Source organism: Tachypleus tridentatus, unplaced genomic scaffold (assembly GCF_004210375.1).
Source record: "Tachypleus tridentatus isolate NWPU-2018 unplaced genomic scaffold, ASM421037v1 Hic_cluster_1, whole genome shotgun sequence".
In the NCBI taxonomy this organism is placed as follows: domain Eukaryota; kingdom Metazoa; phylum Arthropoda; class Merostomata; order Xiphosura; family Limulidae; genus Tachypleus; species Tachypleus tridentatus.
The window spans coordinates 22,775,559-22,833,366 of record NW_027467777.1 but is presented as its reverse complement, the minus strand read 5'-3'; the positions used below and the strand labels follow the sequence as shown (position 1 = coordinate 22,833,366).

At 34.8% G+C, this 57,808-nt stretch overlaps 1 protein-coding gene and 1 pseudogene across 2 annotated transcripts; one reads left to right on the top strand and one right to left on the bottom strand.

The window, feature by feature from the left end:
- Positions 1-13,989: 13,989 nt before the first annotated feature.
- On the top strand, positions 13,990-27,730 carry LOC143241799 (putative defense protein 3). Its single transcript, XM_076485047.1, has 5 exons — positions 13,990-14,146; positions 15,100-15,297; positions 23,260-23,399; positions 25,205-25,296; positions 27,590-27,730. The coding sequence occupies exons 3-5, from the start codon at positions 23,358-23,360 to the stop codon at positions 27,654-27,656; spliced, it is 201 nt and encodes a 66-aa protein (XP_076341162.1). The 5' UTR covers positions 13,990-14,146; positions 15,100-15,297; positions 23,260-23,357; the 3' UTR covers positions 27,657-27,730.
- A 2,218-nt stretch (positions 27,731-29,948) lies between these two features.
- On the bottom strand, positions 29,949-51,294 carry LOC143241798 (uncharacterized; annotated as a pseudogene). The gene is made up of 4 exons (XR_013022282.1): positions 50,903-51,294; positions 45,994-46,096; positions 41,554-42,392; positions 29,949-30,808 (listed from the first exon to the last, which is right to left on the bottom strand). The product of XR_013022282.1 is annotated as an uncharacterized LOC143241798 (transcript).
- Positions 51,295-57,808: the final 6,514 nt, after the last annotated feature.

The window sequence follows — 57,808 nt, the reverse complement described above, 5'->3', positions numbered from 1 at the left end:
AAACATCTTCATTGCAGCATTCCAAACTCCTCCTGACATCAGAGGCCTTGGAGGGACATATCCATTGAAGTTACTCCTCATTCCACTTTGAATACTTCCAGAGGAGTCATAGTTGAAAGAGGTTTAAGGACTGTCCCTGAATCAGAGATCCTCGCAGGTGTCACAGCAGTACGCCGAATCTTCACTCGAAAAGATGGAATTCTGGAACAAACAAATGTTCTAATACTAACATTTACAATACCATGTTCTCCAACCACAATAAAAGCAGGATATCTGAATTGTAAGGTGCAACCTTATATTCCAAATCCTGTACGATGTTTCCATTGTCAACGATTTGGTCATTCAAAACAATCTTGCTGTGGTTCCTTGACCTGTGCCCGTTATGGTGGTAAAGACCACAATGCCACCGAATGCCAACTCGAACCACATTATATAAACTGTAACAGTACACATTCTTCTTATTTTACTTCTTGCACTAAATGGGTAGAAGAAAAAGAAGTACAACAACCTCAAGACAGTTAACAATCTTACTTACACAGAGGCTTGAAAATTATTATTACCTATTCTGACCAGAACATATGCTGCTGTAACCTGTTCTACTACTACAGTAGGAGTCCAAACAGACCTTACCCTATCCCCTACACAATCTTCACCAGCAAATCTTAATGAAACACTCCAAAATCAACACAGTTCACAAATCAGTGTCTCCTTCCATCTCTGTTCTGACCACACCTTCTAGTCATTGCCAAACTTCACCTTCTTCAAGTCAAGATGTTTCCATGGGGTCTTCCTCTCTTGATACCCCAAATATTAAACAAACCACTGGCTCGTGCTCTCAATCATTAGTACGTGTACCGATAAATTCAGACCTGACCATTTGAGCTATAGCAGAATCCATAGAGGGTGATAGACCCACATCGAATAAAGAATAAAATGTGGTCATAAGCAGAAGGATTCTTTATCGTCTTCTCCTCTGAAATAATTACACATGGCCACACTAATCCAATGGAACTGTCGAGGTTTCCAATCAAATGACATCAAAGATCTGATTGACTTTTATCATCCCATATGTCTTTCTTTGCAGGAAACATTTCTCCAGCCTACAAATACATTTACTATCCGACACCATTATACTAGAACGACAGGCTGTGTGTAGAACGGGGACATGGGGGAGTTGCATTGCTGGTTGATCAGCATGTGCCCACCCGGTCCCTGTCATTGACCATACCCTTGGATGCTGTAGCCATCCATGTCTCCTTGGATTGTACCATCACTATTTGCTCTCTGTACCTTACACCTGAAATGCATTGTAATCAATCACACCTTGATATCCTCATTGAGCAACTGCCAACCTCCTTTTTAATCTTGTGAGATTTCAATGGGCATAATCCCCTCTGGGGTGGTTCCTGTATTGATATGAGAGGATGTGCCATAAAGCATATGCTCCTGAACCACAACATGGCTCTATTCAATACTGGCTCTTACACATATTTTCATGCACCCAGTCAGTCATTTACATCTATAGATCTTTCTTCTGTTCCTCTTTGCTTCTCACTCACTTTTCCTGAGAGGTTGACATCAATCCACGAGGTAGTGATCATTTACCCATCATCTTAGGAGAGATTAGCTGTGATCAGTACCACCTGACCCATGTACTTTGGTGGTAGTTGGTCCAGGCCAAATGGCCTTCTTTCACTACTCTCTCGGAACTTGATCCTGCCATCTTATGTAAATCATCCATAAATGATTGTATAGCAGCAGTAATCAACAGTGTTATACAATCTGCTACTCGATGCATCCCTAAAACTTCGACATGTTCCCCATAGCATGCCCGCCCTTGGTGGAATCCTGCCTGTTCTGTAACACGAAAAACTCAGAAGCATGCTCGGGATAAATTTCAAAGATACCCCACACTCTCAAACCACATTGCATTTCATCAAGCTCGTGCACATACTTGGCAGTAAGACATCAAAGCCAGAAGGAATCTTGGATTACAAACACCTCCAGCATTTTTTCAACCACCAGCACAAAAGTTATATGGAATATGATCCAGAGGGTGAGTGGAAGATATACTTCTTCCCCCCTCTCTATCTTAATATCTATTGGCCACGAAGTTGCAGATGCACAGAGCATTGTCACTACTCTTGGGGACTTCTCTTGTGTATCTAGCTTTTCGAACTTATCCTCTTCCTTTTTAGCCATTAAAACATAGGCAGAGCATCTGCCTCTTTGCTTTTCAACTGACTATTCCTATGTCTACAATCGCCCTCTTACTCTGATGGAACTCAAACTTGCAATTCATCGGTCTGATAATACATCAGTTGGACCTGATAATATACATTGTGAGATGTTATGCCCTCTTTCCCAGAACTTTTACTATTCTCCTAGCTGTCTTTAAGTGGATATGGCAGGAAAACGTCTATCTAGATGCATGGCGACAAGCTATCATACTCCCTATTCTGAAGCCTGGGAAGGATACAATGATTTCTTCGAATTACCATCCCATTCCTTTGACAAGTTGTTTCAGGAAGATCTTAGAGAGGATAATCAATGCCCATCTCGTTTGATTTCTTGAATTAAACAATCTCCTTTCACCTACTCATTGTGGGTTCCGAAGACAATGTTCTATAATAGACCACTTAATTTCCCTTGAAACATCAATCAGAGAAGCCTTTTTCAGGTGACAACATCTTGTTACTGTTTTTTTTTTTTATTTAGAAGAAGCTTACGAAACAACATGGAGATATGGCATCTTACAAGACCTTCACTTGTATGGATTGCATGACAATTTACCCCTTTTCATCAAGCAATTCTTAATGAAGCACCAATTCCAAGTCTGTGGGTTCAACACTTTCTCATTTTTTCCCACAGGAACTTGGAGCCCCTCAGGGCTGAATTCTGAGTGTCACACTTCTCATAATAAAGATTAATGCCATCAGTGACCAGCTACCCCTACAGTTGCAAACAGTCTTTTTGAATGGCAGCTACAAACTGCAATCAATCAGATACTGAAGTGGACCACGGCAAATGGTTTTAAACTTTCATTCTCTAAAATCGTTTGTATACATTTCTGTCACAAACAGGGAATCCATCCAGATCCAGAACTCTGTCTTGATGATGATGTACTTCCTGTCATTTCTGAGGCAAAGTTCATAGGTCTTATATTTGATTGTAAATTAAATTTTATATTGCATATAAAGAAACTTTGTATCAAATATCTAAGAGTATTGAACATTCTCTGTGTCCTCTCTTCTACTTCTTGGGGAGCAGATCGATACTCCATGCTCAAAATTTATCATGCTCTTGTCTGATCCAAACTTGACTATGGGTCTCTGGTTTGTGGTTCTTCCAGAACCTCAGCACTGAAAATGTTGGATCTTGTTTATCACCAGGGGCTTCGGCTATGCATTAGAGCTTTTCGTACTTCTCCCATGCAAAGTCTGTATGTGGAATCTCATGAACCCCCTCTATATATTTGCCATTTGCAACTGTCTCTAATGTATACTTCCAAACTTCGATCCTTACCATAGCATCCTACCTGGAGTTGTGTTTTCCAACCACAATGGACCACACTTTTTCATAACAGAAAATCTGCCATTGTTCCTTTTAGTCTCCGTATCTAGGCACAATTAGAAGAATTGGTTTCTCCTTGAATAACTTTGCAGTTTCTTCAAATCAGGCTATTCCACCATGGCAAAGTAATCCCCAATTGTAACCTATATTTGAGTAATCTGAGGAAAGCAGATGCAGCCAATTGGAAATATTGCTGTTTCTTTGCTGAACATCTTTCATATGATCCATTCATTCCTATATATACAGATGGTTCTAAATCGGGTGACACAGTGGGCTGTGCCATGGTTTGTGACGTTTCGACTGTGGGACACAGACTCCCCTATACAGTTTCTGTTTTCACTGCCACATTGTATGCCATCTCTCTTGCCCTAGATCATATTGAACTAATGTAATATACAAATTGTACAATATATACAGACTCACTCAGCTGTCTACTGGCCCTGGAATCATTCCATGATAGTCATCACCCTCTTCTCATCAATATCGAAAATAAACTGGCCCATCTTGCTCTCCCATCTGTCTCCATCCAATTCCTTTGGATACCAGGTCATGTTGCTATTTGTGGGAATGAGCTGGCTGACAGAGCAGCAAAAGTTCTATTCTGGATCTATCATCCCAGTACCCATTCAATACACGAACTGTGGTTCAGTTATCAAATCCAGACTGTACACCAGATGACAGGCAACCTGGAATGAGCAACACAATAACAAGCTTTTTCAAATCAAACCTTCTCTTGGTCTTTGGCCCTTTTGCTTCTGTAAGGATCGAAGAGAGGAGGCTGTTTTGACAAGATATTGGACACAGTTTTTCAACCCACCACTTCCTTTTATCTGGTACTGGTGCACCAATGTGTGGTCTATGTGGCACTCAGATCACAATCATCCATATTTTATTATCATGCCGTCGTAACAACCTAGAATGACAACACCATTTTAAAGATATTTCTAAGACAGGTTTGCTCTTGACTTTGACCCATGTGATACTGCCCATCTCACTCATGTTTTTACATTTTTAAGAACCATTGGTCTTTTACACTTAATTTAAGATTTTTAATCAGACTATATAGTGTTTCAGCATGATTTCCTTTACACATTTTAATGTTTTAACACGATTTCTTTTACACGTTTCAAGTTCTCTTTTGACTTGAACCCAGGGCTGGAAAGGCCAACTGCAGGTGACTGACTTCAATTTTGATCTTGATGCTTCAGTCTTCCTGGAAAGTCTTAAGTTTACACATTTTAGTTTTTATTTTTCTTTTGAACTGAACCCAGGACTGGAATGGCCAACTTCAGGTGACTGTTAGCAAGGGGGTACTTCTTGCTTCAGTCTTTCTGGCAGTTCCTAATTTTACATATTTTACTTTTTACCTTAATTGCTCTATACCTATATTGTACCACATCTTGTCTGGCACAGATAGCCTTGTAGCTTTGTGCAAATAAACATTAAATGCCTACCCAATACATGGCTGGAACATATGAACATCTCACTGTTGTAAAGGCACTAATACATGGCTGGAACATATTAACATCTTACTGGCTTCGTGTACACACTAATACATGGCTGGAACATATGAACATCTTACTGGCTTCGTCTACACACTAATACATGGCTGGAACATATTAACATCTTACTGGCTTCGTGTACACACTAATACATGGCTGGAACATATGAACATCTTACTGTTGTATAGACACTAATACATGGCTGGAACATATGAACATCTCACTGTTGTATAGGCACTAATACATGGCTGGAACATATTAACATCTTACTGGCTTCGCTTACACTACTATACATGGCTGGAACATATGAACATCTTACTGTTGTATAGACACTAATACATGGCTGGAACATATTAACATCTTACTGGCTTCGTCTACACACTAATACATGGCTGGAACATATTAACATCTTACTGGCTTCGTGTACACACTAATACATGGCTGGAACATATGAACATCTTACTGTTGTATAGACACTAATACATGGCTGGAACATATTAACATCTTACTGGCTTCGTAATACACTAATACATGGCTGGAACATATGAACATCTTACTGTTGTATAGACACTAATACATGGCTGGAACATATGAACATCTTACTGGCTTCGTGTACACACTAATACATGGTTGGAACATATGAACATCTCACTGTTGTATAGGCACTAATACATGGCTGGAACATATTAACATCTTACTGGCTTCGTGTACACACTAATACATGGCTGAAACATGTGAACATCTTACTGTTGTATAGACACTAATACATGGCTGGAACATATTAACATCTTCTGGCTTCGTGTACACACTAATACATGGCTGGAACATATTAACATCTTACTGGCTTCGTGTACACACTAATACATGGCTGGAACATATGAACATCTTACTGTTGTATAGACACTAATACATGGCTGGAACATATGAACATCTCACTGTTGTATAGGCACTAATACATGGCTGGAACATATTAACATCTTACTGGCTTCATGTACACACTAATATATGGCTGAAACATGTGAACATCTTACTGTTGTATAGACACTAATACATGGCTGGAACATATTAACATCTTACTGGCTTTGTGTACACACTAATACATGGCTGGAACATATGAACATCTTACTGGCTTCGTGTACACACTAATACATGGCTGGAACATGTGAACATCTTACTGTTGTATAGACACTAATACATGGCTGGAACATATTAACATCTTACTGGCTTCGTCTACACACTAATACATGGCTGGAACATATTAACATCTTACTGGCTTCGTGTACACACTAATACATGGCTGGAACATATGAACATCTTACTGTTGTATAGACACTAATACATGGCTGGAACATATGAACATCTTACTGGCTTCGTGTACACACTAATACATGGCTGGAACATATGAACATCTTACTGTTGTATAGACACTAATACATGGCTGGAACATATGAACATCTTACTGGCTTCGTGTACACACTAATACATGGTTGGAACATATGAACATCTCACTGTTGTATAGGCACTAATACATGGCTGGAACATATTAACATCTTACTGGCTTCGTGTACACACTAATACATGGCTGAAACATGTGAACATCTTACTGTTGTATAGACACTAATACATGGCTGGAACATATTAACATCTTCTGGCTTCGTGTACACACTAATACATGGCTGGAACATATTAACATCTTACTGGCTTCGTGTACACACTAATACATGGCTGGAACATATGAACATCTTACTGTTGTATAGACACTAATACATGGCTGGAACATATGAACATCTCACTGTTGTATAGGCACTAATACATGGCTGGAACATATTAACATCTTACTGGCTTCATGTACACACTAATACATGGCTGAAACATGTGAACATCTTACTGTTGTATAGACACTAATACATGGCTGGAACATATTAACATCTTACTGGCTTTGTGTACACACTAATACATGGCTGGAACATATGAACATCTTACTGGCTTCGTGTACACACTAATACATGGCTGGAACATGTGAACATCTTACTATTGTATAGACACTAATACATGGCTGGAACATATGAACATCTTACTGTTGTATAGACACTAATACATGGCTGGAACATATTAACATCTTACTGGCTTCGTGTACACACTAATACATGGCTGGAACATATGAACATCTTACTGTTGTATAGACACTAATACATGGCTGGAACATGTGAACATCTTACTGTTGTATAGACACTAATACATGGCTGGAACATATTAACATCTTACTGGCTTCGTGTACACACTAATACATGGCTGGAACATATGAACATCTTACTGTTGTATAGACACTAATACATGGCTGGAACATGTGAACATCTTACTGTTGTATAGACACTCTTACATGGCTGGAACATGTGAACATCTTACTGTTTTATAGACACTAATACATGGCTGGAACATGTGAACATCTTACTGTTTTATAGACACTAATACATGGCTGGAACATATGAACATCTTACTGTTGTATAGACACTAATACATGATTGGAAGATATTATCATCTTACTGATTCTTGTGTGAAGGTAATGCATAACTGAAAGTTAACTGCTCATCAATCCAAGCTACATATCGATATAAGAACCAAAACTGTGTTGTGAGGAATATAATTGAAGGTTATGTTGTTCAAAGTGTTACGTTTAGTGTCAACATACTCTGCATCGTGAATTGGAGTTTCACTTTTGTCCTGGATTACACTGATGTAAATGTTGAGAATGAAACTTAAGTAGAGAACAGAATAATTATTAGAATATAATAAATGTGAAATTTATTCTACACATTCATGCAAGGAAATATTGAACTTTTTAACGAACATTACGTTTTAGCTCTATCACTTGATCAAATAAAAATCCACCACGACGTTGTAATCGTTATGCATGGTTAGTCCTAAAACTCATGAATTAATCTATATAAAATCATATGTATGGTAAAATAGAAAAGTATTAAAATAAAAATTAACCTTTAAAAGGATACGGAAGCATAAATGGGTGTGTATGTTAGTTTTCTGACAATTGAACTAGAAGTGTGTAACCGTTACTTAGTTATAGTTTGTTTATTAAACTAGAACCCGTTATCGTGTCTGCCGGGTAACTGATTTGTCGCGATACTTCCAAGTTCATAGAATTTGGAATCAAAACCCAAACATCAAACGCTTGCAGCCGGAAATTGTCGTGTCTGACAAGAGTAAATTATTTGGAGTTTTTTTATTCTTTGAAACTTTGTATGTTACAAAAAAAGACCTTGTGAGATTGGTGTTGCTATGCTGAGTCTTCCCCACAAAATACGTTCTTTGAAATGATAACGTACAAGGTGTGATATCACCTTACCGATTAAAGTTCAAGGAACGTGTAGAAAACAGGTGACCTGTTCTCTGGTAACTGGAACATTATAACACATTGTTTAAACTAAAACATCTGACAAGAATAGTTTTTAAAACGGGTACAGCCTGTTGATCACTTTATTTTTAATAACACAAGTTTTTACGGTTAAGAACGTTTTTAAACACTTGTACTTAATAATGGGCACACCTGTAATCTGAACGTAGTTTCTTTTCTGAAAACGTAATCACACTTACCTGAAAACCTATAAGATGTAATGAAATACACTTTACCAGTGAGTAAGCACAAAACGGAAATATGTTGACTCTTCAAACTAATATGTCTCATAAGAAACAAGTGATCTGTTCGTAAAGGACAAAATGATTGAAAGTTTCCAATTTGTGGGTACTGACAGAAACAATCCATAAGTACGTTTGTGATTAGTACGTATAAATTGTAATCATGTTCAGCCTATTTCTCTACCATGTGGGCCAGGTTGTTCGGGCGCTCGACTTCTAATCTGAGGGTAGCGGTCCGATTTCCGTTACACCAAACATGCTCGCATTTCCAGCCGTGGAGGCGTTATAATGTGACGGTCGATCCCGCTGCTCGTTGATAAAAGAGTAGCCCAAGATTTGGCGGTGGGTGGTGATGAATAGCTTATTCTTACATTGCTAAATTAGGGACGGCTAGCGCAGATAGCCCCGTGTAGCTTTGCGCGAAAATTAAAAACAAACAAACAGTTTAGATGGAAGCACAAACTGCTAATTTATAACGATTGTTTATGACTTTTCATTGCACAAACATGATATCTACCAAAACAACTTCAGTAAAGATAAATAAACAATATCTGTGTAGACGTTATAAATGTCTGAATTTAAAATAACCAAAACCTTATATAAGAAAACAAGACGTTATATAGGGGTCTACTTTTCTTCAAAACTGCAGTGGGACCGACTGAGCCTAGAAGTTGTATGTGTGTGCATGGTATCACACTTTGTGGCCTGGAATCCGAATGGTGTCCTTCCTGTTAATCAACATGGCAGATGATAGTGTTGATTACATGCTCGTGCAGTGAATTTAGAGGACGGGGGTTCTACAAACATTTCCTTCTCTTTGGTCAAGTACCCTGGATTACTTTCTAAGGAAATCCTTCCAGCTTCACTGTGTAATCCAAAATAAGACAAACTGTCAAGACGGATAGGATATTAACAATATATATTACTGTTGAATTATAATAATAAATGACAGGTTTACTTATTAAATTACTTAAGTGAAATTATTGTTAAAAGTGGAAAAACAAGTGAATTTGCAAAAATTAACTAAAGATGTAGGAATGAATATACAAAGTCATACACAGACCAAGCAGCCTCTGTGTTAATGTTACACACTTATAAGAATTAGTCGTTATAAGACTGTATAGAACATATATGCCTTGTTCACTACTTTACCAATACATCTGTACAACATACATTCCTGGTTGACTACTTTACTGACATATCTGTACAACATGCATTGCTGGTTGACTACTTTACTGACATATCTGTACAACATGCATTGCTGGTTGACTACTTTACTGACACATTTGTACAACATGCGTTGCTGGTTGACTACTTTACTGACACCTCTGTACAACATGCATTGCTGGTTGACTACTTTACTGACATATCTGTACAACATGCATTGCTGGTTGACTACTTTACTGACACATTTGTACAACATGCGTTGCTGGTTGACTACTTTACTGACACATCTGTACAACATGCGTTGCTGGTTGACTACTTTACTGACACATCTGTACAACATACATGCCTGGTTGACTACTTTACTAATACATCTGTACAGCATGCGTTGCTGGTTGACTACTTTACTGACGCATCTGTATAACATGCATTGCTGGTTGACTACTTTACTGACACATCTGTACAACATACATGCCTGGTTGACTACTTTACTGACACATCTGTACAACATACATGCCTGGTTGACTACTTTACTAATACATCTGTACAACATGCGTTGCTGGTTTACTACTTTACTGACACATTTGTACAACATACATGCCTGGTTGACTACTTTACTGACACATCTGTACAACATACATGCCTGGTTGACTACTTTACTAATACATCTGTAAAACATGCGTTGCTGGTTTACTACTTTACTGACACATTTGTACAACATACATGCCTGGTTGACTACTTTACTAATACATCTGTACAGCATGCGTTGCTGGTTGACTACTTTACTGACGCATCTGTATAACATGCATTGCTGGTTGACTACTTTACTGACACATCTGTACAACATACATGCCTGGTTGACTACTTTACTGACACATCTGTACAACATACATGCCTGGTTGACTACTTTACTAATACATCTGTACAACATGCGTTGCTGGTTTACTACTTTACTGACACATTTGTACAACATACATGCCTGGTTGACTACTTTACTGACACATCTGTACAACATACATGCCTGGTTGACTACTTTACTAATACATCTGTACAACATGCGTTGCTGGTTTACTACTTTACTGACACATTTGTACAACATACATGCCTGGTTGACTACTTTACTGACACATCTGTACAACATACATGCCTGGTTGACTACTTTACTAATACATCTGTACAACATGCGTTGCTGGTACTACTTTACTAATACATCTGTACAACATGCGTTGCTGGTTTACTACTTTACTGACACATTTGTACAACATACATGCCTGATTGACTACTTTACTAATATATTTCTGACAAATGTTATATCTGTGTAATATACATATGTGACAAAGATAGGACTGAGTATTATATGGTTGACCACTATAATGAAACTAATACACATCTAATAGTCTGACTACAAACTTGTAGTTTAGTAGTATATATTTGAAAAAATAATCCGTCTCTGACTTAAAATGTATCTCAAAACGGCTGGTATGGGTATTTACTCTTTCATTGGTAAGCAGAGAACAATGTTTCGACCTTCCTGGGTCATCGTTAGGTTAGCAAAAGAGATAGTTTGCAACTGACCGTTGCCGGGCACATCTTAGGGACGAGAGTATAAAGGAGTACGAAATTGTAAGGGGCGTTGCAGTTGGATGTTAGGTTATTAATTAGTATAGGTATAAAGATGTTTCTTTATTTTGGTTTTAGTTGCTGTATAAGTGGGGCTTATTTGATTTTATGTTTGTTTCCCTACTTAATATATGGGTGTTTTCTATGGTTATGTTGTGTTTATTTGATTTGCAGTGTTCAAAAACGTGTGAAGGTGACTTTTTATGTTCTGTGAATCTGTTTTCCATTTTTCTACTTGTTTCTCCAATATAGAAGTTGTGGCAGTTGTTACACTGTATTTTATAAATTATGTTGGTGTTGTGTTTGTCAGTGTAATTTTTTCATAGTATGGACTTTAGTTTTGTGCCTGGTTTTTAAGTAAATTTGGCGTTTACTGGAATATTTTTTTTTAAGTTTTTTCCAAATGTTGGTTATTTTTTCGCTGATGTTATATAAAGTTTAAAGCTGACTACTATGACAGTTTGCTACAGTGTCTGTTTTAAAATGTTTCACTGCTAATGTGACTGACTAGTTTATTAGTTGGCTACGGTATGTTGTTATGATGTGTTTCACTGCTAACCTGACTCTGAGTAGTTTATTAGTTGCCTATGGTATGTTGTTATGATGTGTTTCACTGCTAACCTGACTCTGACTAGTTTATTAGTTGACTACGGTATGTTGTTATGATGTGTTTCACTTCTAACCTGACTCTGACTAGTTTATTAGTTGACTATGGTATGTTGTTATGATGTGTTTCACTGCTAACCTGACTCTGAGTAGTTTATTAGTTGATTATAGTATGTTGTTATGATGTGTTTCACTGCTAACCTGACTCTGACCAGTTTATTAGTTGACTATGGTATGTTGTTATGATGTGTTTCACTGCTAACCTGACTCTGACTAGTTTATTAGTTGACTATGGTATGTTGTTATGATGTGTTTCACTGCTAACCTGACTCTGACTAGTTTATTAGTTAACTACGGTATGTTGTTATGATGTGTTTCACTGCTAACCTGACTCTGACTAGTTTATTAGTTGACTATGGTATGTTGGTATGATGTGTTTCACTGCTAACCTGACTCTGACTAGTTTATTAGTTGACTATGGTATGTTGTTATGATGTGTTTCACTGCTAACCTGACTCTGACTCTTTTATTAGTTGACTATGGTATGTTGTTATGATGTGTTTCACTGCTAACCTGACTCTGAGTAGTTTATTAGTTGACTATGGTATGTTGTTATGATGTGTTTCACTGCTAACCTGACTCTGAGTAGTTTATTAGTTGACTATGGTATGTTGTTATGATGTGTTTCACTGCTAACCTGACTCTGACTAGTTTATTAGTTGAATATGGTATGTTGTTATGATGTGTTTCACTGCTAACCTGACTCTGAATAGTATGCTAGTTGTTATTGTATATTGTTAATATGTGTTTTATTACCAATACAAAATGATTAGTGTAGTTTGTTTACTAAATTATAACAGATTATCGTGTATCTGATGACTGAGGGAAGTTTATTTCACTAAAAAATAAAACAAATTAATATATAATAAACTGGGACTGATTATCCTGAGTGATTAATATCTAATAAACTAGAACTGATTATTCTTAGTGATTAATATCTAATAATGTAGAACTGATTATTCTAAGTGATTTATTGAACGTTAGTCCATGAAAACTCGAATCTGTACAAAACATTAAACACCTGCAGTCAGAAAGTCGATATTATTTGCATTCATATGAACTGTTGTTTATACACGACTTTTTCATTTAAATCTGACAAGATTGTTAAATTCAGTCTTATTAGAAGCGATAACACTTCACTGTTTAGGAATCATATGTTGTGCAGCAATTCTTGATGACGAGAAACCCATTTGAAATAAAAATGTATCTCAGAACGTCTGGTATGGGTATTAACACTTATTGATAAGGAGAGAACAACATTTTGACCTTCCTAACTGATGTAGTTTGTGAAAATGAAAAATATGATGTTAGATTGCATGTGAGTTTAGACGTAACTAGCGATTTTTAAAGTGAAAGTATCATAGCTTATATTGTAATAACAAAGATATAGGAGAATAATTTACCTTGACAAGGGATATTCTAAAAGAACTGGACCCGCTTATGTAGACTTTACCGAAAAGGAGACAGTTGTTAAAGACCTGGATACAACTGTGATAACCAGTAGTGTAACAAAGTTTTGTTAATTTGTACAAATAGTTTGAAATATATTATTTTTAAACAAATGGAATAAGTGCTGTCCGTTTATTGTTGAAATTTATCGTTAAAAATTCAAACACACCCACTCTAAAGAACCCGCCTCCCAGCATTCCTGACACATATTAACAGAAATACGGCCTTTATGGACTGGTGTTTATATATTACTGTTTTTTTCTACATAGTGTACTCCTTCAAATGATAAAAAAGCAGATATGTTACCATATAACTTTGTTGACTAAAGTTCAAGGAAAGTAAACGAAACAGATGACCTATTTTCAACCAATAAATGATTTTAATTTATCAGTTTGTGAATATTCAGGTGCAAAATGATAGTACCATATATAACTGTCGTAAAGAACAAAGAGTGACTTATTTGGAGGAAACCTAGACCTAAGTTGTGGTGCCAGGTACAATCGAGAAACAAAAACCCTAAAGTAGGTGTTTAACGGTCTTTCTCATGTGTAGATTTTAGTATTTTTAAACAGTAAAGTTTCATTCATACGTTCTCGTATTTATAAATATATTTTTGTATGTAACGACACGTATTCGTGATATTAAACTTTAAATATATCGTACGTGAACGTTTTAAAAACTGGAGTGTTTGTGTGATTCCGGATGAATATTGAAAACTAAAGATTGTTTTCCGGACCAGTTTGTGTGATTCAGAATGGATGTTTGGTGAAATATTGAAAACACTGGAGTGTTTGTGTGATTCCGGATGAATATTGATTTCATTGTATGGCTTTATTCTTAATAAATAATTCATAACGTAGTTAAATATGTTTGTTGAATAAAGCTAATTAATGAGAAAAATATATTCTTAATGGCATTTTGTAATTTTAAAAACTGTCCCCCGGTGGGACAGCAGTGAGTCTAAATACATACAATGCTAAAATTTGGGGTTCGATTATCCTCGGTGGACACCGCAGATAGCCCATTGCGGCTTTGTTATAGAAAACAAATTACTTTGAAAATTCTTTAATTTCTAGAATTACAGCAAACTGAACTGTGTTTCACAGTTGTTATTAGTTTAATAATAAAATAACGAGATATTATTCGTGTTAAAATGTGTGTGAACTGATAGACATTGTACTGACGCTTGTATTATTTGTGTTAAATATGTGTGTGAACTTGCAGACATTGTACTGATGCTTGTATTCTTTGTGTTAAATATGTGTGTGAACTTGCAGACATTGTACTGATGCTTGTATTCTTTGTGTTAAATATGTGTGTAAACTTGCAGATATTGTACTGATGCTTGTATTCTTTGTGTTAAATATGTGTGTGAACTTGCAGACATTGTACTGATGCTTGTATTCTTCGTGTTAAAATATGTGTGAACTTATAGATATTGGAATTTATAATTCGACGTTTCATTTTGCATTAGAAAGAAATGAGGAGTTTTACATCGTATCTTGTACTGGGTGTCTTAATTGGGTTGGGAACACCCCCTACCCATGGATACAGCAGAGGAGCCCCAAGCATTTCTTGTAACGACATGACTCCCCAGCATGGTGTTCCTGTCCAAAGTTCGACCCTCCGTTTTCCTTGACAGCAGTAAAAAATGCGGACAACACTGTAACTGGTAAGAAAGAAAGATTGTATTTATAGTTTCATTTCAAGCATATTGTACTATGAACATTTGATGACGGCTTGAATATGTAATGGAGCAAATGCTTTGATAAGTGTAAAACTTTAAGCTACAAACATATTATCAACTGTTGGTCAAAATCCAGTTTGTGAATATCAAACCGCACCTTCTATAAATGGTAAAAGAAACCCTAAAAAAATGTTTGCTTTGTCAACACAACTTTACAGAAACTTACCTGCAGGTAGATCTTTTATTCTTCTGTGTTATGTATTTATTTGTTCATGAAGAGACGATTTGACTTTCATCTATACTCAATTTTAGTGTTTCCATTCGAAAAGTCGGGTCTATAAGAATAACATAACGAGAGACAAGACTGTCGTATCAAAAGGATAAAACACTTTCTACCAGTTCGGGTCTATAAGAATAACATAACGAGAGACAAGACTGTCGTATCAAAAGGATAAAACACTTTCTACCAGTTCGGGTCTATAAGAATAACATAACGAGAGACAAGACTGTCGTATCAAAAGGATAAAACACTTTCTACCAGTTCGGGTCTATAAGAATAACATAACGAGAGACAAGACTGTCGTATCAAAAGGATAAAACACTTTCTACCAGTTCGGGTCTATAAGAATAACATAACGAGAGACAAGACTGTCGTATCAAAAGGATAAAACACTTTCTACCAGTTCGGGTCTATAAGAATAACATAACGAGAGACAAGACTGTCGTATCAAAAGGATAAAACACTTTCTACCAGTTCGGGTCTATAAGAATAACATAACGAGAGACAAGACTGTCGTATCAAAAGGATAAAACACTTTCTACCAGTTCGGGTCTATAAGAATAACATAACGAGAGACAAGACTGTCGTATCAAAAGGATAAAACACTTTCTACCAGTAAATCTGTGTGTTGCTTGTTAATATGACGACATCCGTCAGCTCGACCTAAATACCATTCCCTTTAGTAAAAACCTATCACTTTCTGATCCATCTTCCCTTATAAATACAGTTTTATATCTTTCTGATCAATCTTCCCTCAAATTAATAGCCAGTCTTATAATTCTTTGATCAATCTCTTCTCATTATAATAACCGGTCTTATAACTCTCTGTTCCAGCTTCTCTCAGTATAATAACCGGCCTTATAACTCTCTGATCAATCTCTTCTCATTACAATAACAAGTCTTATCATTCACTGATCCATATTCTCTTAGTATAATAACCGGTTTTATAACTCTCTGATTAATCTCTTCTCATTACAATAACCAGTCTTATCATTCACTGATCTATATTCTCTTAGTATAATAACCGGTTTTATAACTCTCTGATTAATCTCTTCTCATTACAATAACCAGTCTTATCATTCACTGATCTATATTCTCTTAGTATAATAACCGGTTTTATAACTCTCTGATCATTACAATAACCAGTCTTATCATTCACTGATCTATATTCTCTTAGTATAATAACCGGTTTTATAACTCTCTGATCAATCTCTTCTCATTACAATAACAAGTCTTATCATTCACTGATCTATATTCTCTTAGTATAATAACCGGTTTTATAACTCTCTGATCAGTCTCTTCTCATTACAATAACCAGTCTTATCATTCACTGATCCATATTCTCTTAGTATAATAACCGGTTTTATAACTCTCTGATCAATCTCTTCTCATTACAATAACCAGTCTTATCATTCACTGATCCATATTCTCTTAGTATAATAACCGGTTTTATAACTCTCTGATCAATCTCTTTTCATTACAATAACTAGTCTTATCATTCTCTGATCCATCTTCTCACAGTATAGTAGCCAGTCGTTGGTTGACCTATTGCCTTTCTTCAATAAACTGCTCACTGGAACATCTAAATTTATTATCAGTATTGTAATCATTATTCCTGTTCAGGCACCTATTCCACCTGCAGTATTGTAATCATTATTCCTGTTCAGGAATTTATTCCACCTGCAGTATTGTAATCATTATTCCTGTTCAGGAACCTATTCCACCTGCAGTATTGTAATCATTATTCCTGTTCAGGAACCTATTCCACCTGCAGTATTGTAATCATTATTCCTGTTCAGGAACCTATTCCACCTGCAGTATTGTAATCATTATTCCTGTTCAGGAACCTATTCCACCTGCAGTATTGTAATCATTATTCCTGTTCAGGAACCTATTCCACCTGCAGTATTGTAATCATTATTCCTGTTCAGGAACCTATTCCACCTGCAGTATTGTAATCATTATTCCTGTTCAGGAACCTATTCCACCTGTCCTAGAGATTATGATGTAAAGAAAAGTTTCGTGACAATATGTGACATTCTATATATACAGTCATATGAAAAATATGTGACATTCTATATATACAGTCATGTGAAAAATATGTGACATTCTATATATACAGTCATGTGAAAAATATGTGACATTCTATATATACAGTCATGTGAAAAATATGTGACATTCTATATATACAGTCATGTGAAAAATATGTGACATTCTATATATACAGTCATGTGAAATATATACAGTATGTGACATTCTATATATACAGTCATGTGAAAAATATGTGACATTCTATATATGCAGTCATGTGAAAAATATGTGACATTCTATATATACAGTCATGTGAAAAATATGTGACTTTCTATATATACAGTCATGTGAAAAATATGTGACATTCTATATATACAGTCATGTGAAAAATATGTGACATTCTATATATACAGTCATGTGAAAAATATGTGACATTCTATATATACAGTCATGTGAAAAATATGTGACATTCTATATATGCAGTCATGTGAAAAATATGTGACATTCTATATATACAGTCATGTGAAAAATATGTGACTTTCTATATATACAGTCATGTGAAAAATATGTGACTTTCTATATATACAGTCATGTGAAAAATATGTGACTTTCTATATATACAGTCATGTGAAAAATATGTGACTTTCTATATATACAGTCATGTGAAAAATATGTGACATTCTATATATAGTCATGTGTAAAGTGAGGACACCCTACCCCCTAATAGCTAGTGTTACCCCCTTTGGCTGAAATAATTGCAGTGAAACGCTTCTTGTAGCCATCTATCAGTCTTTGACATCGGTCTGAAGAAACCTTTCTCCACTACTCAATGCAGAATTCTTTTAGCTGTGAGATGTTTGAGGGGTTTCTTGCATGTACATCCCGTTTCAAGTCACCCCACAGCATCTCAATAGGATTAAGATCTGGTCTTTGACTCGGCCATTCCAGGACTCTATATTTCTTAGTTTTCAGCCAGTCCTTGGTGGATTTACTGGTATGTTTTTGGTCATTGTTGTGTTGCAGGGTCCAGTTCTGCTTCAGCTTTAATTTTCTTACAGGTGGTCTCACATGATCCTCAAGCACCCTCTGATACACAGTAGAATTCATGGTGGATTCTATGATTGTGAGCTGTCCAGGTCCTGCTGCAGCAAAGCAGTCCCAGACCATGACACTTCCACTTCCATAGTTCACAGTTGGTATGAGGTTCTTTTCCTGGAATGCTGTACTTGGTTTACGCCAAACATGTCCTCTGTTCTAGTGTCCAGATAATTCAATTTTGGACTCATCTTTCCAAAGAACATTATTCCAGAAGTCCTAATCTTTGTCTACATTCTATCTGGCAAACTTCAGTCTGGCCTTGATGTTTCTCTTAGAGAGCAAACGTTTCCTCCTTGCACACCTCCCATGCAAGTTAAACTTGTGCAGTCTCTTTCTGATTGTAGAGGGATGCACGTTCACATCAACAGTAGCCAGAGCCTGCTGTAGGTCCCGTAATAACATGCTAGGGTGTTTGGAGACCTCTTTTAGCATCTTGCGGTCTGCTCTCGGGGTGAACTTGCTTTGACGACCAAACCTGAGCATGTTGTCAGTTGTTTTGAAAGCCCTCCACTTGTTGACTATTTTCCGGACAGTGGAATGGCTTATTTCAAAATCTTTTGGGATCTTTTTAAATCCCTTACCAGAGTTATAAGGTGCTACAATTTTCTTTCTGAAGGCCTCAGACAGCTCGTTTACTCTCACCATGGTGCTCACTCTCACTTCAACAGTCAGGAGCACACCATACTAAATGTCTGAGGTTTAAATAGGGCAAGCCTAATTCAAAATGCTGAGTGACGATCATCTAATCATGTGAGCCATTTTAAGTGGGAATAAATGTGGGGGTGTTCTAACTTTTCCTCAATTAGAATATGCATTTTTGTAGAATTACATTTACAGAAGATCTTGAAAAGTCTTTTCTTCAGTTTTAATTGTTTAGTTATATTCCTGTAATCTCTCAGTATTGGTAAAATTGAGATTAAATATCTATATATCCAAAATGTTACAAAAATACAAAAATTGCGTTTTCTTCTGTCCTTTGGATTATCGATTTCTATAAAACAAACGTGTTTCCTTCTGTTCTTTTGACTGTCGGTTTCTATAAAACAAACGTGTTTCCTTCTGTTCTTTTGACTGTCGGTTTCTATAAAACAAACGTGTTTCCTTCTGTTCTTTTGACTGTCGGTTTCTATAAAACAAACGCGTTTCCTTCTGTCCTTTTGACTGTCGGTTTCTATAAAACAAACGTGTTTCCTTCTGTCCTTTTGATTGTCGGTTTCGATAAAACAAACGTGTTTCCTTCTGTCCTTTTGACTGTCGGTTTCTATAAAACAAACGTGTTTCCTTCTGTCCTTTTGACTGTCGGTTTCTATAAAACAAACGTGTTTCCTTCTGTCCTTTTGACTGTCGGTTTCTATAAAACAAACGTGTTTCCTTCTGTCCTTTTGACTGTCAGTTTCTATAAAACAAACGTGTTTCCTTCTGTGTTTAAGATATTCAGTTTTTCCAATACCTTTTGACCTACTGATACATTATGATAGTAGCTACATTTTTACGCTATTCTTTATTGTCGTCACGACAATGCAAAGTTTCTGTTATCTCATTCACTTGATGGTAATGTACAATTATTTATTAATACAGTTAAAGTTGATTGCTAGCTGGTGTGTGAGTTATACACTTCTTCCTAATTTTGTCAGCCGGAGTTTGCCCTTGAGTTACGTGTTATAAATGATTTTTATTTTACGAAACTTTATAATGTATTACCTCAAACTACACATAACCAAACTATTAAGTTATACGTTACTAGCATTTCTAACTCGAAGAATTAATAGTGATTATGGCGCTTATTTCCAGTGACGTATTTAGGTAGGGGCTAGAGGGAGGCTCAGCCCCAGGGCCCATGGTCTTAATGGGGGCTCATTGGTAACTTTATTCTATGTAAAATTACATGGGATATAGTGCCCACACAACCTTAAATCCACCACTGCTTATTTTAATAATTATAGAAATTATAAAATCACCTAAGAAATATCTGATGTTATCCAAGACTTCGTATGAGCTATTTATATATTTTTCATATACGATGAAATAAACTTTAGGCTAGACGTTATTTGAATGAAAAATAGAGAGTTGAAATAGACGTCTGGAAACACTTCCTATGATACACTTCATTTAGGTCATTGTTGCTAGTAACTGAAATGTCCAAGAACGACATCCTTGTGATTATAGACTTTACGCTACTATGCCCACTGTTAAACTAACTTGGAAGCTCTGAGACAGTGAAGATATCACCAACTGATCTTTCCTGTAAAGATGTCTGTATTGTTATATTCCAACCATTATCGTACGTGAGAAATAGCTTGGATAAAGATGGCGTCAATCTTGAACCCGTAGCTAAGCTGTCAAGCCAGTGATAATACAGTTTCCATTTAGAAGAAAATTCTGTTCTTTGTTAATCAAGTTAAGTATGTTCAAATACACAGATTCTGTAATAGCATCGTTGTAAAACAGATGAATATTCCACTGTAATGTTTCCTCTTAAGGTACTTGTATATTTATATAACGGCTCTTTATCAAAGCAACGAAGTGAATGTTCTTCAAACGCCAACTATTGTATTTCACGAGAAAGCTCAAAACTGTTTTCTTAAATAACCTCAATATAATGACTGAAAATTCCAAATTTAATAACCGTTGGTCCCAAAGGAAATTTTTTTCCATACATTTTAGGCAAACAATAAACAATACCTGAACGATTTACTGATTTCTAGCAGTGTGTCACTTCGGAACAATCTGTATTGTAATTATTAACAGACGTCAAGTCTGTACTACTGACATTTACTAAATCAAATCTTGCAACAGGTAGTAACAGAATTTTTTACGTCGCCAAATAAAGTTAATGCCTTAGTTTTTCAAACATTTATTCGCGAGCGGGATGCAGGGAGATAATCTATACCCATGAATACCTCAGTTTAGAAAGTGGAATACCTCTCCTTGAAACCAAATCTATACCCATGAATACTTCAGTTTGGAAAGTGGAATACCTCTCCTTGAAACCAAATCTATACCCATGAATACCTCAGTTTGGAAAGTGGAATACCTCTCCTTGAAACCAAATCTATACCCATGAATACCTCAGTTTGGAAAGTGGAATACCTCTCTTTGAAACCAAATCTATACCCATGAATACCTCAGTTTGGAAAGTGGAATACCTCTCCTTGAAACCAAATCTATACCCATGAATACCTCAGTTTAAAAAAGTGGAATACCTCTCCTTGAAACCAAATCTATACCCATGAATACCTCAGTTTAGAAAGTGGAATACCTCTCCTTGAAACCAAATCTATACCCATGAATAGCTCAGTTTGGAAAGCGGAATACTTCTCCTTGAAACCAAATCTATACCCATGAATACCTCAGTTTAGAAAGTGGAATACCTCTCCTTGAAACCAAATACTTGCCATAGTTGTTGTTTTGTCTGACCTCCCTTACGCTACCTCAAGGTTGACAAATAGCTCGATGTGGTTTGGTTTTAAAAATGGATCGATAAGGTGCATTACTGATGTGAGTTCGAATAATATTTGTTTGTTTTAACACAAAGAAACACTGAAGAATCGTTGTTAGTGTAAACAAACCCCTCTCCTACAGGAAAAAAGTAATTGAATATTGACCTGAGTTATTTCAAATGGGTTGACATGAGAAGGTTTACAAAAATATATTCAAGTTCTACGAAATGATTTCTCAACTGAAGTCCATTAAAGAAATTAAAATATGACGTCATACATTGTTGTTTATTTTGATATTATGCACAAAGATACACAAAAGGGCTGTGGGTGCTCTCCCCACAATGTGCATCGAAAAATCTCAGTTTCCAGAAGTATAAGACCCCCAGGTATACTACTGTGCCACTGGGGGCTAGGCTCAGTTTCCAGCAGTATAAGACCCCCAGGTATACTACTGTGCCATTGGGGGGCCAGGCTCAGTTTCCAGCAGTATAAGACCCCCAGGTATACTACTGTGCCACTAGGGGGCCAGGCTCAGTTTCCAGAAGTATAAGACCCCCAGGTATACTACTGTGCCACTAGGGGGCTAGGCTTTAAAATTACTGAATATGACTATCAGGTTATTCTCTAAATTATTTATAATCTAACCATCATTTCAAACTGTTTTACTTAACAAACTGTTCTTAATCTTTATCTGTAAAATACATTAATTATTCTTTGATTTGTTAAATTGTTTTATAATGTACGAAATCCATATTTGATTTTCTATAACTTAAATCTCTCAACTGACTGCCATGCTAACGTATTCATTAACTCATATTTTTGGTATAATTTAAAAATTGGATAATCAATTTCAATTCTTTGATACTATGTAGAATGGTAAAACTGAGGGACAGAATATTTAAAACTAAGAAAACAAGAAAGATAGATATATAGTTCATTTTAACAAAACTTGAGATGTAATTTTTAACCACAATTATTTCTGATTTACCATATCAATGTTTTTTTAAGACTAAACAAATTACGTAAATTTCCAGTTCAAGTACTGGATACTACCAGTAACACTTCTGTGTTTTACTTCAAATGACATTTCTTACTTAGTAACCCTTGATGGAGGAGGTGTCCCTTTCAAAGGACTACTGATCCAGGCGAGGCTAAGTTCAGACACCAGTGTAATCCTCAATGGAAAATTCTCAACTATGACTGGAGTAAATACAATGAATTGTGGAGGGGGGAAAGAGGTATGGACTAGCAGATATTTTAAAACGATTTTAAATGGTAGTGATTCAAATATTTTATTAATATGAAATAGGCTCGAACTTGTTGGGATTATAGCTACAATTACCTCGAAAGATGTTCTCAATAATAGTGTTTCTAATATTGAAACAGGTTCTCAAAGGTTAAATTTCATATTCTCTTTTTAAGATATTGTCTAGAAACAACAACATTACTAGATTAAAAGTAAATAGCCTGTTTTTAAGATATTGTCTAGAAACAACAACATTACTAGATGAAAAGTAAATAGTATGTTTTTAAGCTTTTGTTTAGAAACAACAACATTACTAGATTAAAAGTAAATAGCCTGTTTTTAAGATATTGTCTAGAAACAACAACATTACTAGATGAAAAGTAAATAGTATGTTTTTAAGCTTTTGTTTAGAAACAACAACATTACTAGATTAAAAGTAAATAGCCTGTTTTTAAGATATTGTCTAGAAACAACAACTTTACTAGATTAAAAGTAAATAGTCTGTTTTTAAGATATTGTCTAGAAACAACAACATTACTAGATTAAAAGTAAATAGCCTGTTTTTAAGATATTGTCTAGAAACAACAACATTACTAGATGAAAAGTAAATAGTATGTTTTTAAGCTTTTGTTTAGAAACAACAACATTACTATATTAAAAGTAAATAGTCTGTTTTTAAGCTTTTGTTTAAAAACAACAACATTACTAGATTAAAAGTAAAAAGTCTGTTTTAAGCTTTTGTTTAGAAACAACAACATTACTAGATTAAAAGTAAATAGTCTGTTTTTAAGCTTTTGTTTAAAAACAACAACATTACTAGATTAAAAGTAAAAAGTCTGTTTTAAGCTTTTGTTTAGAAACAACAACGTTACTAGATTAAAAGTAAATAGCCTGTTTTTAAGATATTGTCTAGAAACAACAACATTACTAGATGAAAAGTAAATAGTATGTTTTTAAGCTTTTGTTTAGAAACAACAACATTACTATATTAAAAGTAAATAGTCTGTTTTTAAGCTTTTGTTTAAAAACAACAACATTACTAGATTAAAAGTAAAAAGTCTGTTTTAAGCTTTTGTTTAGAAACAACAACATTATTAGATGAAAAGTAAATAGTCTGTTTTTAAGCTTTTGTTTAAAAACAACAACATTATTATATTAAAAGTAAATAGTCTGTTTTTAAGCTTTTGTTTAGAAACAACAACATTACTATATTAAAAGTAAATAGTCTGTTTCTAAGCTTTTGTTTAGAAACAACAACATAACTAGATGAAAAGTAAAAAGTCTGTTTTTAAGCTTTTGTTTAGAAACAACAACATTACTAGACTAAAAGTAAATATTCTGTTTTCAACTTTTGTTTAAAAACAACAACATAAGTAGATTAAAAGTAAATAGTTTGTTTTTAAGATATTGTCTAGAAACAACAACATTACTAGATTAAAAGTAAATAGTCTGTTTTTAAGCTTTTGGTTAAAAACAACAACATTACTAGATGAAAAGTAAAAAGTCTGTTTTAAGCTGATAGTTTTCAAACTATCATTTTGAAACATCAAAATTACCAGATTTAAAGTCAGTACTCAGTTTTAATCTATTGTTTAGAAACGTGAAAATTACTAGATTTAAAGTCAATACTTGGTTTCTATTGTTTATAAACATCAAAACTACTATTGATTTTCTGTTTACAAGGGTGTTTTTGTATTTGATATTGCTAATCTTGACTTTGATAAAATCTTCATATTCTGTACATACAGTATTTAAAATACAGCAAAGAAATTATAATAAGATTGGTTATAATTTCAGAATTCGCTAACTCATTCTAGTAAAACTAGAAAAAACACAGTAACCTCAGTTTGGACACCAGCCTCTGGTTTTAGCGGTGAAGTTGTATTTCAGTGAGTTAAACCATTTTAAACTTACATTGATTAAGGAAAATATGTTTTAGGTTATTAAAAACACTAACTTTTATCTTTTCTTACATACTATTATTATTATCATGCTACATTGTGTGTCACAGACAGTTCATGTAAAGTTAACTATTGATATTTCTCTACTGACTACAATATTGTTCATATTAACTTGTCTCTTGTCTACAGACTATGCTACTGTTCATATTAAGTTGTCACTTGTCTACAGACTATGCTACTGTTCATATTAAGTTGTTACTTGTCTACAGACTATGCTACTGTTCATATTGAGTTGTCACTTCTCTACTGACTACACTACTGTTCATATTGAGTTGTTACTTGTCTACAGACTACACTACTGTTCATATTGAGTTGTTACTTGTCTACAGACTAAGCTACTGTTCATATTGAGTTGTCACTTCTCTACTGACTACACTACTGTTCATATTGAGTTGTTACTTGTCTACAGACTACACTACTGTTCATATTGAGTTGTTACTTCTCTACTGACTACATTACTGTTCATATTGAGTTGTCACTTCTCTACTGACTACACTACTGTTGATATTGAGTTGTCACTTCTCTACTGACTACACTACTGTTGATATTGAGTTGTTACTTGTCTACAGACTACACTACTGTTCATATTGAGTTGTCACTTCTCTACAGACTGTGCTACTGTTCAAATTAAGTTGTTACTTCTCTACTGACTACACTACTGTTCAAATTAAGTTGTTACTTCTCTACTGACTACACTACTGTTCATATTGAGTTGTCACTTCTCTACTGACTGTGCTACTGTTCAAATTAAGTTGTTACTTCTCTACTGACTACACTACTGTTCATATTGAGTTGTTACTTGTCTACAGACTACACTACTGTTCATATTGAGTTGTCACTTCTCTACAGACTACACTACTGTTCATATTGAGTTGTTACTTGTCTACTGACTACACTACTGTTCATATTGAGTTGTTACTTGTATACTGACTACACTACTGTTCATATTGAGTTGTTACTTCTCTACAGACTACACTACTGTTCATATTGAGTTGTTACTTCTCTACTGACTACACTACTGTTCATATTGAGTTGTTACTTGTATACTGACCACATTACTGTTCATATTGAGTTGTTACTTCTCTACTGACTACATTACTGTTCATATTGAGTTGTCACTTCTCTACTGACTACACTACTGTTGATATTGAGTTGTCACTTCTCTACTGACTACACTACTGTTGATATTGAGTTGTTACTTGTCTACAGACTACACTACTGTTCATATTGAGTTGTCACTTCTCTACAGACTGTGCTACTGTTCAAATTAAGTTGTTACTTCTCTACTGACTAGACTGCTGTTCATATTAAGTTGTTACTTCTCTACTGACTACACTACTGTTCAAATTAAGTTGTTACTTCTCTACTGACTACACTACTGTTCATACTGAGTTGTCACTTCTCTACTGACTGTGCTACTGTTCAAATTAAGTTGTTACTTCTCTACTGACTACACTACTGTTCATATTGAGTTGTCACTTCTCTACTGACTGTGCTACTGTTCAAATTAAGTTGTTACTTCTCTACTGACTACACTACTGTTCATATTAAGTTGTTACTTCTCTACTGACTACACTGCTGTTCATATTAAGTTGTTACTTCTCTACTGACTACACCACTGTTCAAATTAAGTTGTTACTTCTCTACTGAGTAGACTGCTGTTCATATTAAGTTGTCACTTCTCTACTGACTACACTACTGTTCATATTGAGTTGTCACTTCTCTACTGACTGTGCTATTGTTCAAATTAAGTTGTTACTTCTCTACTGACTAGACTGCTGTTCATATTAAGTTGTTACTTCTCTACAGACTGTGCTACTGTTCAAATTAAGTTGTTACTTCTCTACTGTCTAGACTGCTGTTCATATTAAGTTGTCACTTCTCTACTGACTACACCACTGTTCATATTAAGTTGTCACTTCTCTACAGACTGTGCTACTGTTCAAATTAAGTTTTTACTTCTCTACTGACTAGACTGCTGTTCATATTAAGTTGTCACTTCTCTACTGACTACACCACTGTTCAAATTAAGTTGTTACTTCTCTACTGACTAGACTGCTGTTCATATTAAGTTGTCACTTCTCTACTGACTACACTACTGTTCATATTAAGTAAGTTATTCTATTACCCATCATAAAACTAATTTATTGAGTTGTTTATGAACGTTTTCTTTGTTTCTTCAATATTATATGTAATAAACGTGCCAAACTATTTGTTTCAGGGCGAGTGTTGTCGAGTCCTACAGGATGATGTGGAAGAATATTGAATCTGAAATTGTTTCAATATAAATATGAATATTTGTAAGAAACATACGAGTAACATGCTCAAAATGCATTAATAAACAGATAATGAGTGCGAACAACACGTATTCTGTTATGTCACCGTTTTACAGGTGAACAGTGTTGTATGTGTGGGTCACAACTTTAGAATTCTTACTTTTCAGGTTCAGTTTTTAGCGATTAAACATTACCAGCTTTTAGTTCTTACTAATTCAATTCAGTCCTTTTAAAATGTTATAAGAAACACTTTTAAGTATAATATAATGGAAAATTCTCTCATAATTCAGATATTTAACTTTGTATGTCTCACAAACTATTTAAATATAGAAGTTTGAAATTCTTCTATGTTTAAAAATGTAACATGGTTTTAAAAATAAGCATCATATTTCTATCAATCAATCATACAAATAAACAATACACGTTATTTATCACAGGTAGTTAAACGACATGTCTGTAACATGTGGATCTGAACTCGTGTCTCTAGAAACATCTCTTATGTTATCACGGTTTCCACTCTGTAACTTCCCATTGTCTTCTATAATTTACTGAAGTTTTAATTGTGTGCTGGATTGAAAACTTATAAACATAATTGCTATATTTATAGAGAAGATTGATGGTTGGGATACTGATGAACATTGTTGTGTTATCTATCTACAGTAGAGTTTGATGGTTGGGATACTGATGAACATTGTTGTGTTATCTATCCACAGTAGAGATTAATGGTTGGGATACTGATGAGCATTGTTGTGTTATCTATCTACAGTAAAGTTTGATGGTTGGGATACTGATGAACATTGTTGTGTTATCTATCTACAGTAGAGTTTGATGGTTGGGATACTGATGAACATTGTTGTGTTATCTATCCACAGTAGAGATTAATGGTTGGGATACTGATGAACATTGTTGTGTTATCTATCTACAGTAAAGTTTGATGGTTGGGATACTGATGAACATTGTTGTGTTATCTATCTACAGTAGAGTTTGATGGTTGGGATACTGATGAACATTGTTCTCTTATCTATCCACAGTAGAGTTTGATGGTTTGGATACCGATGAACATTGTCGTGTTATCTGTCTACATTAATGTTTTATGGTTGGGATACTAATGAACATTGTTGTGTTATCTGTCTACATTAATGTTTTATGGTTGGGGTACTGATGAACATTGTTGAGTTATCTATCTACATTAAAGTTTGATGGTTGGGATACTAATGAACATTGTTGTGTTATCTGTCTACATTGATATTTTATGGTTGGGGTACTGATGAACATTGCTGAGGTATCTGTCTACATTAATGTTTTATGGTTGGGATACTAATGAACATTGTTGTGTTATCTTTCTACATTAAAGTTTGATGGTTGGAATACTGATGAACATTGTTTGTTATCTATCTATACTGATGAATATAGTCTGTTGTGTGTTATGGTGGATTTCTACATTAACTCTATGATAATAATCTAAAGTTGCTTCCGGGCCTGGCATGGCCTAGTGCGTTAAAGCGTGCGCTTCGCAATCCGAGGGTAGCGGGTTCGCGCCCGAGTCGCGCCAAACATGCTCGCCCTCCCAGCCGTGGGGGCGTTATAATGTGACGGTCAATCCCACTATTCGTTGGTAAAAGAGTAGCCCAAGAGTTGGCGGTGGGTGGTGATGACTAGCTGCCTTCCCTCTAGTCTTACACTGCTAAATTAGGGACGGCTAGCACAGATAGCCCTCGAGAAGCTTTGTGCGAAATTCCAAAACAAACTAAAGTTGCTTCCATTAAGAAAATAGAAAGTTACTGTTCACAAATTGTTAGTAATATATGTGTTTAATACTGGATTAAAGACCTATTGATAGCTTGAACTGTATCAGTGAGTTTAGTATGTATTTGTTATTCTGAGAGACATGTATTATATATGGATAATTTAAATGTTGTAAGCCATTTGGACAGACGTAAGGTACAGGAACTAAAACGTTATAAATTGTTAATTATATGAATTTTCACTAGTATTACTCGCTTTATCAGGTCACGATCTGTGTGTGTGGCTCTCATGTTCGTGTTTATTGTTAAGACGGAGATATGTGTTCGTGTTTATTGTTAAAACGGAGATATGTTTTTTTTTTAATTATAGTTCCCATTTTGACAGTTAACTATATTATAACACTAATAGAAATTCCATCACCGATTGAGTACGTTTCATTGTTGGCAACTGTTTAAGATTATTTTGTGGATGATCTGACAGTGAGTTTCATAAAAGTAGTGACATTAATTCTGATGTAATGTTTTATGATTTAAGTTTCATATAACTTACACTGAGATATCCTCAACTAATCATATTTTATACATCCAAATTAGTTGATAAAATGTTACATTATTTACAAATATTTTACGTGAAATATGACATCAGTGCAGTACGGTACACGTGTTTATTTACATGTACTTAATAGAAGCCCGGATTGGTGTGTTCTATTATACAACGCTTACAACACCTCTTCACCATTCTGTAACCTTCCGCAGTGATGGCGCAGTCCTGGATGTTCAGCTGCTGTAAACCTCGACAGTAGTAAGCGATAGCCCGGACTCCTTTATCGGTCACCATATCGCAGGACTTGAGGCTCAGTTTCTTTAGGTTCGGGCAGTGCTCCGACAAAAGCTTCAGTCCGTAGTCTGTGACGTCACACTTGCCGATGTCTAGTGCCCGGAGCCTTGGACAGCTCCTGGACAACACTTCCATGCTGTCATCAGACACGGCCTCACAGCCTCGGACGTTTAGGTAGCGCAACTTGTAGCAGTGGCGTGCTATTTGCTTGACACCAGCGTCCGAGACTTGGTGACATTTAGCCACACTGAGGTACCGCAGGTTAGGTCCCAGTTTAGCAAGTTCATAAAGACCGAAATCAGTGACCTGTAAACAGTCGCTGACACTAAGTTCCCGGAGCATCACACAGTAACTAGCAACGTACTTGACCGCCACGTCTGTCAGCTGGACACAACGTCGAAGGAAGAGATGGGTTAGCTGAGAACAGTTCCGGACGACCCCTTTCAGCGCGGAGTCCTCCAGTGAGTGGCAGTCTGTCATATCTAGGAACTGGAGGCACAGTTGGCGATTATCTTCAGGGACAGTATCACTTGATTCTGTAACAGACTGGCTGGGATCAACACACGTCACTCGGTAACAGCCTAAAGTACAAAAGACCAGAACATGATGGTAGAGTCATCTAGTGAGCTTTTGAATGAACGAACAAAAACTAAACAGAAAATCAGAGAATTAAAAAAAACAAAAGAAACACACCTAGGGATGCTTCTCTGTTTTTATTCAGTAATGATAATAAATCATTTGTTTATCTGTCAATTCAGGTACTGTAATAATATACTTCTTAACTGTTTATCTATTTATATACTTCATAAGGAATAAACCACCAAAGTTCTTTCTATTTGTGTACAGAGGAAAGAACGTAATAATAACATATTATTAACAAATATAAAGACGAAGAAATGTACTGTGTTGGAAATTATGTACACACTCTAAGTTGTTATGAGCAAGAGAAAACAACACTTTAATTAGGCTCGTAAATATCGTTTATATTGTTAGTGATAGCTCGTAATTAAGAATCACGTTGTAACAGATTATGAAGTGAATGTTTTATTTTACAATAAAAATATTTGTATAATAACAACAGCAAAAGGACCACCATTTAAAAAATACTAGAGAACATGGATAATTTAAACTATTTCTTGTAGTTTATAATAGAGATAACATATGAACTACGAGTTTCCTAACAAACCCCAGGGAGTAATGAAAGCTTCTGTGTCGGTTATACAAATTGAAAGTTGAATACAGCTTAGTTTTCTTTGTGTTTCTGCTAATTTACTTATCTGTCCGACAGATGTCACCCAAATCGTAGTGTTCCTGAAATAATTATATGGGCACAATGTTAGGGAACGGGTAGAAAGAGGTCAGGAAACCCTTCCTACTGAGAGACGTGTTTAATACATGTCCATTAACACTGGGCATATTTTGATGGAGTTAAGTTCTAAGCTTTTCAATGTTTTGTTTTTATAATTTGTCAAGTTTTGTAAGAGACCATGAGATAAGAGTGTTATATTCTAAACTGAGATATCACTGTTATCCTATACTAGGGCAATATTTGATATCACTGTTACCCTACACTAGGGCAATATTTGATATCACTGTTATCCCATACTAGAGCAATATTTGATATCACTGTTATCCTATACTAGGGCAATATTTGATATCACTGTTATCCTATACTAGGGCAATATTTGATATCACTGTTATCCTATACTAGAGCAATATTTTGTTATACTTAACGGATATACTTGATACTATAATTTGTCAAGTTTTGTAAGAGACCCTGAGATAAGAGTGTGATATTCTAAACATATTTGATATCACTTATCCTACACTAGGGCAATATTTGATATCACTGTTATCCTATACTAGGGCAATATTTTGTAATACTTAACGGATATGCTTTCCGCTAGCTCAACGGCAAATCGGAGGGCTTAAACGCTAAAAACTAGATTTCGATACCCGCGGTAGACTGATAGATATTCTATTGTGTAGCTTTCTGATCAATAACAAATAAATATTTAACTAATATCAAGCTACGATCAGAACAAACAACAGATTAAAGAAAAGCTAACAAAACGTAGCTGTCTGTTTAACTGGATGATAATGCTTATTTAAGTAGTTAGGCTTATATTTATATATATTAATGGGAATCTCCCACTGTCTTTAACATGAATTATTGACTAGGACATGAACCCAGTTAACAGTTACCATAAACGCTACAGAATTGACTGTCTGACTTATAACGTAAGAAAATATACTTTTCTTCAAGTAATAAACTTTAAATAAGTAGGTATTTGACATATGCCTAACAAAAGCTTTTTAGTAAACATGTTTAACACTAAACATTTAGAGATATATATTTATCGTAAGGATAAGAAAGGGAAACATTGTCGAATATTAGCACAAAACAACACAGCTTTAGTAACGGTAATAACTAAAGAATTAACTGTATTATATAACGCTATGTAACACAAAAAAAAAAACACACTATATAACACAAATTTTGTTCCTGGATAGTATGTGTTATTTCTTAATTGCTTGTGTTGTAAAAGTACAGAAAATGGCCATTATTCCTTTCAAACTTTGTTTTTGTGACCTGGATAATGAAATTTATAAACTAACCTGTTTTCTATGTAAAAACGGGCAAATTTGTACATTTTCATTTACATAAGGTCTGAATAAAACAAATTATGAATCGAGATTTACATGTATTTATACTAAAGTTATACAAAAATGTTTAGAAGTGAGTAGTTTTTAGAAATTTGCGACTATAATATAAATCGCTTTCACGTATCAGCTCCCAAGTATTGTCTTCCATCATGTTTTTGTTATACACTTCCAGGTCACAAAAACAAATTTTAAAGAGAAAAATAGGTCTTTTTCATTTACTTCAGACATAAGCAATTGGGAAATAACACTTTCTGTCTAGGAACAAGAAAAAGTAAAAAAATTGTTACATAGTGTAACAGAAAACGTTAATGACAAAATTAGGAAAGTAGTCCCACAAAACACAAGAATAGACCGAACGTAACTTGAAGAAACATGCTTTTACAGCTGCATTGTGCTCTCTACTGTTTCCATTGAGGGAAATTGAACTCCGGATTTAGATGTGTAAATCCAAAACTTATCTCTGTCCCATGGGGAACATAAATCTAAGATAACATAGAATATATTATAACAATATTCAGTTTTGTCTGTCCTGACATTGAACACGCACTTTACTATCCAGGTGTGCATGTGCGCACCGAACAAAAGGAGAATGTATTTGTTTGTTTCTTCTTGAATTTCATAAAGAGCTACACGAGGGCTATCTGCGCTAACCGTCCCTAATTTAGCAGTGTAAGGCTAGAGAGAGAGCAGTTAGTCATTACCACCCACTGCCAACGCTTGGGCTACTCTTTTACCAACTAATTGTGGGATTAATCGTGACATTATTATGTCCCTTTGGCTGAAAGGGTGAGCAAGTTTGGTGCGACGTGGATTTGATTCTCAGGCTACTGCTAAATTACGAACAGCTATCGCAGTATCGTGTAGCTCTATGTGAAATTCAAAAAACAAACAAACTCTCTGTATTGAGTTTCATTTTGGATGTATGTTGTCCAACGTAGCTTTCTATACTGAGTTTTATATTAAATAAATATTGTGCCATCTATACCTCACCAGTGGTATTTATTCCAGGTATTTGTTGTTTCAGTTTTTACCACTGGGTTTTATTCCATATAAATATACTTCGCTGAGTTTTTACTATTGGGGTTTGTTTTAGATGAATATTGTTCCAACACTTGTTTGATTATAGATAAGTATTATTCCTAATATATTTCCACTGGGTTTCTTTCTCCAAAAAATGGTTTCATCTATTTGTTACAGCTGGATTTTATTCCAGATATGTATTCTTCCATTTAGTTAGCACAGCTGGGTTTTATTCCAGATATGTATTTTTCTATCTGTTTGCCACAATTGGATTGCATTCTAGGTGGATGTTGTTCCATGTAGTTGTCACAGCTGGGTTTTATTCCAAATATATGTTGTTCCATCTAGTTGTCACAGCTGGGTTTTATTCCAGGCATGTGTTGTTCCATTTAGTTAGCACAGCTGGGTCTTATTCCAGATATGTGTTGTTCCATTTAGTTAGCACAGCTGGGTTTTATTCCAGATACGTATTGTTACAGATATCTAGTTAGTGGGTTTTATTCCAGATACGTATTGTTACAGATATCTAGTTAATGGGTTTTATTCCATATACAACAGATATCTAGTTGTCACCATTAAATCTTATATTAGACAAATGTTCTTTATTCACACTTTAGTTTTAATAATAGGTCTCTTTAATCGGGTTCCTGCGTCAGTGATATCTTTTGATAATTTTGATCTATTCTTGACACTACAACTTTGATTTCATTTCTTAAAAGAAGGTGGAAGAACAAACATACGTTTACTGTCTGGTTTATCCAGGGTCACAGAACCCTCTCACGTTCCTGAGATACATTTACTCGCCAAGAACTCACGCGCTCACCTGGATGCGAGGGAAATTGAAGACTACCCCTAGCGAGAGAATATGTTTCCATAAAGTAGATCTATCATTCTCGTGTTAGTCATTATAGAACACGTCTAGATGGGTAAAAAAAGAAACTTCCTCACCTAGGAATAAGAGAAACAAGATTCCTACAAGTAGTTAGTTGTTCGTCCATTTAAAATAATGTATCAGTGGATGAAACAATCATATTAAGTGTTCTACCACTTATAACACCACTTGGTAAAGACGACAATATCATGAACAAATAGTTGTTAATAAATGAGTGATTATTGTATATATGTATATATTAAGATATGATAGATGGTGAATATCTGATTACTATACATATTAACGTATAATTGATGGTAATTACTGTCGCTCATCCTTCTCAAATAAACAGCAGTTTATCCAACAGTTGTTGTGGAATCTTTTTCGTGTTGAAACAAGCCAACTTGAAACAGATCTGATGCGTCGTTTAAGGCAGTAGAACATAGAAACCAAATTATATCAATGTTACTGAAGAAAAATACTCATGTTACAGTATTCAGTTGGGATATTCGATACAGAATTTTACAGAAACAGTTATATATAGTCAACCACACCCGCCACGTTTTAGCACATATCAAATGAAACAATCCCCAAAAGGTTACACTGAACATTGACGACGTAAATCCGAGAGACGATTAAAACATTCTGGTCGTGGAAGACCTATCACTTCGTTAAAACACGACTGTCAAACAATTGTATTTAAACCAAAAAAATATAAACTATATTTAATACGTAATGTTATAACCCGTCTGTAAGCTGTGAATGGAAGACAACTATACTGTCAAACAATGGTATTTAAACCACCAGAATATAAACTATATTTAATACGTAATGTTATAACCCGTCTGTAAGCTGTGAATGGAAGACAACTATACTGTCAAACAATGGTATTTAACTCACCAGAATATAAACTATATTTAATATCTATTGTTATAACCCGTCTGTAAGCTGTGAATGAATGACAACTATACTGTCAAACAATGGTATTTAAACCACCAGAATATAAACTATATTTAATATCTATTGTTATAACCCGTTAATAAGCTGTGAAAGAAAGACAACTATAATGTCAAACAATGGTATTTAAACCACCAGAATATAAACTATATTTAATATCTATTGTTATAACCCGTCTGTAAGCTGTGAATGAAAGACAACTATAATGTCAAACAATGATATTTGCAACACCAAAATATAAATTATTATGTATATGGGCATACAACAGACAGTAGTATTATATTTATATAGAAAACTAGTTACATACACAAACAACAGACAGTACTACTATATTTATACAGAAAAGTAGTCACATACACAAACAACAGACAGTACTACTATATTTATATAGAAAACTAGTTACATACACAAACAACAGACAGTACTACTATATTTATACAGAAAAGTAGTTACATACACAAACAACAGACAGTACTATTATATTTATATAAATAAGTAGTTATAGGGGCACATAACGGACAGTACTATTATATTTATATAAATAAGTAGTTATAGGGGGCACATAACGGACAGTATTATTATATTTATATAAATAAGTAGTTATAGGGGCACATAACGGACAATACTATTATATTTATATAGATAAGTAGTTATAGGGGCACATAACGGACAGTACTATTATATTTATATAAATAAGTAGTTATAGGGGCACATAACGGACAGTACTATTATATTTATATAAATAAGTAGTTATAGGGGCACATAACAGACAGTACTATTATATTTATATAAATAAGTAGTTATAGGGGCACATAACGGACAGTACTATTATATTTATATAAATAAGTAGTTATAGGGGCACATAACGGGCAGTACTATTATATTTATATAGATAAGTAGTTACATGGGCATAAATAATACTACTGTTATATTTATATAGATAAGCAGTTACATGGACATACAACAGGCAGTACTGTTTATTTATATAGATAAGTTTTTATATGGGTATGCAAGAGAGAGTACTATGATATTTACATAGATAAGTTGGTACAAGGACATACAGTAGACATAAACAATAGTACTATTATATTTATATAGATAAGTACATATATGGACATACAAGAGACATTACTATTATACTTATAGAGATAAGTAGTTACATGGACATAACCAACAGTATTATTATATTTATATAGATAAGTAGTTACATGAACACAAAACAGATATTACTGTTGTACTTATATAGATAAGTATTTGTATGGTTATGTAAGAGAGAGTACTATTATATTTATATAAATAAATAGTTAATTGGACACATAACAGAAAGTACTATTATATTTATATAGATAAGTAGTTACATGGACACACAACTGACAGTACTTTTATATTTATATAGATATTTAGTTACGTGGAAATACAGCAGACGGTAATATTATATTTATATAGATAAGTAGTTGCGTTTATCTAAACATGATAAAATGGTTAACATGCATCAGATTATCCCATAAGTAATGTTCGAAAATTTAATACAGAAAGTGCATCATCATTCCTGTCTTTGTAGAAGGTTTTAATGACTAAAATATGTAGTAGGACGTGTATAAAAATGTCCAGACAAATAAAACAAACTAACCCAACTACACTTTTTTATATCATTAATCAAATACACCCTTATGAAGATGAATGTCCATGGAGCACATTAGGCATATAATGCTTTATCAGCTTAAAAAGGTAATATGAAACTACATGAAACATTCAAGGTGCTTATGGTGCAGAGTCTCTCAATGAGAGATATTGAAGGTGGTTTCAGAGGCTCAGATCAGGTGACTACAGCTTAAGTGATGCGTCACGATCAAGTCATCCTGTTGAGTTTAATAATAACTTGATGCTGGGTGTACTTGATGAAGATTGTGTTGTAACAGTTAAAGAACTAACACAAAAGCTTAATTCAACCCATTCAACAGTTTACCGTCATCTACAATAACTTGGAAAGGTGCAAAACTTGGAAAATGGGTCCCACCTGATTTGAAAGAAGCTACGTTTAGACCAAGAGTGGACATTTGCATTTCTCTATAATTTCGTGAATGTAACTCTCCTTTTTTGAGCAGGTTAGTGACTGGAGATAAAAAATGGATATGTTATAAAAATGTTTAGCACAGCAGACAATGGCTCAGTGTAAGTAAACTGATTAAAACACAAAATGGAAAATATTGCTAAACATTTGGTGGGATATTGTTAGTTAGTTAGTTTGTTTGTCTTCTGAATTTCGCACGCAGCTACTCGGGGGCTATCTGCGCTAGCCGTCCCTAATTTAGCAGTGTAAGACCAGAGGGAAGGCAGCTGGTCATCACCTCCCACCGCCAACTCTTGGGCTACTCTTTAGCAACGAATAGTAGGATTGACCGTCACATTATAATACCCCACGGCTGAAAGGGCGAGCATGTTTGGTGTGACCGGGATTCTAACCAGCGACCCTCGGATTACGAGTCGAACGCCTTACCCTACCTGGCCATGCCATGTTGATGTGACCCACTTTGAGTTGCTGCCACTCAATGTAACAGTTACATCAGATATCTGTTGTCAACAGTTCGAGTGTTTGAATGTTGTACTAAAAGAAAAAAAGGCCTGCAGTTGTAATGGTGTTGTGTTACACCAGGATAAAGCACGGCCCCATACAGCATGTTGTGTTACACCAGGATAATGCACGGCCCCATACAGCATGTTGTGTTACACCAGGATAATGCACGGCCCCATACAGCAGGGATCACATCTGTATAGACTGACCAGCTGGAGTGGGAAAAACTTCCACATCCTCCTTATTCTCCAGATCTTGCTTCATCTGATTATCATCTGGTTCAAAGTTTGCAGAACGATCTTGATGCAAAAGAGCTTGGAACACATGAAGATGTCAAAACTACCCTCTCTACATTCTTTTCCTCCAAACCCCAAGAATTTTATAAAAGTGACATTCAGAAGTTTGTGAATCATTGGCATGAAGTAATTAATAATAATGGAACACACATTACTGATTAAATAACATTAAAAGTGTTTGAAATCCTTTCTCTTTTTCTGAACTTACATTACTTAAGGGATGAAATAACCTGATACGTTAACAGAAACTTATTTGAAAAAAATTATTGTATTTAATAATCTTCAAGCAGATGCATAATGATAGACTATATATATGATATAGATAACAAATTGTTCATATAGTATAGAACAATATGCGTCTGGACAGACTAAATAATGGCCCAGCATGGCCGAGTGGTTAAGGCGTTTGACTCGTAATCTGAGGGCCGCGAGTTCAAATCCCGGTCGCACCGAACATGCTCGCCCTTTCAGCCGTGGGGGTATTATAATGTTACAGTTAATCCCACTATTCGTTAGTAAAAGAGTAGCCCAATAGTTGGCGGTGGGTGGTGATGTCTAGCTGCCTTCCCTCTGGTCTTACGCTACTAAATTAGGGGCGATTAGTGCAGATAGCCCTTGAGTAACTTTGCGCGAAATTCAAAAACAAACAAACAGACTAGATAAGGACGTGTACAGAAGCACAAACAGTGATTCCATTGAAGTCACCACACTTCTCAAGATAATGGCGACACGGACGTTCACGTGCTTGTATCGCCTAAAATTCCTCAATGTACCAGGACTTTGGCTACTAACAATGTCTGTTAAGAAGTAACTCAGCTCACAGGTAAGATACCCGCCCTCTATTTAATCCGGGTTCAACCAACTCCCTCAGCAACCGAACATGGCGTATAAATAGTTTCTTTCTTCCGTGTTTATACCTTACGGACTAAATCTGTTTCAATTTATAAAAAAAGAAAAGAAGGACAACATTATGATTTACAGAATGTAAAATAAACCCCGGAGAAATATTAATTTGGACAGCATGAACTGATCCAGAAGATGTTTATCGAATGAAACACGTTTTACAGGTCTTACGTCAACAGTTTCTTATAATATCTACTCTGGTGGCACCCAAAACACGAGCTGATCTGGACAACACGTGTTAAATGACCATTGTAATCATAAAAAAAAACTTCTTGGAGGCCGGGCATGGCCAGGTGGTTAAGGCACTCGACTCGTAATCTGAGGGTCGCGGGTTCGAATCCCCGTCGCACCAAAAATGCTCGCTCTTTCAGACGTGGGGCGTTGTAATATGACGCAATCCCACTATTAGTTGGTAAAAGAGTAGCCCAAGAATAGGCGGTGGGTGATGACGACTAGCTGCCTTCCCTCTAGTCTTACACTGCTAAATTAGGGACGGCTAGCGCAGATAGCCCTCGAGTAGTTTTGTGCGAAATTCAGAAAACAAACAGTGTCACAATTTTCATTTATTTAAAAAATTAATAATATTACTGAAACAGTAGCAAATGGACAATGGGCCCGGCATGGCCAAGCGTGTTGAGGCATGCGACTCCGTAAGCTGAGGGTCGCGGGTTCGCATCCCCGTCGCGCCAAACATTCTCGCCCTTTCAGCCGTGGGGGCGTTATAATGTTCGGTCAATCCCACTATTCGTTGGTAAAAGAGTTGGCGGTGGGTGGTGATGACTAGCTGGCTTCCCTCTAGTCTTACATATCTAAGTTAGGGACGGCTAGCGCAGATAGCCCTCGAGTAGATTTGCGCGAAATTAAAAAAAACAACAACACCAAACTTCTTAGAACATAAGCACACTATATCGTATAAAGGAATTTACAAACAAAGAAACAAAAACAGGTTTGACTGCAGAGGACACGTTAAGTAGCGAAACCAATATCCTTATAGAATTGGTATAATTCTGTTCGTGCGTATTTCAACTTTCTTAGCATGACATTATCTAAACGACACATATTATATGGAACAGCAAGTTGACCCTCTATGCTATTTTCTAACATCAATTTTCGGAACCTGAGAGTCTTGTAACGGCGTAAGTTTTAGGTGTCCGTTAGAAGAAATAACAACAGTTTTATGACTTAAGTTTTAGAAATTCGAGAGAGTGCATTGCAATAGTTTTATGACATTCATTATAACTTCAACAAGTATTCACTGGAAACAGTTTTATATTTGATTGCTAGTGTTTATATAAATTAAAGGGTATACACGTTACACAATGTTTATGTGAAATTGTACGTTTTATTATCAAAACTATCGTCTCTTATTGTAGATCAGTAAAACTGTGGCAGAACATTTTTAGCATGGAAAAATTTTAATTTATATAATTTAATTTTAAAATAATTAACCATCGTCAGGTATTTAATTAGATTGTTATTTTTACCCGCATTATGTTTAACATGTTTTTGTTTGATAAACGGTTTTGTTGTCGGACAAATGGTTGTGTTCTGATGAATAAGGGAAGATCTCGTGTTTATCTTACGGTGCTACAAAACAAATTTAAAGATATTAAACTTTCCTTCTGTTGTTAAAAAATTGAAATATCTGAATGATTAGAAATGAAAGCTTAGGCTAAATCAGGGACATGTTTTGACTCTTTGGAGTGTTTACCTAAACTGCGTTACACCTGTGTCATAAACGCTATGACTCACAACGCTGGAATTCTAACGTGTAGTAGACACGTGGATAGCTGAACTGGACGCACTGATACTTAAAGTCAACATCATTAGAAAAACTAGTATCTTTTTGGAAGATAATTGGTTGAAGTGAAAGAGCAGACTGTTAAACAAAAGCCAACAAATTACCATACAAAAGTTATTACCCAAACTTTGTTATTGAACAAATTGTCACTTGATGTCGCTAGTATCTGAAAGCACCACAAACCCTTGCAACAAATGAGTGAAAATCATTTATTAGTTAGGTGACAACGAAATTCTTACCTGTCAAATCTAACCTTTCCAGGTTCAGACATCTGGAAACCAAATCATTGACCCTGTATTGGTCACATTACTACATCCTCGAATCTCAATACTTCTGAGTTCTGGACAATGTTTTGCAATAGTCCACATGCCCTTATCTGTAAGACGTGCACAACCATTCAGACACATCCGTTCCACTGTCAGACAAACATTAGGAGAGTCCCGACACAGGAGCCGGAAAAGTGTCTTCAGTCCGGAGTCTACGTTAATTTTGTCACTAGTCAGCGTTATTGAGGTCCACAGTTCAGGTTCCCATGCTAAAAAATACCATCGGCGACAAACACGAGCACACACACATAAATGATTACTAGATAAATAAGAAAATATTTTCAGTATCAGCTCATCTGTCAGTCTGTCTAAATGTGAACACCTTGATAGTTTTTTTCCTTTGTATGTAGCTAGAAGTTTCTCGGTGTCTGATAAAATACTCTGATTTCTTAGTGCAGACGTGGGACAGCTCTCAGGGTAGCTCCAAAGGCTGGGAGAGACAGGATCTTGCCCATTAAACGACTTGTGGGTGGAAGAAGGTGTCAGAGTAGGAGTTAGTGGCGCATTCTGGCGAGAGAGTAAAGTATGATAACCCAGGTCATGACCTGGCGATGTTCTTCCGCTCGAATAAGACCCCAAGTCACTCTTAACTCCTACTCTAGCTTCGGCTAATGGTGCAGTTGGTGGCATAAGAGAAAAGTCATTCAAAAGTTCTCCTGCGAGTCGGCGGCCATCGGAAGGTAAATAGAAATCCATAATAGTCTATACTTTAAATTACCAAAGGCAATCAAATAAAGTCATTAAGTGGAAACCTAAGAAGGAAAAAAACAACAACAAAAGTCAAATATATGTGAAGATTTTCTCTATACGCATTGAATGTTGTGTAAAATAGAATATTTCTTATAAGATGTAAACCTAGAATGAAATGATACAAACGGTGAGGCCTGCTGTTTTCTGTTTTTATTTTTTTCTGATGGTTCCATTATGATCGAAAATGACAAGTATATTCATGTGAAAAAGTTAGGACACACTGTAAAAGTCTGTGTATTTTTGTAACATTTTTAGATATTTCGATATCTAATCTCACTTTTAACAATACTGAGAGATTATAGGAATATAACTAAACAATTAAAACTGTAGAAAAGACTTTTCAAGATCTCCTGTAAATGTAATTCTATAAAAATGATATTCTAACTGAGGAAAAAGTTAGGACACCCTACCCCCTAATAGCTAGTGTTACCCCCTTTGGCTGAAATAACTGCAGTGAGACGCTTGTTGTAGCCATCTACCAGTCTCTGACATCGGTCTGAAGAAAGTTTGACACACTTCTCAATGCAGAATTCCATCAGCTGTGAGATGTTTGAGGGGTTTCTTGCATGTACAGCCCATTTCAAGTCATCCAACAGCATCTCAATAGGATTAAGATCTCAGTGATGTCGAGAAACCCACTTGTTGAGAAATTTATATGTTTATTCAAAAAACCAGGCACAAAACTGAGGTCTATACTATGTAAAAACTACACTGACAAACACCACACCAACATTATTTATAAAATACAATGTGATAACTGCCACGACTTCTATATTGGAGAAACAAGTAGAAAAATGGAAACCAGATTCAAAGAACATAAAAAAGTCACCTTCACACGTTTTCGAACACTGCAAATCAAATAAACACAACATAACCATAGAAAACACTCAAATACTAAATAAAGAAAGAAACATAAACAAACGCAAAATTAAAGAAGCCTTACTTATACAACTTAAACCCAAAATAAACCAATATAAAGGAACGCCTTTATACCTATATTAATATAATAAAATAAATAAAATTATGTATTCAAACATCTAATACCGCCCTCTACATTTCGACACATAGTTACACAACCCCTTTCAAACATGTGGTCAGCTTCCGGTCAGTTACCTCTTTCTTTGTGAACCTGACGATGACCGAAGAAGGTCGAAACGTTGTTCGCTCTTCTATGTAAAATATTTTCTCAACCCAAACGAGCCGTTTTTGCATATAAAGGATTAAGATCTGGTCTTTGACTCGGCCATTCCAGGACTCTCCATTTTTCAGTTTTCAGCCAGTCCTTGGTGAATTTACTGGTATGTTTTGGGTCATTGTCGTGTTGCATGGTCCAGTTTTGCTTCAGCTTTAATTTTTTTACAGATGGTCTCACATGATCCTCAAGCACTCTCTGATACACAGTAGAATTCGTGGTAGATTCTATGATTGTGAGCTGTCCAGGTCCTGCTGCAGCAAAGCAGCCCCAAACCATGGCACTTCCACCTCCATAGTTCACAGTTGGTATGAGGTTCTTTTCCTGGAATGCTGTATTCTCTCTGGCAAACTTCAGTCTGGCCTTAGAGAACAAAGGTTTCCTCCTTGCACACCTCCTATGCAAGTTAAACTTGTGCAGTCTCTTTCTGATTGTAGAGGCATGCACTTTCACATCAACAGTAGCCAGAGCCTGCTGTAGGTCCCGTGATGACATGTTAGGGTGTTTGGAGACCTCTTTTAGCATCTTGCAGTCTGCTCTCGAAATGAATTTGCTTGGACGACCAGACCTGAGCATGTTTGCAGTTCATTTGAAACCTCTCCACTTGTTGACTATTTTCCGGACAGTGGAATGGCTGATTTCAGAATCTTTTGGAATCATTTTATAATCCCTTACCAGACTCATAAGTTGCTACAATTTTCATTTTGAAGGCCTCAGACAGCTCTTTTGCTCTCACCATGGTGCTCACTCTCACTTCAACAGTCAGGAGCACACCAAACTAAATGTCTGAGGTTTAAATAGGGCAAGCCTCATTCAAAATGCTGAGTAACGATCTTGTAATCGTGTGCACCTGGTGTGGTACACCTGTGTGTGAGTTGAGCCATTTTAAGTTGAAATAAATGTGGGGTGTCTTAACTTTTCCTCAGTTAGAATTTTTATTTCTACAATTTACTTTTCATTTGATTGTTTGTATTTAAATTTATGTCACCCTTCATTCTTACCTAATATTTAAATCTTTATGACAATCGTGTGATGAATATCAGAACAATGTGAAATACTTGTATGTACATATATATAAGCTGAGAAATAAGTGAATATTAAATAAGTTCGAAACTTGTAAATATTATTCAGCTTATCAGCTTTGTGGTCATGTAATCAGGAGGTGAGACAAGAGAATGGATTTCTTTTTAATCCAGAAAATACCTTAAGGCTACGTTTGAGGGCGGATCGAGGTCAGCTAGCAAAGCCGTCTTCTTCCCTATAAACGAAAGTGTAAGAAGAGACGGATTCTAGTCAACTAAACCAAGAATTCTCCCGCACTTAGTGACGTTGTCACAGATCAAAATAATCTTCCTCTTTAGTCACAAACAAGAGGTCAGTTTCCCTTCAAAGAATAACCACGTGAACGTATAAATTTGTATATCACGTAACTTCGAATTCTGCAAACTATTTTCGGTGTAGTATTAACCAAAATCAAAATCATGAAAAGATGTGTACGTCAGCTAAAAAGTAATTTTAATATTTTTAATTATTATATCTAACACATGAAAATGAAATATATTCTAAACAAAAAATATAAATAGATGCGTTTCGATTCTTTATTGTTGACCCGTAACATGTGATTTATATTTCCTCAGTAATGATAAAACGATGTGTCCCAGTTTTATACTGTTCACAAATGACGTGTGATTTATATTCCCTCAGTAATGATAAAACGATGTGTCCCAGTTTTATACTGTTAACTAATGATGTCTAATTTATATTCCCTTAGTAATGATAAAACGATGTGTCCCAGTTTTATACTGTTCACTAATGACGTGTGATTTATATTACCTCAGTAATGATAAAACAATGTGTCCCAGTTCTATACTGTTAACTAATGATGTGTGATTTATATTACCTCAGTAATGATAAAACGATGTCCCAGTTTTATACTGTTAACTGATGACGTGTGATATATATTTCCTCAGTAATGATAAAACAATGTGTCCCAGTTCTATACTGTTAACTCATGATGTGTGATTTATATTTCCTCAGTAATGATAAAACAATGTGTCCCAGTTCTATACTGTTAACTCATGATGTGTGATTTATATTTCCTCAGTAATGATAAAACAATGTGTTCCTGTTCTATACTGTTAACTCATTGTGTGTGGTTTATATTACCTCAGTAATGATAAAATTATGTGTCCCAGTTCTACTTATTGACTCATGATGTGCGAGTTCGATCATTTTGAGGTTATTAAAATCGGTGCTGTTCATAATACCAAATTTCGATCATGACTAAACATTACGAAAAATAAACATTTTAAACTGAATTTACTCATTTTTAATTAAATACGAAAGTCTTCCTTTCTCTAGAGATATTTGCAACATCTAATTTCTATTTCATAATTGAAAAAGTTGCTTACATCACAACGAATTGAAAAGTGACTCTTCCGTCTTCAGTAAGCTTGGGGACACTTTCCAAACGTACGAGGACCTATCATTGCAGTAAGCACAGCACAAAGAGCCCTAAGAAACAAAATGATATCAGGTAGTTCCAATCCGGTTAAACAGTTCCTTCCAATTAAATCACAAAAGCAGAAACTCTGGAACAATGTCCTTAATCCGAATATGAAACATTCAGAACTTGTTTTTAATATATGTACCACAAGTAATTAACATGTAATAGTTGTTTCTGATTCATGTTTCACCAATAATTAACAGGTAATATTTGTTTTTAATGCATATTACACCAATAATAAACAGATAATATTTGTTTCTGATCTCCGTTTCACAAATAATTAACAGGTAATATTTGTTCCTGATCCATGTTTCACCAATAATTAACAAGTAATATTTGTTTTTGATCCATGTTTCACCAATAATTAACAGGTAATAGTTGTTTCTGATCCAAGTTTCACCAATAATTAACAGGTAATAGTTGTTCCTGATCCATGTTTCACCAATAATTAACAGGTAATAGTTGTTCCTGATCCATGTTTCACCAATTATTAACAGGTAATAGTTGTTCCTGATCCATGTTTCACCAATTATTAACAGGTAATAGTTGTTTCTGATTCATGTTTCACCAATAATTAACAGGTAATATTTGTTCCTGATCCATGTTTCACCAATAATTAACAGGTAATATTTGTTTCTGATCCATGTTTCACAATAATTAACAGGTAATAGTTGTTTCTGATTCATGTTTCACAATAATTAAAGTGTAATAGTTGTTTTTGATACATTTACCACTAGTAGTTGACATGAAATTATGGTGATTCCAAAAACATTTCTTATGACGAGCATTTTAGAACTGCTTCAAATTCATTCTTCTACCTTAAACCTAAAAGCTGTTAATTTACAATATTCTAATGTTTTGGTGTTACCGTGTTTCTAATACCTATTAAACTTGTTTTCCAACCAACGAATCAGTTCCTAAGGTAATATTAATGTTTAAATAGTCGATGATCTTGAATGTAAGAAGGTAACCAAGTATCTTCTGCTAAATATTTTGTATAGACCTAATTTTAAATAACAGTTCTACTAAATTCAGAATAATTTACGAAGTGTATCATAACCCGAAAAATAACAGGAACAAAACATGTTACAAGTGTTACCACTAGTGACATTACTATTTAGGTGTTAACATTACGCTGTGAGTGACAATACTGTTAAATTATGTTATAAACTGATCCTTGTATATTAACACCATACTATAGGTGTTACTCCAACTAAGCCTATCAACACTGATCCTTGTATATTAACACCATACTGTAGGTGTTACTCCTACTAATCCTATCAACACTGATCATTGTGTATTAACATGATACTATAGGTGTTACTCCTACTAAGCCTATCAAATATGTTTATACTAGGATAACACTGACCCTCTTCTATTAACATCATACCATGTGTTTATGTTAGTTTAACACTGATCATTGTATATTAACACCATACTATAGGTGTTACTCCAACTAAGCCTATCAACACTGATCATTGTGTATTAACATCATACTATAGGTGTTACTCCTACTATGCCTATCAAATATGTTTATACTAGGTTAACACTGACCCTCTTCTATTAACATCATACCATATGTGTTTATGTTAGTTTAACACTGATTATTGTATATTAACACCATACTATAGGTGTTACTCCAACTAAGCCTATCAACACTGATCATTGTGTATTAACATCATACTATAGGTGTTTCTCCTACTAAGCCTATCAAATATGTTTATACTAGGTTAACACTGACCCTCTTCTATTAACATCATACCATATGTGTTTATGTTAGTTTAACACTGATTATTGTATATTAACACCATACTATAGGTGTTACTCCAACTAAGCCTATCAACACTGATCATTGTGTATTAACATCATACTATAGGTGTTTCTCCTACTAAGCCTATCAAATATGTTTATACTAGGTTAACACTGACCCTCTTCTATTAACATCATACCATATGTGTTTATGTTAGTTTAACACTGATCATTGTATATTAACACCATACTATAGGTGTTACTCCTACTAAGCCTATCAAATATGTTTATACTAGGTTAACACTGACCCTCTTCTATTAACATCATACCATATGTGTTTATGTTAGTTTAACACTGATCATTGTATATTAACACCATACTATAGGTGTTACTCCAACTAAGCCTATCAACACTGATCATTGTGTATTAACATCATACTATAGGTGTTACTCCTACTAAGCCTATCAAATATGTTTATACTAGGTTAACACTGACCCTCTTCTATTAACATCATACTATATGTGTTTATGTTAGTTTAACACTGATCATTGTATATTAACACCATACTATAGGTGTTACTCCAACTAAGCCTATCAACACTGATCATTGTGTATTAACATCATACTATAGGTGTTTCTCCTACTAAGCCTATCAAATATGTTTATACTAGGTTAACACTGACCCTCTTCTATTAACATCATACCATATGTGTTTATGTTAGTTTAACACTGATCATTGTGTATTAACATTATACTATAGGTGTCAGTCCTACTAATCCTATCAAATATATTTATACTAGGTTAACACTGACCCTCTTCTATTAACATCATACTATATGTGTTTATGTTAGTTTAACACTGATCATTGTATATTAACACCATACTATAGGTGTTACTCCAACTAAGCCTATCAACACTGATCATTGTGTATTAACATCATACTATAGGTGTTTCTCCTACTAAGCCTATCAAATATGTTTATACTAGGTTAACACTGACCCTCTTCTATTAACATCATACCATATGTGTTTATGTTAGTTTAACACTGATCATTGTGTATTAACATTATACTATAGGTGTCACTCCTACTAATCCTATCAAATATGTTTATACTAGGTTAACACTGACCCTCTTCTATTAACATCATACTATATGTGTTTATGTTAGTTCAACACTGATCATTGTGTATTAACACCATACTATAGGTGTTACTCCTACTAAGCCTATCAAATATGTTTATACTAGGTTAACACTGACCCTCTTCTATTAACATCATACCATATGTGTTTATGTTAGTTTAACACTGATCATTGTGTATTAACATTATACTATAGGTGTCAGTCCTACTAATCCTATCAAATATATTTATACTAGGTTAACACTGACCCTCTTCTATTAACATCATACTATATGTGTTTATGTTAGTTCAACACTGATCATTGTGTATTAACACCATACTATAGGTGTTACTCCTACTAAGCCTATAAACACTGATCATTGTGTATTAACACCATACTATAGGTGTTACTCCTACTAAGCCTATCAACACTGATCATTGTGTATTAACATGATACTATGTGTTTCTCCTACTAAGCCTATCAAATATGTTTATACTAGGTTAACACTGACCCTTTTTTATTAACATCATACTATATGTTTATGTTAGTTTAACACTGATCCTTGTGTGTTACATTATACTATAGGTGTTGCTCCTACTAAGCCTATAAACACTGATCATTGTATATTAACACCATACTATAGGTATTACTCCTACTAAGCCTATCAACACTGATCATTGTGTATTAACATGATACTATGTGTTTCTCCTACTAAGCCTATCAAATATGTTTATACTAGGTTAACACTGACCCTCTTCTATTAACATCATACCATATGTGTTTATGTTAGTTTAACACTGTTCATTGTGTATTAGCATTATACTATAGGTGTCAGTCCTACTAATCCTATCAAATATATTTATACTAGGTTAACACTGACCCTCTTCTATTAACATCATACTATATGTGTTTATGTTAGTTTAACACTGATCATTGTATATTAACACCATACTATAGGTGTTACTCCAACTAAGCCTATCAACACTGATCATTGTGTATTAACATCATACTATAGGTGTTTCTCCTACTAAGCCTATCAAATATGTTTATACTAGGTTAACACTGACCCTCTTCTATTAACATCATACCATATGTGTTTATGTTAGTTTAACACTGATCATTGTGTATTAACATTATACTATAGGTGTCAGTCCTACTAATCCTATCAAATATATTTATACTAGGTTAACACTGACCCTCTTCTATTAACATCATACTATATGTGTTTATGTTAGTTCAACACTGATCATTGTGTATTAACACCATACTGTAGGTGTTACTCCTACTAAGCCTATAAACACTGATCATTGTGTATTAACACCATACTATAGGTGTTACTCCTACTAAGCCTATCAACACTGATCATTGTGTATTAACATGATACTATGTGTTTCTCCTACTAAGCCTATCAAATATGTTTATACTAGGTTAACACTGACCCTTTTTTATTAACATCATACTATATGTTTATGTTAGTTTAACACTGATCCTTGTGTGTTACATTATACTATAGGTGTTACTCCTACTAAGCCTATAAACACTGATCATTGTGTATTAACACCATACTATAGGTATTACTCCTACTAAGCCTATCAACACTGATCATTGTGTATTAACATGATACTATGTGTTTCTCCTATTAAGCCTATCAAATATGTTTATACTAGGTTAATACTGACCCTTTTTTATTAACATCATACTATATGTTTATGTTAGTTTAACACTGATCCTTGTGTGTTACATTATACTATAGGTGTTACTCCTACTAAGCCTATCAAATAAGTTTATGCTGGGTTAACTCTGATGCTTCTGTATTAACATCTTACTATAGGTGTTTAGGGCTACTTAAGTTCACATTATTATGGAATAATCGCAGCGGCCTCTATACTTAACACATGAAAACAATATTCAAAGCTATTAAGATAACATTTTGAAAGAAATAACTTACCTTCGAGAAACTGACAAATATATAGTTTTTGAAAGATTTCATATCCTCTTGGTTGTACACAACCTGTTCTAGGTAAACAAACAAAAAGATCTTAGTCTCTTTTGAGACTAGCCCAAACCCCCGCTCGATACCATCTGAACTCGGCCAAATAGTTATCCGGACAGCCCCGTCTGTACCTGTACACAGTGTGAGAAGAACTAGCTTGCCCACGTAAGCACGTGGCATTGTCCTGGCGCCAGTTGGTTCGGGAATGTATGCTTTGCCTGCGGCAGAGCTTGTAACTGGTGTACTTCTGCAGGGTCAGGTTCGTGCCACTCTGAGAACCACATGACGGGTTAGTTACCATCTTATCACCAGCAAGGCACCAACTATCTGTCTGTGCTAGCAGAACAGTAGGTCACCTATGTCATCCACATTTCTGTTTCTCAGTTCATACGTCAGTCTGTGCCATATTTGGTTCTACACCAGGGGTAATAAATATCTTTCACAAATACAAAAAACGTTCGGTGTTACGGTAGTGAATCAGTTCCTCCTGCCAATTACTGTTAAACGCATTTTGCTATTATGACTACACATGTTGATTCTGAGTTTTGTCTATTGTTACTTAATTGTGAAATTTTATTCTACAGAAAGTTACTTGTATCTATTCTACTTCCTGGCGTGTAATCTTCAGAACAAAACGTTACATAATACAAAAAACGAGTTATTATCAGTGAAGAACATTCAAAGATCTATTAACAGATTCTGTAACTCACACAAACATTAATTTACACTAAAAGAATTTAAATATGTATTTTAAGTCTCTCTTCCCTATAATTGGATTCTTCCTTAGCACATGTTTTCCCAAATTATCCAGTGCCTCTAACAAGGTACCCATTAAATAGCCCATTTAGTAACACGTGATATCCCAAATTATCTAGTGCCTCTTATCTGGGATTCCACTAAGTAGTCCATTTTGTAACACCTGTTATCTAAAACTATCTCGTGCCTATAATCTGTGACCCCACTAATTAGTTAATTTGTAACACGTGTTCTCTATAACTAGCCAATATTTCCAATCTGTAATCCCACTAAGTGGTTAATTTGTAACAGGGTTCTCTCTAGCTAGAAACACAACTGTTATAAAGATACAAGAGCCATAGTGAGATAAGAACTGTCATACAACTGTTATAAAGATACAAGAGCTATAGTGAGATAAGAACTGTCACACAACTGTTATAAAGATACAAGAGCTATAGTGAGATAAGAACTGTCACACAACTGTTATAAAGATACAAGAGCTATAGTGAGATACGAACTGTCACAAAACTGTTATAAAGATACAAGAGCTATAGTGAGATGTCACACAACTGTTATAAAGATACAAAAGCTATAGTGAGATAAGAACTGTCATACAGCTGTTATAAAGATACAAGAGCTACAGTGAGATAATAACTGTCATACAACTGTTATAAAGATACAAGAGCTATAGTAAGATAAGAACTGTCATACAGCTGTTATAAAGATACAAGAGCTATAGTGTGATAATAACTGTCATACAACTGTTACAAAGATACAAGAGCTATAGTGAGATGTCACACAACTGTTATAAAGATACAAAAGCTATATGAGATGTCATACAAGTGTTATAAAGATACAAAAGCTATAGTGAGATGTCATACAACTGTTATAAAGATACAAAAGCTATATGAGATGTCATACAACTGTTATAAAGATACAAAAGCTATAGTGAGATGTCATACAACTGTTATAAAGATACTTGTAACTCGTGTCTGTGATTTTAAAAACAGTAGTAACATAAATGTATAACAGAGATGAAAATAAGAACTTGTGACACGTGTCTATTACTGTAAGATAAACAGTAAAGATACTCCATCGATGTTAAGGTGAGAGTATATACAAGTGTGTAAAACTTTAAACATGATAACAACGTGTATATTTAGATAGACCTGAAGACTTGGAATGTAGAAATAGAATAAATGTTGATGCTCTATAGAGATCGAGAAGATGAATTTTTATTTTACTTTAGAATATAAAATGATGTTATTATCTGAAACTTCTATCACTAGGTATATTAACTTCACACATATGCTGTCTAATTCTTATTAGCGTGATACATTAAACCTTTCTTCCTGATACTATGGTTTTTATGTTTATTAACATGTGGTTAATACTAATGAATACGAAAACATCCAGCTAATGAAGATGTGACGTGACTGGCTGATGATTTACGGAGATACGTAATAAATATTGTTCATACAACCTGTATTGTTTTAATATATATAGCTGTTCATTTTGAATTAAATACGTTTTAGTCAGAATAGCTGACAACTGCCTTGACTATTTCTAAACTATACTCATGTCCTGATCGACCTTTGAACAATCAGGCGTGCCTTGGTTTTGTTTAACTTCTACAAAGGTGAGTATGGTTTTCAATGTGTTATTAGATACAACAATAGGAAACAAAAAATAGAAATAAGGATAAGAAACGCCTTAATATAAGTGGCTTTATTGTTTTCCTTAACTCACGTAACATATTTCAAACAATCGTGATGAAACAACACTAAAAACCCTGCCCGCATATCTAGTTAAGCGTTCTTATTCAAACGGCTACTTGCAACTTAAGGATAACACCACTTTAGGCCACATCGGTGGTAAACGTATATGTTCTGCATTTCTGTTAAAGCTTCTAAAGCCAGCTACTGCCATCTCTAGTTTTGTACTACCATCAAGAAGGAAGACAGTATCGTCACATTGAGGGACAGATGATTAATTTTATAATGCTTCCACAGTTTCGAATATTTTCTGGTATTGCACGGTTTCGCACTTCTCACACCACCTCCAAAATCCAGAGTTCTTCTACAGGGCCAGTGATCTCGATGTCCACTCAAGTAGATTATCCCATATTATTGTCTCAATAGTTTGAAACGTGTATGAGTTGAAACATTATATACATTTGTATATGAAACAGAAAATATTTCTTTGTATTTGAGAATTAATATATAAATTAACCAGGGAAGATGAATATGTTTTAAGGAAGTTATAACTTCAATTTTAGTATTAATATCATTAGTCTAACGTTTTATGTTAATAGTTAAGTACCCGCATGTACAGATACATTATTATTAATAACCACCATATTATAGCATTACAGCCAATTAACACCGAGTATAAGGATTACGTAAACAGCTCCACCTATAAAATACAAGGGAAGTTAGTTATGGAAAATACAAATTCATCACGTGAAATGTAGTTCACACTTACCTGAGTTACAATGTTAAAAACATTTATTTTAAATGTACTTCTATCGACGTTGAGAATCTTAAAACACTCTTCATGCCTAATTACTACTATACCATTATATTAAACTAACTGTACCACTGCTATTACTCTACATTAAACTATACCAAAGTACCATTATATAACTGCCGTTATAAGACATTAAACTATGCCTAACTACCACTACTGTAACACTACGTTAAACTGTGCTTAACTATCCATACCGTAACATTACATTAAACTAGAGAAACGCTACAATAAATCACGGTAACACTAAAGGAAGCTATGGGAGCATAACAACGAAGTACAACAACAATTGATCGGTCTGAGTAACGCTATAGTTAACTGAATACCAGCATGTCCTAACTACTGGCCCGCAATCTGAGGGTCGCGGGTTCGAATTCCCGTCGCACTAAACATGTTCGCCTTTTCAGCTGTGGGGGCATTATAATGTAACGATCAATCCCATTATTCGTTGGTAAAAAAGTAGCCCAACAGTTGGCGGTAATGACTAGCTGCGTTCCCTTTAGTCTTACACTGCTAAATTAGGGATGGATAGCGCAGATGGCCCTTGAGTAGGTTTGCACGAAATTCAAACCAAACCTAGCTACTAACATAGACTTCTTTAGAAGCACACGAATGTATTCTATCATTTACTGGTAGATATGAATACTTCTAAACTTGCTTTTAATAGAAGAAATAATAATGACACGTTTTTTAAAGGTTCATTTAACAACACCAAAAAAATCCTTTTATCTTATAGTGTTTTTTACCGAAATAGATTTGATCTCATACGAAACAGTGAACGAATAAAACATCTGACATATATACAAGCTGATACTCCAAATTAAAACATACAACACACCCATGAATGGTGTTTCCACGTAAACAGATTCCTGCTTATGTTCTTCATCCTTCTCACAGAATTCACTTTATTTGGAATTAAAACATACAACACGCCCATGAATGGTGTTTCCACGTAAACAGATTCCTGCTTATGTTCTTCATCCTTTTCCCAGAATCCACTTTGTTTGGAATTAAAACATACAACACGCCCATGAATGGTGTTTCCACGTAAACAGATTCCTGCTTATGTTTTTCATCCTTTTCACAGAATCCACTTTATTTGGAATTAAAACATACAACACGCCCATGAATGGTGTTTCCACGTAAACAGATTCCTCCTTATGTTCTTCATCCTTCTCACAGAATCCACTTTATTTGGAATTAAAACATACAACACGCCCATGAATGGTGTTTCCACGTAAACAGATTCCTCCTTATGTTCTTCATCCTTCTCACAGAATCCACTTTATTTGGAATTAAAACATACAACACGCCCATGAATGGTGTTTCCACGTAAACAGATTCCTGCTTATGTTCTTCATCCTTCTCACAGAATCCACTTTATTTCGAATTAAAACATACAACACGCCCATGAATGGTGTTTCCACGTAAACAGATTCCTGCTTATGTTCTTCATCCTTCTCACAGAATCCACTTTATTTCGAATTAAAACATACAACACGCCCATGAATGGTGTTTTCATGCAAACAGATTTCTGCTTATGTTCTTCATCCTTCTCACAGAATCCACTTTATTTGGAATTAAAACATATAACACGCCCATGAATGGTGTTTCCACGTAAACAGATTCCTGCTTATGTTCTTCATCCTTCTCACAGAATCCACTTTATTTGGAATTAAAACATACAACACGCCCATGAATGGTGTTTCCACGTAAACAGATTCCTGCTTATGTTCTTCATCCTTCTCACAGAATCCACTTTATATGGAATTAAAACATACAACACGCCCATGAATGGTGTTTCCAAGTAACAAGGAAACAAGCTGACACTCTAAATTAAAACATACAACACACCCATGAATGGTGTTTCCACGTAAACAGATTCCTGCTTATGTTCTTCATCTTCCTCACAGAATCCACTTTATTTGGAATTAAAACATATTTAACGTGTAGCTAGTAATGAACAAGTGTATAGCATATACAACAATCAAACATTACTGGTCGAAAACTCGAAAACTATATGGTTTCAGTGAGACACCAAGGTTTGTTTGTAATAAGATATCTAGACATAATGGAACACCACGGTTCTAATGAGATATTTGTTTTTAGTGATTTATATTAATCCAGATTGTAATAGCTTATGTAGTGTTAATGGTACACCAACATTACTGGTAGAATGATTTGTATGAATACTACAAAGTAATAGACCTTTGTGGATATAATTATTAGTAATTTAGTAAGAAACCTCTCTGTTTGAAAATAATATTGTATTTTGTCTATTATAATATTTTACACACAGCATTTTTTTCCCCAAGATGTTTATATTTTCTTTGTAGTAGTCGCAAGATGTCGCTTCAACGACGCGTTGATTTTGATCTACATTTAGAATTTATGGCTGAAACCACCTGTTGGAGAATCTATATGTTAAAACGGCTCGTTCGGGTTGAGAAAATTTTTACGTAGAGGAGCGAACAACGTTTCGACCTTCTTCGGTCATCGTCAGACATCACTGATTATTGGAGAATCTACCAAGGTTTTGTTTTGTGTATATCTGAAACATAGTAAAGTATAGAAACTGTGATGATTATCCTATTATCACAAAACATGCTAGGACATTAAGACTAAACATCGTGTTTATTTTCTCACTATTTATAAGTAAAAGTTCCTCACTAGAAATTTCCACTTTGTACATGAATCTCTTACATATGATCAGTATGAAGAAAAATTACAAACCAAGAAGGCATAGGTCACAGTTAAAGAAACCGTTTTTATGTGTTATGTTTATTAACACGTATCACAGACTATTTAAAGTACCTAAAACGTTGCCTAGGTGTCGCTACGTCACATGACTAGGATATATAAAAGTTTTTATGGGTCGCACGAAGAGAGTCGACTCAGTTAGATTAATGTGTGTGCTTCTGAACTACAACCGGTTTTCTTTTATCCAATCTATATTCCTTTCTGTAAAGTGTTAGCACTGACTTCCTAATACACTAAAACTATAACCTCGTCTGTTCAGGAAACTCGTTGTATCCAAGCGTGGCCATGTAGTTTTTGTATCGAACTGTGGATTCGAGGTTGTTTGGTTTTACGTGTAGAGATTCTAACCTATATACGTATATATCTGACGTAACAACATTATGTAATTCACAAGTAATGTTCAATAAAGAATTATTGTCAAAATAAAAAACGAAACCACCAGAGTTATCGTCTCGTGATAAGATAAATTAATAAACTCTGTTATTAATAACGATCTTCTATTCACTAAAGATACGTGCACGATTTTATACCTACACACACACATATATATATGGTTTTCAAAATTCGGGAGATAACGCCTACCTTCAACTTCCCTAAATCATAAAATTATATTATCCCAACTTCCTAAAGTTACATACTTGTAATACCCAACTTTTCTAAGTTATATACTTCTATTACACCAACTCTTCTAAGTTATACACTTGTAATACCCCAACTCTTCTAAGTTATACACTTGTAATATCACAACTCTTCTAAGTTATACACTTGTAATACCCCAACTCTTCTAAGTTATACACTTGTAATATCAAAACTCTTCTAAGTTATACACTTGTAATATCA

Excerpts from the sequence above, each read along its gene's own strand:
- LOC143241799 (XM_076485047.1), top strand. The coding sequence starts at position 23,358 with ATGACTGGAGTAAATACAATGAATTGTGGAGGGGGGAAAGAG. Across the intron at positions 23,400-25,204 it reads ATTGTGGAGGGGGGAAAGAG|AATTCGCTAACTCATTCTAG; the intron begins GTATGGACTAGC and ends TTATAATTTCAG. Across the intron at positions 25,297-27,589 it reads AGCGGTGAAGTTGTATTTCA|GGCGAGTGTTGTCGAGTCCT; the intron begins GTGAGTTAAACC and ends TATTTGTTTCAG.